The sequence below is a fragment of the Elephas maximus genome, chromosome X, assembly GCF_024166365.1.
Source record: "Elephas maximus indicus isolate mEleMax1 chromosome X, mEleMax1 primary haplotype, whole genome shotgun sequence".
NCBI classification, from domain to species: domain Eukaryota; kingdom Metazoa; phylum Chordata; class Mammalia; order Proboscidea; family Elephantidae; genus Elephas; species Elephas maximus.
Window position 1 is genome coordinate 107016228 of NC_064846.1, and position 71860 is coordinate 107088087.

Sequence of the window (71860 nt, forward strand, 5' to 3'; positions counted from 1 at the left end):
TAGTGGTTAAGTGCTATGGCTGCTAACCAAAAGGTCAGCAGTTTGAATCTACCAGGCACTCCTTGGAAACTCTATGGGGCAGTTCTACTCTGTCCTATAGTGTCACTATGAGTCAGAATGGACTCGACGGTAATGGTTTGTTTTTTTTTTTAACTAGAAGAAATGAGGAAAGAGAGGTGCCAAGCTACATGAAGAACGCCCAGGAGCAGAAGCTTGAAAGAACAAGGACTTTCCTCCAGAACCGACAGAGAGAGAAAGCCTTCTCCTTCAGCTGGCAACCTGAATTTGGACTTCTAGAATCCTAATTTATGAGAAAATAAATTTCTGTTAGTTAAAGCCAGCCACTTGTGGTATTTCTGTTATAGAAGCACTAATTAAGACAGTTTGTAATGCCATTAACTGGAATGTTGAATTCTTCTGTCTTCAGTAAATATAAAAAGACATTATAGCATTTTTTTTCTGTATAGCAGTCTGCTGAGACATGAAGACTATCATTCTGTTGATAAGCAGACTTCTTTTCTTAAGACAAAATTCCTTTTACCTTTCCTCATGGATCATATTTCCAACAGTTATAATCATTTTCTTTTGCTCTTCTCTGGACATGCTCTAATCTCGGGCACTTTCAGAATGCAAGACACAGGACAAGTGGCAGAGATGGGGGTGTAAAGTGAGAGAGGGAAAGTGGAGAAGTAAGGAAGAGAGAAAGATTGTGTTGAAACAATGAGAATAAGGATGTGGCCTGGATTCTAACCTTAAACTTACAGGGGACAAAAGACCTGTGGTTATCCTCCCCCATCAGTAATCCAGTTCCTTTGTCAGGGCTTTGTCCATTTTGAGCAGGAATCAGAGGACAATAAGGAGGTATTGGAGTCTTCAGGGTTAAGACAGGGACCTTGGATTCCTAGCACTTAACTCCAGCTCAGCCTAAGAGCATCTAGGGGACCTTGGGAAATCCTCTTCCATTCCAGGCACTCTCCTTTGCTATAGATAACATTCTATTAGGTTGAACAAAATGAAATTGCCAATAGTCAGCTAGTTTTGATTGACACACATAGCAACATCCCATGGTTCAACTTAATACTTTTCCCTATTATAGTCATGTGCTTGCCTTACTACCTCCCCACAGCATGTGTGCATGCACATTCACACATACACACACACACACAGAAAACCACTGCTGTATCGGCAGCTCCCTGATAGTTGTAACAGGTGTCTCACGATTTGCCACTGGATCTCTGGAAAAAAGGCCCTTATTTGTACTGTTTGCTAATTTTTATGGTGCAGATTACTTCCACCATGGCCAATTTCAAGCCATCAATGTGATGTCACTGAATGTGGAGTTGAGAAGAGATACACATAATTGGCTCTTTTGAGCAGGTTCAAGCTGGATCTAGCACACTATTGTTCATATCCCCTTGCAGTATCTAGCACAGGATCTCAGACTTAGCAGGAGGGAAGTAAATGTTGATTTGAAGATGCTACATCCTTCTTGAGAAATCAAACTGCACGATAATGCTAGTAATAATGACAACCGTTTTGGCACCTTGCTTTACAGTTTTCAAAATACTTTTTGTATCAATTTTACAGGAGGGACACAGGACAGGGATCCATATTTTTACCTGATGGATGAGAAAGCTGAGGCCCAGAGAAGGGCAGGGCAGTGCCCAAAATCACATATTGAGGGACAGGCCAGAAGTGGAAAGGCAGGTCTCTGATCTAACTCACAAGAGGACAGATGGATACTCTTAGTGCTGCTGGATTCTACTCACTGGAGTTCAGCTCCATGACAAGCTACAGAGAAGATACTCCATGATTCATGAAGCAGGAGCTGGGAGACTGTGGGCTGTTTTGACCAGCTGTCCACAATAACCCTGCATAGTGCCTACCATGAACATGGCCAGTCAGGGAGGATGAGGCCATCTGTGCTCTGTGTGGTCCTCTGGTCAAGCCAGGAACACTCTCGGCCTTGAGAGAGAGACAAAGAGAGATTAAAAATTGAGGAGAGATTAAAAGATTCAGAGAGACTGAGAGTGAGAAATTGAGATTGAGGCTTTGGGAATATCAGAACGGTGTATCCTTTTAAGTCTGACAATTTTTCAAAATCCTAAAAAAAATGTCAAAAATAAAACTCCAAATTCACCATGTACAATGACTGGGCTGTCACAGTGTGGAGTCTGGCTGCTGGTAAGTGCAAAGCACCTTTCGCAGGGCGCTGCCCTAGAAGAGAGGTAATCCCATAGAAGGCCAAAGTACTAGGGCCAAAGCATTTAAACACTACTACCACCTTGAATTTCTATAAACAACAACAACAAAAAAATCCATTGCTGTCAAGTCAATTCGAACTCGTAGAGACTCTATAGGACAGAGAAGAAATGCCCCACAGAGTTTCCAAGGAGCATCTGGTGGATTCCAACTGCTGACCTTTTGGTTAGCAGCTGTAGCACTTAACTACTACGCCACCAGGTTTCCTGCATTTCTATAGCTTTTTATAATTTTTTGAAGTACTTTCATATCCAGTGTCTGCTACATTGTTTACTGGGGAAAATTATGATGGCTCCACTGGAGTGCAGAGTTGGTGGGAGGGAGGCAGAGCAGACATTACCAGCAAGTAAGAAAACATGCTCAGGGCTGGGTGTGGACTTATCCAGGTTTTCAAGGACTGGCCTGCTACACGCTCTGGCTGCTCCCAGCACAGGCTTGGCTCCAAGCCATTTCTCAACTTTCAGGTGAGCGTATTTCTTACTTAGACTGATCTAACTCTAAGCCCACTCCCAAAGGTAGTATTAGAGATGCCCCACAAATACATGGCTTTAAGGCTGGGCTATGCTCAAAGTAGCCTTCAAGGTAGGGACCCTGAAGAAAGCATCTTAGAAAGCCCCTGTTTGCATGCTGTATGCAGATCTGGCTCATTCACCCACACAAAAAACTGCTAAGAACTCATAAAAGCCCACCCTTGGCATGAAGCACCAGCCACTGTCATCTCCTTCCTGCTGACCTGCTTGGTCCCACACAATTCCTCACTTTTTTCCTCTCTTGGCACCTGGGCTTCTGATGCCCATCTCAAGCTCCTTAGTTGGATGCTGATTTTAATCCTGATTATGCAGTTCAGGCATTAACCCACTCTCCCAGGTACAGCCTGCTGGCTCTAGCCACTTCCAATTGCTTGTAAAAGAAACACGTGCTACCCACTCACCTTGAAGTCTTCATTCCTCTCTTCCCTAAGTGTGGGGTTTTGGACCTTGTGCTTGGATACTGACTGCCCTAACTCTCCTGGCACCCTGAGATCCAGCTACCAAGAGGCATTCACAGAAGTGGCTCACACACTTACTCCCCTAGTTGCTTAGGCCTGTACAGAGGATGACCAGTTGACCAAGTTCTTTCCTACCACAGGGTCCACATCTACCAAGGATCCAAAGTGAGGCTGCTTATGTGCAAAGGACATGAGCCACAAGGACACTAGGACTGGCTACCATCTAGACAGGGCCTGAGTGGTCCAGACACTGGGCAAAGAGGCTTTATAAACATTATCGTTAATCTCTACAACAAGAAACAGATTATTTCTCTCATATTGCAGACAAAGATGCTTCAGCTTAGAGAAGGAAGTCACTTATTCAAGGTCACACTGCTGGTAGGTCAAGACCTAGTTCTGTTTGACTCTAAAACTCATCATACCACATTACCTCTTACAGGTTTCCAGGGTAACAACAAAGGGCCTTGGTGAATTTATCCAAAGTGTTCACACTTACTGTATTAAAATTAGTAGAACCATGTACTCTATAGTGGTGGATTTTGAAATTTATTCATTCTTGTATTCTTAAAAGAATGTCAGCGTTAAACAGATCTTATAGAACATCAAGGAAATCAATGGCGCTGCATCTCTCTGGCCAAGTTTGGCTTCCCATGAGAAAATATGTCCAGTTCTGGGCCCCACACTTGAAGGGGCCATAAACACACTGGGGTGCTCCCAGGAGACAGTGAGAAGGCTGGAGGGGTGAGACTTGAACACATGAGGGAGGGGTGAGACTTGAACACATGAGGGAGGGGTGAGACTTGAACACATGAGGGAGAGGTGAGACTTGAACACATGAGGAAGGGGTGGAAGGAGCTAGAGATGTTTAGCCTGGAAAAAGAGACAACTCCAGGTGACATGGGTCAGGTCATATCATTCTCCGCTCCCATCTTACTCAGTACAAGAGTCAAAGCCTTTACAGTGGTCTACAAGACCTTTTCCCATCTCCCTGCCCCAGCATTACCTCTGTAATCTCATCTACTATCATTATCCCCCTCATTCACTCCACTTCAGCCACAATGAATTCCTGTTTGTTCTTTAAATAAGCTTCTCTCACCGCAGGGGTTTACTCCTCGCTTAAATGTGACCTGCTCAGTGAGTCTTGACCAGACTACTCTTTTAAATTCAAACTCCCATCTCTCCTCCTCTGCTGTATTTTGTCCATTGTATTTATCACCATCTGAGATATTATATCTTTGTCTATTTATTTATTTTCTGTCTCCTTACTCTAAAACATAATCTCTGAGAGGGTAAGGGTTTTTATCTCTCTTTTTTTTTCACTGCTGCACCCTCAGCACCTAGAACAAAGCCTGGCATACAACAGGCACTCAATAACAAAAGAATATGGTCTGTGTCTTCAGATTTAGAAGGGATACCACAGGGAAAAGAGAATAAATAGTACACAGGATCTGTGTGGTTCTCAGGGACTGAGCTAGGCTGATTCACCTCAAATTCATATGAAATTGCTAGTGGCCTTGAATAGCCAGAACAACCTTGAAAAACAAGAACGAAATAGGAGTACTCACTCTTCCTGATCTCAAAACTTACTACAAAGATACAATAATCAAAACAGTGTGAAACAAACAACAAAAGACAAAAAAGATAAATTGGACCTCATCAAAATTAAAAACTTTCGTGCTTCAAAGGGCCTTATCAACAAAGTGAAGAGCCAACCTACAGATTGAGAGAACATTTTTGGTAACCATATATTGAGTAAAAAAAAAAATAAGGGTTTAATATTCAGAATATATAAAGAATGCCTACAGAATACCCAATCAATAATGGGCAAAGGACTTAAATATACATTTCCCCCCAAAAAATACGAATGGCCCACAAATCCATTAAAAGATGCTCAACATTTTTAGTCATTATCATTCTTATTGCTATTGAGTCAATTCCTACTCATACTGACCCTATAGGACACAGTGGAACTGCCCCATAGGGTTTCCAAGGCTATATTCCTTATGGAAGCAGACTGCCACATCTTTCTCCCAAGGATCAGTTGGTGGGTTCAAACCACCGATCTTTTGGTTAGCAGCCGAGCACTCTAACCACTGTACTACCAGGGCTCCTTCTTTATACCACTAGGATGGCTATTGTCAGAAAAAGAGAAAATAACAAATACTGGTAAGGATATGGAGGAATTGGAACCTTTGTGCACTGCTGGTGAGAATTTAGAAGGGTGCAGCCACTGTGGAAGTGTGCACACAGGCATAGTGTGTGCAGTCACTCCTCTGCGCCTCCATTTCCCATCTATAAGATGGGGATTCAGTCCCCTGCTCTGCCCACCTGCTACATAGGGGCTTTTAGAAGATAACAGAGACGGAAGGAATTTGCAAACTAGAAAGCGCAATCCTCAGGTTACTTGTTCTTACTGGCTGGGTCTGGCTCCCAGAAGCAATGCAGCTCAACCCAAACTGCACGAACAGTTCGGCAGTTCCTCAAAAAGTTGAACATAGAATTACATATGACCTAGCAATTCCACTCCTAGGTATATACCTCAAAGAATTGAAAGCAGGAACACAGATAATTGTATACCAGTATTCATTGCACCACTATTCACAATAGCCAAAAGGTAGAAATAACCCAAGTGTCCAAGAGATGAATGGATAAACAAAATGTGGTACGTACATACAATGGAATATTATTCAGCCATAAAGAGAAATGAAGTTCTGATACATGCTATTACATGGTTGAATCTTGAAAACATTATGCTGAGTCAAATAAGTCAGTCACAAAAGGACAAATACTGTGTGAACCCACTTACATAAAATATCTAGAAATGCAAATACATAGAGCCCAAAGTTTATTAGTGGTTAAACCAGGGGCTGGAGGGAGGGGGATAGGAAGTTATTGCTGAAGGTATACCGAGTTTGTTTGGGATGATGTAAAACTTTTGGAAATAGTGGTGATGATCGTACAACACGGTGAATGTAATTAATGTCACTTAACTATATACGTAAAAATGGTTAAAATGGAAAATATTGGTTAAATATATTTTACCACAATAAAATTCGTTGCTGTTGTTTGTCATTGGGTGTGCTCTCCTGTCAATTTTTGACTCACAGTGACCCCATGTGACAGAGTAGAACTGTCCCATAGCCTTTTTTAGGCTGTAATCTTTACGGGAGCAGATCACTAGGTCTTTCTCCCATTCCCACAGAGCCACTGGGTGGGTTCAAAGCACTAACCTTTCAGTTAGCAACCAGCGCTTAACCATTGGGATACCAGGTCTCCTTACAACAAAGTAAACAGAAAACTGCCCCAGGAATCAAGCATCAAATGGGCAGGGTTAGGAAAGAACTGCAGCCTGAGATTCTATGTTCTCCTCCAAATTGAGGATCTGGGAAATCAATTTTCCATGAGGTGCAGGCAAAGCAGAGACTAGAATTTTGGTATCCTGACTTATATGCCAGTGAAATCACTTTTTTCACAATGAGGCAGTAATTTTGTGGCAGGGTAATTTCAGAAAATATCCATGATTGTTTGTGTCTATTGTCCTTCTATGTCCCCACCCCTCACTTCCCTGCTCTGTGGAGGAAACCAGGTCCTTAACAGACCTCTTGCAAGAGAGATTTTGCAGTGTGAAAAGTTGAAACAGGTTGAAGTCACTGAATCTATATTTCTTTTATAAGAGCCTGAAATCCCATTGAGTACATACTGTCCTAAATGCAAAGAGGAGAGGGAAGAGGCTTTGGAGAACCCAAAGAGAGAGAGAGAGATAGAAAAGAAAGATTCTCACCACCCTCAGCCCCAGCTGGAAGGGAAATGTCCTGAGTCTGGGGAAGTACAGAAGGAGGGAGGAAAGGTGCCCACAGGGAGGGAGAACCTAACCCCCAAGGTCCCATCTTCCCCCACTGAATGCCTGGGAAATGAGTATGTCAGTGGTGACTAGAGTAGATAAGAGATTAGTTACCCTTCCCCTAATTTCTGGGCACCACAAATGTCCTTCTGATTCCATGTCACCCTTGAGGAGCTGGGGGGCCCACAGTCATGACTGACATGGAATTTTCTGCTTCCCTAATAGAGAAGGGGGAACGTGGAGTCGAATTCAGATACTGGAAGGAAAACAAACGAGGATTGTTTCTTGCCCACCCACATCTGAGTTTGTCACAGAGATCAATGCCCATTCCATTTTTAGCCTCTTGAAGGACCTAACATTACTTTTAATTACAGCATTTGTGGCCAGACAGAGGATCCACTTCCTGTTGGTGCTGGGTGCTTCACAGGAGCCCTTGAGATGCTGCCAGAGGTGCTCCATGGACTGGAAGGACCACAAAGAAAATGTGCTGGGATATCCAAAGGGAGGAAGTAGGAAAGCAAGAGAGAAACTAAGCGACCAAGGGAGAGCAGCCTTCAAGAGCCCATCAGACAGTAATTATTCTCCCAGACAAAGAGATTGTTTCCCACTGTGGCTATTAAGTGATTTACAATTAAGTAACTCTTCATTTTTTTTTTAACTCTTCATGAGGTGGTGCTCCAATTGACGGCAAAGTCTGGAGTGGCAGGAGGCCTCATTCTCCAGGCACTTAAGTGCTCACATCTATTGACTCACTTTTCAATTCATCATTCCCACTCCCCCCCAGCTGCTTATTAGCAAGTTCAAGTGGGAGAAGGGTTGGGTCTACCTGTCTGGGAAAAAATTCCAAGATATTCAAAGTTGGGGATGGGAGTTGGGGAAGGGAGTCCTAGCCTGGTCTCACAAGGGCCTTGGATCTTGATATGCTGACCCAGGCTTGGGGTTAGGAGGCTGGGCTGGGCCCAGTGGGATCGGGAGGCAGTCAGAGATCCCTTTCTGCTTTAGTATGCTCTGACCTGGGGACAGCTGCTGAGGCCATTACTGGGGTTCACCCCTAAGACATGTAATGTACAGCTGACCAGCAGTTTCACTACAAGTGCAATGAGAAAAACAAGAGATTTGGTGTCCAGTGAAATGGCTGTGTGAACTTTGGGAAGGGCCTTAACCTCTCTAAGCCTCAGTTTTCTCATCCAGAAATGGGAATAACAACAGAGTCAACCACATAGGGTTAAGGTGAGATTACACAAAAGAACACAACTAAAGTATCTAGTGCCTGTAATCTTCACCTTGACCCTACGAAGCTGACACTCATTTTGAGATGAGAAAACAGGCTCAGAGAGGTTAAGACCCTTGTCAAAGTTCACACAGGCATATCACTGGATTCCCAATCTTGTGCTTTTCCTTTTGCACTTGCCTGGGAAAGGTACCCTTGTGGCATTGTGGTTAAACACCAGGCTAGGTCTGTAGTTCGAACCCACCAGCACCTCTGTGGGAGAAAGATGTGGCAGTCTGCTTCTATAAAGATTAGCCTTGGAAACCCTTTGGGGCAGTTCTACTCTGTCCTATAGGGTTGCTATGAGTCAGAATTTCCTTGATGGCAGTGGGTTTGGATTTTGTTTTAGTGCCTGACACATATTAAAGATGTTACTATTCATTTTGTGCTTGGAGAATTATTAGCAGTATACTTTCTCTCTCACCACCTCTTCTACCCCAGCTGGCCCCACCCGATTTGCAGTCTTCATTCTTTATTAACTTTGTCCTAACCAAAAGGTTGGTGGTAGGAATCCACCATCACCTCCACAGGAGAAAGATGTGGCAGCCTGCTTCCGTAAAGATTTGGAAACCCTGTGGGGCAGTTTTATTCTGTCCTACAGGGTCTCTCTGAATCAGAATAGACTCAAGGGCAATGAGTTTTTGGTCTGGGTGGCTCCTAACCCAGTAGCTCTGTGGGAGAAAGGCCTGGCAATTGCTACCACAAAAGATTTATTGTTGTTGGAAAAAAAAATTAAACTCATTGCCATCGAGTCAATTCCAACTCATGGAGACCCCAGGTGTGCAGAGTACAACTGCACGCCACAAGATTTCCAAGGCTGTGACATTTCAGAAGCAGATCACCAGGCCTTACTTCCAAGGCTCCTCTGGGTGGGTTTGATCCGCCAACCTTTCTGTTAGTAGTGCACGACTTAGCCATTTGCCCCACCCAGGAACTCTTGAGAATATTAGAGCCAAGAAAACTCTATGGGGCAGTTCTACTTAGAATTGACTTGACAGCAACAAGTTGGGGTTTTTTGGTTCTATATTACTATGAGTAAGTCATTTCAATTCTCCATGCCTCCATTTCCTCATCTGTACAATGGGGATGACATCACCTGTTCTGTACAGAGATGGAAGGAATTTGCAAACTAGAAAGTGCTATCCTCAGGTTACTTGCTCTCGCTGGCTGGCTCTGACTCCCAGAAGTAATGCAGCCCAGCCCAAGACTAGGAATTATCCAAAGAGGGAAGAACATAGTCAGTAAGGCCCAGAGCCTAGTCAGCCTTCTTGGGGATGGGGGCAGTGAGGAGCTAGCAGCTTGTCCACAGCAGTCCCTGCAATCACAAAATACTTGAGAGCAATTTCCCCAGGAGACCTCCGAAAAGGCTTGCACAAAGTTCTCTTATATGTTGGGTTTACATCTGCTCTAAACAGGGAAACAGGACAAAGCAGCCCATTTTCCAAGTACAACCCCAGCCCCCGTTCTGACCAGGAGAACAGCACTGGAGCTGACCAAGGTAGGTTTCATGATCTTAGGATGATATTAGTAGGTTCCCTCCTCCAACATCCCACTGTAGCATTGCAAAGGAATCCCCAGGGGCCACAGTGAGGCCAGCCACCAATCATGGCAGAACTGGAACAGCTCTTGGCACTCATCTAGTCCAACAGGTCCAATGCAACCTAGTCACCTCAGGTATCACAAAAAGTACTGATAGAAAAACCCCACCCCAGGCCAACTGAATCAGAGTCAGGATTGGGAGTGCAGATTTAGGTTGCTGAAAAAAGTTCCATGAGTCACTCTGAGGTACCACAGTCTTCTGACTTGCACCTGGGAACTACTGTAGTCAAATCTGTGCCCGCACCACTCCCATATTACTCATGGGGAAACTGAGACCCAGAAGAAGGGATTTTCCCAAGCCCTGATTGATTAATGAGGGTCAAAACTAACAGAAACCCAGGCCACCCCATCTCCACAATCCCCATGAATTTCCAGTGGTTGTAATGAGATTTGATGGACCTTCTTGGAAGGCCATACACCGAAAGCTCCCTTAGCTCCTTCCTTCCCTGAGCAGCCCAGGGCAGATAATTCAATTTCTGTGAAATGTCAACTCACCTCTCAGAAGGTTATCTCTTTTCTTTCTTGCTAATTTGCTTTTATTGGCTTTGCCTGATTCACAAGGTCTGCCAAAATCCTTTGCTGGTCTGGGAAGGGGCCCCAAGGAGCCCTCCCAACTGTGTCTAGGGCAGCACTGCCCACAGCACTTTCAAGCAGCTGCTTTTTCAGGTCTTCTGGCTTGGAGATGAGAGTTGGGGGGGAGACTCAGGGTAGCCACCACAATAGGTGCCAGATATCCTTGCTGGAAGGCTCCACGGGCAAGGGTAAGAGTCTGGATTAGGAAAACCAAAGCCACAAGGACAATCACCTTCTCCTGGTTGGTGGACCAGCCAGGTCTTTGTGTGAGTAACAGAAAGTGGCAGGTGATTTCTATCTGGGCTAGGACAGGCCTGGAAAATCAGGACATAACTGCAAGGTGAATAGGTTGTTGCTGTGGTATACCCCTGGTGCCCTCAGGATCAGAAACCCTGCAATAAGAGGCAGAAGCCACATACCCCCTCCATCCTCCCAGCCAAATAGGTGGCCATAGACTTAGGTGAAGGATATCATCCTTGCAGCTTGGCCTGATAGTCCAGCCATCCTTTTGACTGAGCCATCAGTAGGCAGTCTACACCTCCACCTCCTGGCTGTTGGGGAGACCAGCACACTTGCATCAACTGAGGCTAATTTCAGAGGTGTTAGCCAGCCCCTAGAAGTGCATGGGATTTAAGGGACAGGCCTTGGAATGTGGAAGGTGTGATGGAGAGAGTTTAATAACACTGACTGGGTTGTAGGACACGGCTTGAATGGATAACTGAAGTTTCTTCTACTTATGATTTCAGCTTTGATTTCTATATCCCCCGCTGGGTGCCCCCCACCCATCTCCCTTCTTGGTTCCTCAAATTCCCTTCAAGGGCAAACCCAACAACCACAAGTAACAGGCATACTGGTACGGAACAAACCACAAGAATACTCTTTAGTGTCGGCAGGGGGTCCCTCTTGAACCCAGAAGTTTATTAGCATTCAGCAAAAGAAACATATGTCATTACAAACAGGCAGTGCATCAAGATGTTAGTGAGAACTAGGAGTGGAGAGGTCACATCCCAGATGATTCCATGATGCCTGGGGGATGGAGAAGGTGAAGCTCAGGAGGAGCCAGGGGCCTCGCTTTCCTTTCTGCACTGGGAGAGAAAGAATGCTTACACCTGAGGTGGGGATGTATTGCGGTTCCTAATTTCTTCCCACCTTCACCCAGCCATTTTATTTAATATGACCTAAATATGCATTCCTGTGTTCTCCACCCCAATATACAGCAGGGAAAATAAGCACCAATTGAAACAAGAATAACAATTAAAGCCCCGCCTCTCAACAGACCCAAGCCTCACACATATACACGCCACGTGGACTTTCTTCTTTGGGGTGACTATAGGATGGAAAAGTGGGGTATCAAGTCAGCAAGCCATCAATCACCCTGACAGTCACAATTTACCAAAGTACCATGCACGTGTGGGCTGGAACAGGGAAAAGGAGGAGGAATGGTGGTAGGGTACAAGAGATTTCCCCAAAGCAGCAAGAGGGGTCAAAGAGTTCCCCAAAGTTTCTTCTGGGTAAATGTCACAATTAACTGAACTCCTAGAAAGTCCCATGCAAGGGTTTTCTCAATGAGATAGCCAATTCCTGATAGTTCGCGCATCATTGTCATCATCTCCCCCAGCTTCTTAGGGAGAGAGATGTGTATTTGAAACCCCCTGCCCTCCACACTGTGTGCAGAATGTTCCCAAAATGCTCATTTGGAGAAACAACTCGACAAATAACACAACATGGGCACTCTAATTACAAAAGAAAAGCACAAAACATAGAGGAAAAAAAGAGAGAGAGAAACATGAATACTTCCCAAAGGTCTAAACATTGGGGTGGGGGAGAGGGCCCAAATGAAAACAAAAATAAAGCCATAGAAACAATATGCTGTCTACCAGGTTCCACACACCTGAGTCACCTGGTGTTTGTTTGCAGTACCTCGGCATCTTCTGCCATCCCTATCATGGGGGAAGGGGCAGGACAGTTCAATAAAGTGGAAGTAGGGAGAGGGGAAAGAGGGAGGGCCCTGGTCAGTTGAGATGCCAGCCCTCTGCACAAGCAGCAGCGATTTTTGTATCATCTTTGTTTTGTTTAAAACTGTAAACAGCACCGCTTAAAAATAAAATACATCAGAAAAGAACAATTGATACACATTTTCCATGAATATAAAATGCAAACAATACAAAAATAGATAATTGGCTTTTGAGATATATATATATATATTAAAAACAACTTGGATGCAACATACACATGGGTAAACTTGGAGTCTCCCTGCTAAACCCCCCAAGTCTCCCTCTAGTAACTGGGGCTGGGGGCTGAGGGCATGTGGAGTGGTGGCACTGGCACAGGTGAGAAAATCGCTGGCAGCAAGATGAGGGGCATGCACTCAGCCTACTGGGGTGTGGAAAGCCACTTCCCTCCTGGGTACAGCATTGAGAATGGAGGGAGACTGGCATTTATTGAAGCCTTTGCCCCAAGAGACTTGTGGCCTGGTACCCAAGCTGAGTCTAGATGGGCAGGGCAGGCTGTAAATGGGCCCCAAGGCAGGGCTTCCTTGAAGGCTCTAAAGCACCAAGAAACTGGCATCCCAGCCCTGGGAGAGGTCTTCTGTATGGTCTTCTCTACTCACATTCACTGCCCCTCCCCGCCAAGGGCCAATCTCATCTGGGAATTCTCAGGATCAGAGTTGTCTGGCACTAGATAAGCCTACTGGGTGGCAAGATGAGTACAGCCACCTCCTCTCAAGTCATACCTTCTCTTGAAGTCATATCCAAAAGTATTATCCCAGTACCCTGGAATGGAGATGTTATGTTCATCTGGCCACAGCCTAGGGGCTCCTTCCTTCCTTTAATAGGAGGTGGTAGACATGACACCAATACCTTTAGCAATTCAGGGTATATTTGCTGCCAGACAAGCAAGCTTATGTTTGGAGAGAGGTCTGGAGCTTGGCTGGCTCTCCCAGTGTCACCCAGGCCTGTAATCATCATGTGTCCCCAGCCAAGTCTTCCTTACTCCTCTAGGTTGTAGCTGAGGTTTTGCCATGACCTTCTTGGATCTAGAGTGAAACTCAAAGCAGCCTGTTTCCATGGCCATGTACCCTGACTGCCCCATTTCTGGTGGTGAAGATCTTGTCCATGGGTCACCAGGTGGACTTGTGGGCAGTGATGCTGACTAAACCATGAACTTTTACTCAGCCAGGCCCTACTCTGTGTTGTGAGTGACCTTCCAAAAACCAGCAAGGTGTGTCAGGGCTATGTCAGCCCGTCAGAAGCAGTGCCTCTTGCTGCTTTCCTACCCCTGAGGGCAGCTCTCCGCCCTTGGCCAAAGGCTGGCAACCTACTTTTCTCTTCTCCTTCTTCAGTGGGTGCTGGAGGCTGGTGATGGCTCACTGCCTGATGTGGCTGGCACAGTCCACAGGCAGACACGAGCTTGAGCTGCCCTGAAGGACAAGCAAAGACAGAGGAGGCAAGAGGTGAGTTTTCCCGTGTTGTAAAGGCATTTGGTGAGTGTTTACTTCCTGCCAAACAGTCAAACCAATTTCAGCCCCACTTTCCCAGGGCAACTTTGGTGGGAGGCCAGATGGTTGGAATTTGGGCACTTTTTTCCTATAATGCTGGGCTTGGGGTTAGGAGGGCCTTTCTCACCTTCTTTCATTCTCTAGCTCCACAACTGATACACTTCTTTGCAGTGTCTGCCAAAGTCAGCCTGGAGAGCCGGTTTGATTTCCTTGAGAGGTGGTGTTGGTGCCATGCAAACTCACATGGTGCTTCCAGGTGTGCAGCTTCTTCCAGCCAGGTCTGCTCTTTGTGGGGAGTGGCACTGGGCCAACCCCAATCTGAGAAATGGTGACAAAGACCAGCTCGGACACATCCCCTGGCCAAGGGGCAATTTGCCCACAAAGTCACCTTGACCCAGGGGGCCAACAACATCTGTTCCCAAGCTAAGTTGCTATTTCTCAGGAATGGCAAGAACTCTGTTGACCTCTTCTCTTGAAAGGCATTGAAATGGTGTGGGGTGTGGGCACAGGTGAGTAGCGGGGCAAGATTCATAATTTGGGCTAACACATCCAGGCACAAAATATTTCGTATGCCATTTCCAATTAAAAAATTAAAAGGGAACCCTCTTATGTTGGTGATTAATGAGAGGTTGAGCCTGGAAAGATTAGCCTATCACAAATGCCTTCCTGACAGCAAGGTCTTCCCCACCATTATTTCCAACCTAATTTAACATGCTACTGCCATGCAAATCAGTCTTACAGCTTGGCAGAGTGAGGGCGAGTCACAGTCTTTCTTCTCAAGAAGCCTGGTCCTTTGATGATGCTAAGGATTTGGCTAATTGGAAAATGAATGCTCTTAGAGAGCCCGGAATAGCAGGGCATCAGAGATGCTTTGGTATCCTGTCCCAGGAATGCTCCAGTAGCCATCAGCCAGGCAAGCCTGGAGCCTCTATACCGTGTCCAAACAAAGGAGTGGGCAAGACTTAGGGAACTTTTTGCTTGGCAGAGGGGAGCAATTTTCCCTTCTAAAAAAGCTAGGTTGTCTTGAGCTACGCAAAGTCTGAAATCCCCTCTTCTGATGTCTGAAGCAAAGGGGCCTCCTTTTTCTATCCTTCCCCTTGTTGTTGTTGTTAGTTGTCGTAGACTCATGAGTAGAACTGCTCTATAGGGTTTTCAAGGCTGTGACCTTTTGGAAGCAGATCGCCAGGTCTGTCTTCCCAGGCACCTCTGGGTGGGTTCGAAAGGCCAACCTTTTGGCTAGTAGTTGAGCACGTAGCTGTTTGCACCACCCAGGATCTACACCTTTCAAAAACCCCAGCCCTTACTTCTCTTCCAGTTTCTCAATTAAAAGAACATGTCCCTTGTGATGAGATTATGAAAGCTTCCTTTAGAGGAAAAAAAAAAATTCAACAGTATCTGCAACTTACGCAGCCACAGGCTTAAGAGAGGAATTAAAAAATCCTGTCATTCCAGAGCTCAAGACTCTACGGACGTGTCCATGATAGAACCTTGATTTGTCTTCTGTTTGCAACTGGAAGAGTTTGATCACTCCACTAAGGGGATTAGAGTGTTTGTCTTCAGCTTAAGCTATGGCAGTCCAGGTTAAAAAGCATCCATCTGGTAAGTCCACAGCAATAGGCAGTGAGACACATGCTACTTGTCTAGCTGAGACAAATACATTACAGGTATCTGACGTAATGGTGGCAGCTATGCCAAGGCCAAAGGAGTGGGGGTGGGGAGAATCTGTACCATAATTTCACATTGCTAACAGCAAACAATCACCCCATCCCTGAGTGGGAGGCAATGCCTATGCAGATCTGGCTGCTCATCAGTGGTCCATCATACACTGGGGGGGTGGGGTTGGAGGGATCAGCTTGTGTCAAGGATGCACTCTATATACATAATCACTAACTCAGCAACTGGAATAGGTACAAAATTACAGTATCCCAAGCCCTGAATGGGTCACAAGAAGAAATCCCAAAAAGAAAATCAGGAGTGTAGCAGCAGCCTCTCTGGGAAGATGTACCCAAGCCAAATGTGGCCACAGATGGTAGAAGGGGGGAGTGGGAAAACAAAGGCAAAAATTCAGGAGCTTTCCTTAGCCAAAAGGATTTTCAACTTAAACAGCAATCTTTACCCTCCCACCCCTCTGCCCAACCCGTGATCCCTACATGCTCAGGCCGATGCCCCTACTCTGGAATTGAGGATGACTACTCTGCTAGGTTTCCATTCACGACAGCGGAGGAGTAGCAGGTAGAGAGAGAGGAACCTTGCTCAGCCCCCTCCTTTGACAGGTCAAGGCTGGAAGCCCCATAGTGAATGGTCTGAGGCTGTCGGGGCTCAGGCAGGATCTTTGGCAGCTGAGGGATGCCATGGGTGATGCCCACAGGCTTGGCTTGGGACAGAGGGCTGGAGATGAAGCCTCCAGAACTAGAGGAGCAACTGGGCTCATCCACAGGCAACAGCACATCTCGAGACCTGGCCCTCTCATTCTGAGAGGTCTGTGGCTGGAGGTTATAGCAAGGGCCCAGAGGCAGGGATAGGTGTGAAGGCCGAGCTAGCTGAGGCCCGGATTCCCGGGGTGCCCTTGGCTCTGGCCCTGGTACTGGCAGAGGCATAGACATGGCCACAGGAGGTACATAGCAGGTTGCCTGCCTGTATGGAGACTGGCTGGAAGGCCCATCCAACTGGCTAGGGTTTATCCAGGCAGGACCTAGCCCCACTGGGAGAGGACAAGGGGCCCAGGTAGGCCAGTCATAGGCTCCTGGGGGCTCAGTGTAGAGGGACAGGGGACTGTCTCGTCCCCATTCTCTTTCCTCCTCCTCTTCTTCTTCATTGGAATCTTCTTGCTGGGCCTGAAGCTCATCAAACTCCATGTAGCCCTGAGCCAGGTGGGAACTGGAAAGCTCCAGCTCCAGGATCTCTGCAGTGTCGAGGGAGCGGCTCCTCCTGTTCAGAGCCATGGCAGCAGGTGGAGGCCGAGGGTGCATGCCAGGCAGTCCCAAGTATCGAGGGAGGCTGCTCACACCCCAGGGCAGGCCTTGGTAGAATCGGCTGCGATAGTTGTTGAAGGCTTGTTTGTGGCAGTAGCCCATAGCGAAAGCTTCCAAGGAGGCTGCAAGGTCTTCATTGTGGAACTCAGGATTCTCTTCGCACTCACCTTCCCCATCCCGTTCCACATCAGCAATGTCGAAGGTCACCATGGGAGGGAGCTCGGGGAGGTTTTGAGTGAAGGATGAGTCAGAATCAGAGCTGCAGGACATGCTGGAGAAGAGGTTCCCGTTGCTGGTGAACTCCACCAGGGCCTGTGAGAAACTCACAGTGGCATTCCCTTCCTTCTCAATCTCCTCTTCCTCTGGCTCTTCAGGGGGCGAGTAAGTAGGGTAGGCCCTTCTGGGGGACCCTCCAAAATTTGCTTCTTGCATGTCTGGCTCAAACATGGCATCACTCTGAAAGAGCTGCATCAGACAGGTACTTTGATCTTTCTTGGAGCAGGTTCCTTCAAAACGCTTCTCCAGAGGACGGAAGTCCCTCCAGTCTGGTTCACTGCTTGCAGTGGCAGGGAAAGCTGAGGTGGTTCCATGGTGGGAAGTCTGAGAGACCCCTGATGTCCCTGCCACCAGGCCCATCACTGATGGGCCTAAGGGCCTCATCTGATATTCCATGATGGGCTTCTCCTGCCAGGTTTGGGCCTCTTGGGCTTGGGCCTCTCGGGCACAGGCCTCCCTAGTATGGGCTTCTTGGGCACGAGCCTCTCTGGTATGGGCCTCACAGGCCTGGGCCTCCCTAGCATAGGCCTCTTGGGCTAGGCCCTCTCTGGCATGAGCTTCCCAGGTGCGAGCTTCTTGGGCATATTTCTCCCTGGTGTGGGCATCCCTGACACGAGCCTCTCTAGCATGTGCCTCCCGGGCCTCTTGGGCCTCAAGCTGTTCCCGCCGAAGCTCCCAATACAATAATTGTTTCTGGATGGTCACTAGCCGTTCTTCTTCTGTCTCCATTGCCCCAGGTGGCCGGGAGGAAGAGAAGGGTTCAAAGTCCAAGAAGGGGTCAAACATTTCAGAGCTGTGACCATGGAGGTCATAAAGACAGTCATCTCCAGGTGGGGAATTCTCAAGACTGTCATCTAGCTCATAGAACTCATAAAGGGCATCTCCGCTGTAGCTGTCTCGGGGCAGGCAATCCCTGTGGACAAGCCCCAGGGCCTCACCTGAATCATCCTCAAATCCGGGTGTGATGGAGTCGTAATAACCTTCATCACTATTGGGTGCAGACTCTTGCTGGTCACTCTGAGGAGTCAAAAGGTCCCCGGAGGCTAGGCCAGGATAAGACCGAACCGGGTCAAGGAGCATGTAGCTGTGGTCACCAGGGGATGTGGTGGGATGGTAGCTTAGGTTCAGGTTGGGCCTTAGGTACATCTGGGCACTTGCCCACAGATATTCTAAGTCATCATCTTCCTCTTCCCCCTTTACTTCCTCCTCTTCTTCCTCCTCCAATTCTACCTCTTCTTCTTCCTCTTCCTCATCATCATCTGGCAATGCCATCTCCTCTCCACCTCCTTGATAAGTCACCAGGCAGGAACTTCGCTTGGTCCCATCTCGGTTGGCCCTCTGGCCCCCAGAGGCCATGCTATCTGTCATGCTGTCCATGTCTTGTTCAGCTATGATGTCCCCACAACCTGTCAGTGAGTCAAAGCTTTTCAGGGATGTGACATCCCCAAACAAGAGGCTCAGTTGATCCCCCACAGGGCCACTGGGTAGATTTACCTCTCCTGCCACCACATTGTCCCCTTTCTCTGGACTGTGGGGCTCTTCAGGGCCACTGGCTTCAGGGACAAGCTTGAGCTGCTGTAGTGCTGAAGCACAGACCTCTGTGGGTTCTTCTGGATCCTTATAGGCTCTCTTCTCAGTAGCTGGTGGAGAAGACTCTGGTGCTGGAGAAACTTTTGACCCAGAGGCATCCTGGGATTTGGCATCTTCCTTGCTTGAGGGTTGGAGGGTCTCCTCAGAGTGAAGCAGAGGGTCTGAGCTCACATGCTTATGAGACCTGGCTCTGGCCCCCTCAGACATCTTGACCCCTGGTTCACTTTGCTCAGTCCCAGTGACTTTGCCCTTCCGTTGACGGCGGATACTGCTGAAAAAGCCTTTCAGAACTTTCTTTGGTTTGAGCACAGAGGGAAACTTCTCAGCCTCAGCCTTCTCTATGGCTCCGGGCACAGACATCTTGCATCTGGGGCCTGTCTCCAAAGACCCATGGGTGCTCTGGGAGCTGGAAAATTTGCAGGGTGACTCAGGCAAAGGTAAGGTGAGGTCAGTTCCCTCACTGGCAACATCTTCAGGGCCACAGACTGCCTCACCCAAGCCATCGTGGGTTTTGCTCTTGCCGAGACCCTTCCTGGAGCTGCCTCTCCCAGAACCTTTGCTTCGTCCCCCCCCCAAAAAACTAGGCAGGGTACAGATGCCCTTCTTGCCACCAAACAGTTTCATGGCAGTTTTCTTCAGCCTACCTGGGCCGGATGAGGGTGGCTCTGACACTGACCCTTCCTTTGCCTCAGCTGTCTTGTTCTTGGCTCCTTTTGCTGGCCCTTGGACCTGGGTGTCCCCAAAGGCTGCCACTTCCTTGTACTGAGCCGCTTCATCATTTCGTGTCTCCATAGTGATGGGGACAACTCAGGTACTTTCTGGAAATGCAGCCTCAGGCTTCTTGTCACTGTTACAACATCATCGGTCAGGAAGTACCATAGCTGGGTCTGGAGGAGATGAAAGAGACAAAGACAGAGAGACAGATACTAGTGAGAAAGCATCCAGGCTGGGTTTGTTTTCACAGGTGTCTGTGGTCTCAGGCTTGAGTGGAACAAGAGAGAAAGTAAGGGAAAATGTGGGGGAAATCTTAATCCATTCCATATGCCTAGCTTGCTGGGCTGGCCCCCTCTAGGCTGTAAGGCAGCAAAACTCTACACTGAGCAACAGGCAGCCGTCACCCCCACCCCTCCACTGAGTTCCCTCTTTTCTGGCCATCTTAAGCTCTAGGAAGCACTGAGCCAGGCAGGGAAAACTGTACATGTGTGAAATACCCAGTGGTGTTATTGACTGTGGAAGGGATTATCGAAGTGGGGAGTTAGGGAACGGAAGGGGGTCTGTTCTGACTTCTAGAATTTTTGAAAGGCATCCTGTAAAACAGCCCATTGACTCCTCCCTGGTCTCCGCCAGTTCCAGGCCTTGATTTCAGATTAGCCTGGGCTCTGGTTGACATTTTGCCTAGGGCTGGGAAGAAAAGTAGACCTGATGTTTCATTTCTTCCCCAAGGGCTCTCTAAATTGTTGGCAGGGCATTTTCAGACCTTTGGAACCCCAGATTAGGAACCTCACACTCCTGGGCAGCAACTGAGGGTCAGACAAGGCAAGGTGGTAGCCTCAAGCAAGGTACTTAACCTCTCTGGGTTTAAGTCCCCTCTATCTGAGAGACCTACTAATATGTCCCCCTCATAAGGGTTATGTGAGGGTGGGTCTAGGTCAGACTCTCAATTGACTTTCCTGCTGGGAAGGGATTTTAATGCTGCCCTTAGCAACCAGAACCCCCAATTTCCATTTAAGAAACATGAGGCAGGCTGTTTCTCTTCCACTCCCTGCATTATTTTGGTCGCCACGTAGCTTCTGATCTAAACAGAGAACTTCTTGAAGACAGGACCTTACATAATTCATGGTTCTGGACTGGGAGACAGGCTCTCTGTAGGTATTAAAATAACTAACCCTAGTGCAAGACACCCTCTGCTCTAGGTTCCTGATCCTCCAAACGCTTGAATGCCACAGAGATGGAATAAAAAGAAGTACTAGCCATCACCCACTCTAACACATGCCCCACCCCCAAATCTGGTGTATTCCAATGACGGCAGATGTTCAACAAGTGGCTCAGTGACCACCTAGTAAGTCACTTACCACTGTGCCTTCTCTGTAAGGTAGCCGCCAGCAGACAGGGGGAATTAAGGTGGGAAAGGGAAGCAGAATAGTTGTGTGCCAAAAAGAGGCAAGCACCCCTGTGGTCCCAGCGCACCTGGCCAGCACATCAGCCTTGTGATTGCCTGCCATGATAATAAGACAGAACATATTCACCTGCAGTGGAAGACTGTGGACTAGGATTCGTGGTAGAGACAGGCTGGCAGTTACACTCTAGCCTCTGACCTCATTAGAGGAGGCTCCATGGGGCAGACTGTCCAATGGCAAGGTAAGCACAGTGCTTACCTTGCTTACCAGATCATCTGTAGTGAACAATTTCATATTTTTTCACCACATCAAAGATTCTGCTTCTAGGTATGGCTGGCATCTGTCTCTCCCCCATGCCCACTGCACCCTCCTACAGAATCAAAGCCTCTTTACAATTTTAAATTCTCTGACAGGGGCAGATGACCCAGTAAGCAAAGTAAGCACAGGCTTAATTGTGCTTACTTACTAATCTGTAGTGAAACTATTCACTACAGATGATCTGGTAAGCCAGGTAAGCACTGTGCTTACCTTGTCTATTGGATAATCCACTCCTAAGAGGAGGCCCTCTTGGAGCCCTTGGCCCTGTCTTGCAAACATTAATTTTATGCCTGATCCTTTGCTTGGCTTGACACTTGAATCATCAATGTGATCCAAGCTTCCATCAAGAGTACTCTGCAGAACTGAATATTAAAAGTACAGTGAAATAATGGCTGGATAGCCAGAAAAGAAGAAAGAGAAAATACTCATCTGCAGAGCTATGCATTGCTATTTGCTCAGGTTAGGAGTTTTTCTGTGTGGGTCATATTTTTACATGACACTGTTGAGGGTCAACATAATCTAACTCAGTCCTGTAATTGATAGCCCCACAATGGACAGGCCTCCTACAATACATAATCATACAGACACACACTATCTGCGAATCCGATGGGAAAAGAGGCCCTATCATCTATCTAAATCCTACTTTCCACAGCACAGGTGTTTTCACCCCAGTCCTAAAACCTCTGGCATGGTTGTCATTATGGTGCTGGGCATGGGGGAGTTGGGGGTGGAAGTAGTAAAGTTCTTTGTGAAATTGTATTCTCCTCTGTGGAATTCATGAAACAAACCTCTCCTGAGCATTCAGTAAGTGATAGGCACTGACCTCAGCTCACAGGAGCTCATAGGCTAGCAAGGGAGAGAGTTCTATATTTAACAGTAAAAAAAAAAAAAATGTGAAGCAGTCTTAAAAAAATAGCACCTGTTATTTCTGAAGCTGGGTGGTAGGTATCATTCTTTATACCCTATTAACATATCCCAGGATAAATCTGAAAGGAAGAAATGCACACAGCCCACTGGGCTCAGAAAAACTGCCTTGAGGAAAGACATTCAATCTAGGCCTCATCAGGCAGGAGGGAGTGGAAATGGCAGTAATTTAAGGGAGAGAATGAGTGAGACTAATAAATGTGCCTGAGTGTCAAGGAAAACCCAAGGGCCAAGCAGACATCTTTGTGAATCAAAGGATAACTTGTCCTGCTGGGTTTGAGGATGGAGTTCCTGGGAACAGAAAAATTAGGTAAATTGAATCACAGAGGGCTGCTTTCAAGAGCCATGATGTCCCAGATGCAAGGCAGTCCCTTTGGAAGGAGCTGTAGGCCACAGAGCTGGGGTCCAGGCCATGCCAGCCTCATGTCTGTCAAAGGACCCTGAATAGATTAGGGCACCCCTGAGTCTCAGGTGCTTGTAAAATGAAGATCAAACTAGTTCCTCTACCTAGCCCCAACTCCCAGTCCACTGCAGTATGGTGAGGATAAGATGTGATAAAGGACACCAAAAGCACTTTTTAAACTATAAAGTGCAGTGCAAATGAGAAAGATTGGCATTATTGTTATTATTACCCCTTCCAGGTCACATCTCAGTTTCTTAGGAAGCAGCAGACCATGTGTGGGAAAGTCATTCACGGGGTGGGGGAGGGGGTAGAGCTTGAGGGATCAGATGCCTTGACCCACACTGGAGGGGGTGGGGAGGTCAAATGTAAGGGGATTTTAAAGACACGTGTGTGGATATACAACGTTCTCTGCTAGGGCAGTTTTAAAAAGTCCCCTCTGTGTATGTGGCGATGCTGAGGTGAGGAAGGCATAGCTGTGTCCCTGAGATTGAAATTCTCTTCCACAAGCTTTAGGTCCTCCTCCTACTAGGTGCAGGGTCATTTCTGCTGGCAAGGACCAGACCTGAAACTGTGCTGTCTTCCACCCCCAGGCCTTGGCCCTCCAAGAGCCATGTCCCCTACAGCACTCATAGTGACTTCCTGTGTCTCCCAAGATAGTAGGAAGGAGGACAGCAGGGGTGATCCATATATGGAAGCCCTCTAGCCTAGCCAGAACTAGCTACCTATGGTTCAGGCCCCTTCTCCACATTTCTTTTTACCCCACCAGGTCCCAAAATTGTTCTTCCCCAATGGGCTATGGTGTCTTTACTTGTGACCAAAGAATTCACTGATCAGGAGAGTGGGGTGGGACAGAAGATGAAGGTGACAGCCAGAGACCAATTCCATGCTTCCCCCAAGCTGGGGTTGGCTCCCTTAGGGGCTCCTGCCAAAAATATAACCCTGTCAAATCCAGGGTCCCTCAACCCTCAGATTTCTCAACCAGTGTGGCTGTCTAAGCCTCAGGTGGACAGATGAGTAAAGGAAACCTCTCAAGCTGCTCCTTGGTCCCCGGTAGGGGTCACTTGCTGCAGCTGCTGCTATCATGGCAAGAAGTGGACTGTGATGGAAAGTGTTAGGACCATCCCAGCTCCCAGGGTCAGTGTCAGGCTATTCTGGGGCCAGTAGAAGGCTCGCTACTAAGGGCAGACTGTCTTCCTCCTCCTCTCCCCTCACAACACAGGCAGGAGACTAAGCCACAAACCTGCCCCCCAGAGACTCTTCTCAGGGAGAAGGAAACAATTGCAGCCTGAGACTTGCACCTTTTGCTCCTGGGCCAGTTTCCCAGGGCCAGCTAGGCCAAATAGAGAAGGCTGAGTCCAGAGAAGAAGGAGAAAGTATGGATTTATGCAGCTGCTGCAGAGGCATGGCCTCAAACAGCCTTGGCTCCCCAGGCTGCTTCCAAGCATTCTTTCTGGAGGCAAATCCACTTGGGGATCCTTCCTGCCCTTGTGTATGTTGGGTTGGGGGGGACAAGAAAGGAGCAAGGAAGATGAGGAGTCTGCACAGAACTCAGATCTGTTCAGCTGTTCAGCTGCAAGTAATTAACATGTCTATACCTCAGTTTCCTTAAATAGCCTTAAATGAGGCTATTGAGGGTCCTTACCTCTTAAGGCTATTATAAGGAGCAAAACCAAGGTATATAAAGTACCAAATAAAATGCATTAAATAGCAGAGCCTCAGAAACATTATAGCAACTAACTTTTTTTTCTCTTTCTTAATTTTTTTATTAGAATTTTTTTAACAATTTTTATTGCGCTTTAAGTGAAAGTTTACAAATCAAGTCAGTCTGTCACATATAAGCTTATATACACCTTACTCTATACTCCCACTTACTCTCCCCCTAATGAGTCAGCCCGCTCCCTCCTTCCAGTCTCTCCTTTCGTGACCGTTTTGCCAGTTTCTAACCATCTCTACCTCCCATCTCCCCTCCAGACAGGAGCTGCCAACACAGTCTCAAGTGTCCACCTGATACAAGTAGCTCACTCTTCATCGGCATCTCTCTACAACCCATTGTCTAGTCCCTTCCATGTCTGTTGTCTTCGAGAATGGTTCCTGTCCTGGGCCAACAGAAGGCTTGGGGACCATGACCACCAGGATTCTTCTAGTCTCAGTCAGACCATTAAGTCTGGTCTTTTTATGAGAATTTGGGGTCTGCATCCCACTGTTCTCCTGCTCCCTCAGGGGTTCTCTGTTGTGTTCCCTGTCAGGGCAGTCATCGGTTGTGGCCAGGCACCATCTAGTTCTTCTGGTCTCAGAATGATGTAAGTCTCTGGTTCATGTGGCCCTTTCTATCTCTTGGGCTCATAGTTATCGTGCGACCTTGGTGTTCTTCATTCTCCTTTGATGCAGGTGGGTTGAGACCAATTGATGCATCTTAGATGGCCGCTTGTTAGCATTTAAGACCCCAGACGCCACAGTTCAAAGTGGGATGCAGAATGTTTTCATATAGCAACTAACTTTTATTAACATTTTATTCAAACCATAGTTGGACACTCCGTGTGTCTGTCAGTTCATCATAGTGTGGTGACTTTCATATTGCTGTGATGCCGGAAGCTATACCACTGGTATTTCAAATACCAGCAGGGTCACCCATGGTGGACAGGTTTCAGGGGAGCTTCCAGACTAAGACAGACTGGGAAGAAGGGCCTGGCCATCTACTTCTGAAAAAATTAGCCAGTGAAAACCTTATGAATAGCAGCAGAACATTGTTTGGTATAGTGTCAGAAGATGAACCCCTCAGGTTGGAAAGCACTCAAAATACAAATGAGGAAGAGCTGCTTCCTCAAAGCAGAGTCAACCTCTTTGACATGGATGAAGTATAGCTTTCAGGACCTTCATTTGCTGAGACGGAATGACTCAAAATGAGAAGAAACAGCTGCAAATATCCATTAATAATCAGAACATGTCATGTACAAAGTATGAATCTAGGAAAATAGGAAGTTGTCAAAATTGAAATGGAACACATAAAGATCAATATCCTAGGCACTAGTGAGCTGATATGGACTGGTATAGGCCATTTTGAATCAGACAATCATACAGTCTACTATGCTGGGAATGACAAATTGAAGAGGAATGACATTGTATTCATCTTCAAAAAGAACATTTCAAGATCTATACTGAAGTACAATGCTGTCAGTGACAGGATAATATCCATGCACCTACAAGGAAGAAGAGTTAATACGACTATTATTCAAATATATGTACCAGCTACTAACGCCAAAGATGAGGAAATTGAAGATTTTACAAACTTCTGCAGTCTGAAATTTATCAAATACGCAATCAAGATGCATTGATAATTACTGGTGTTTGGAATGTGAAAGTTGGAAACAAACAAGAAGGATCAGTAGTTGGAAAATACGGCCTTGGTGATAGAAACAATGCTGGAGATTGCACGGCAGAGTTTTGTAAGACCAATGACTTGTTCATTGTGAATACTTTTCTTCAACAACACAAACAGCCATTACACACAAGGACCTTTCCAGATGGAATAACACAGGATTCAAATTGACTATATGTGTGGAAAGAGACAATTGACAAGCTCAATATCATCAGTCAGAACAAGGCAAGGGTCAGACCATGAAACAGACCATTTATTGCTCATATAAAAGTTCAAATTAAAACTGAAGAAAATTAGAACAAGTCCACAAAAGCCAAAGTATGAACTTGAGTATATCCCACCTGAATTTAGAAAGCCTCTCAAGAATAGATTTGACACGTTGAACCCTAATGACAGGAGACCAGATAAGCTGTGGAATGACATCAAGGACATCATATATGAAGAAAGTGAAAGGTCATTAAAAAGACAAGAAAGAAAGAAAAGACCAAAATGGATGCCAGAAGAGACTCCAAAACTTGCTCTTGAATGTAGAGTAGCTAAAGCAAAAGACGGAAATGATGAAGTAAAAGAGCTGAACAGGACATTTCAAAGGGCAGCTCGAGAAAACAAAGTAAAATATAATGAAACGTGCAAAGACCTGGAGTTAGAAAATCAAAAAAGAACACACTCATCATTTCTCGAGCTGAAAGAACTAAAGAAAAAATTCAAGCCTAGAGTTGCAATATTGAAGGATTCTACAGGGAAAATATTAAAGGACACAGGAAGCATCCAAGGAAGATGGAGGGAATACACAGAGCCCCTGTACCAAAAAAGAATTGGTCAACATTCAACCATTTCAGGAGGTAGCATATGATCAAGAACTGATGGTACTGAAGGAAGAAGCTGAGCTGCACTGAAGGGTATAACAAAAAAACAAGGCCCCAGGAACTGACAGAATACCAATTGAGATGTTTCAACAAGTGGATGCAGCACTGGAGGTGCTCACTCATCTATGCCAAGAAATTTGGAGAGGCAGGGCCAAGATGGCAGACTAGTTATATGCTTCCAGTGATCCCTCTTACGAAAAAGACCTGAAAAAACAAGTGAATCGATTATATATGTGACAAGCTAGGAGAGCTGCACATCAAAGGCAAAGTTAAGAAAATCAGACTGAGCAGCAAGGGGAGGGAAAGACAGTTCAAAAGCAGCAAGGAGTTGTCAGACCCGACTTGGGGGGAACTGGTGCCCCTCAGCTCCAATCCCCTGGTGTGACCACTGCATGTCTGATAGTAGTGTTTGGGGTGCAGATTCCTCAGCGAAAGGGAGCAAGGGAGCAGTGTACTACCGAGGCAGAGCTAGTGATGGTATTCAAGACATGGTTTCCTCAGCCAGAGAGCCAGCGGCGCAGTCTACTCTTGCCTCCAGAATCAGCAAAGAACAGTGCTTTCAGCAAAGATAAGTGCTTGCATCTAATTTACCGTGAGGATCAAATACCACCCCTTTAAAAGAACTCTCTCCCATTTATCTGATCCTCCCTCCCCCTGCCACAGGTCCTGAGCTGGCTTCAGTGACAGCTATTTTCCCCAGGCCTGAGATAGGTCCTGCTGCATGCCTTGAGCCATTCTCCCAGCCTTGGAGAAGGAACAAATTAGCAAATGGGGAAAAAATAATCTGCGGGCACCCCCAAGCTGGGAACTCAGGTCAGAAGTGGCTCCTGTCTAGGCACAAGTGGTCCACACACATTGAATGCCTTTCACCACTGCACGGACCCATGTGGGCACATTTCAGCAGCTAGGCCCTTGTTATCACAGTGCAAGGGTGTATGTGCCTGAGGTCTGCTTTAACTGTTCCAGCTGTGAGGTGGAGAGGCGGGTCTTTTTTAATAATTTTTATTGTGCTTTAAGTGAAAGTTTACAAATCAAGTCAGTTTCTCACACAAAAACACATATACACCTTGCTACACACTCCCAATTACTCTCCCCCTAATGACACAGCCTGCTCTCTCCCTCCACTCTCTCTTTTCATGTCCTTTTTGCCACCTACTAACGCCCTCCACCCTCTCATCTCTCCTCCAGGCAGGAGATGCCAACCTAGTCTCAAGTGTCCACCAAATTCAAGAAGCCCACTCCTCACCAGCATCCCTCTCCAACCCATTGTCCAGTCCAATCCATGTCTGAAGAGTTGGCTGCGGGAATGGTTCCTGTCCTGGGGCAACAGAAGTTCTGGGGGCCGTTACCACCAGGGTCCTTCCAGTCTCACTCAGAACACTAAGTCTGGTCTTATGAGAATTTGGGGTCTGCATCCCACTACTCTTCTGCTCCCTCAGGGGTTCTCTGTTGTGTTCCCTGTCAGGGCAGTCATCAGTTGTAGCGGGCACCATCTAGTTCTTCTGGACTCAAGATGATGTAGTCTCTGGTTCATGAGGCCCTTTCTGTCTCTTGGGCTCGTAATCACGTTGTGTCCTTGGCGTTCTTCATTCTCCTTTGATCCAGGTGGGTTGAGACCAATTGATGCATCTTAGATGGCTGCGTGCTAGCGTTTAAGACCCCAGACACCACTCTTTAAAGTGGGATGCAGAATGTTTTCCTAATAGATTTTATTATGCCAATTGACATAGATGTTCCCTGAAACCATGGTCCCCAGACCCCTGCCCCTGCTATGCTGGCCTTCTAAGCATTCGGTTTATTCAGGAAACTTCTTTGCTTTTGGTTTAGTCCAATTGTGCTGACCTCCCCTGTATTGTGTGCTGTCTTTCCCTTCACCTAAAGAAGTTCTTATCTACTATCTAATTAGTGAATACCCCTCTCCCACCCTCCCTCCCTCCCCACCTCTCAGAACCACAAAAGACTGTTTTCTTCTCAGTTTATACTATTTCTCAAGTTCTTATAATAGTGGTCTTATACAATATTTGTCCTTTTGCACCTGACTAATTTCACTCAGCATAATGCCGTCCAGGTTCCTCCATGTTATGAAATGTTTCACAGATTCCTCACTGTTCTTTATTGATGCGTAGAATTCCATTGTGTGAATATACCATAATTTATTTATCCATTCATCCGTTGATGGGCACCTTGGTTGCTTCCATCTTTTTGCTATTGTAAACAGTGCTGCAGTAAACACAGGTGTGCATATATCTGTTCTTGTAAAGGCTCTTATTTCTCTAGGATATATTCCAAGGAGCAGGATTGCTGGATCCTATGGTAGTTCTATTTCTAGCTTTTTAAGGAAGCGCCAAATCGATTTCCAAATTGGTTGTACCATTTGACATTCCCACCAGCAGTGTAGAAGTGTTTCAGTCTCTCCACAGCCTCTCCGACATTTATTATTTTGTGTTTTTTGGATTAATGCCAGCCTTGTTGGAGTGAGATGAAATCTCATTGTAGTTTTGATCTGCATTTCTCTAATGGTTAATGATCGTGAACATTTCCTCATATATCTGTTAGCTACCTGAATGTCTTCTTTAGTGAAGTGTCTATTCATATCTTTTGCCCATTTTTAATTGGGTTATTTGTCTTTTTGTAGTAGAGTTTCTGCCGTATCATGTAGATTTTAGAGATCAGGCGCTGATCAGAAATGTTATAGCTAAAAATTTTTTCCCAGTCTGTAGGTAGTCTTTTTACTCTTTTGGCGAAGTCTTTGGATGAGCATAGGTGTTTGCTTTTTAGGAGCTCCCAGTTATCTAGGTTTTCTTCTAGATCCTTTGTGTTTTGTATACAGTTTATGCCATGTATTGGGGCTCCTAACATTGTCCTTATTTTTTCTTCCATGATCTTTATCGTTTTAGATTTTATATTTAGGTCTTTGATCCATTTTGAGTTAGTTTTTGTGCATGGAGTGAGGTATGGGTCTTGTTTCATTTTTTTGCTGATGGTTATCCAGTTATGCCAGCACCATTTGTTAAAAAGACTGCCTTTTCCCCATTTAAATGTTTTGGGTCCTTTGTCAAATATCAACTGCTCATATGTGGATGGATTTATGTCTGGATTCTCAATTCTGTTCCATTGGTCCGTGTGTCTGTTGTTGTACCAGTACCAGGCTGTTTTGAGTACTGTGGTGGTATAATAGGTTCTAAAATCAGGTAAAGTAAGGCCTCTCGCTTTGTTCTTCTTTTTCAGTAATGCCTTATTTATCCAGGGCCTCTTTCCCTTCCATATGAAATTGGTGATTTGTTTGTCCATCTCATTAAAGAATACCCTTATGATCTGGGTTGGAATCACATTAAATGTATAGATCGCTTTTGGTAGACTAGACATTTTTATAATGTTAAGTCTTCCTATCCATGAGCAAGGTATGTTCTTCCACTTATGTAAGCCTCTTTTGGTTTCTTGCAGAAGTGTACTGTAGTTTTCTTTGTATAAGTCTTTTACATTTCTGGTAAGATTTATTCCTATGTATTTTATCTTCTTGGGGCCTACTGTAAATGGCATTGATTTGGTGATTTCCTCTTCGATGTTCTTTTTGTTGGTGTAGAGGAATCCAACTGATTTTTGTATCTTTAGCTTGTATCCCGATACTCTGCTGAACTGTTCTATTAGTTTCAGTAGTTTTCTGGAGTATTCCTTAGGGTTTTCTGTGTATAATATAATGTCATCTTCAAATAGAGATACTTTTACTTCTTCCTTGCCAATCTGGATGCCCTTTATTTCTTTATATAGCCTAATTGCTCTGGCTAGGACCTCCAGCACAATGTTGAATAAGAGTGATGGTAAAGGGCATCCTTGCCTGCTTCCCAATCTCAATGGGAATGTTTTCAGGCTCTCTCCATTTAGGGTGATGTTGGCTGTTGGCTTTGTATAAATGCCCTTTACAATGTTGAGAAATTTTCCTTCTATTCCTATTTTGCTGAGAGTTTTTATCATGAATGAGTGCTGAACTTTGTCAAATGCCTTTTCTGCATCAATTGATAAAATCATGTGATTCTTATTTTTTGTTTTATTTATATGGTGGATTACATGAATTGTTTTTCTAATATTGAACCATTCCTGCATACCTGGTATGAATCCCACTTGGTCATGGTGAATTATTTTTTCATATGTTGTTGAATTCTGTTTGCTAGAATTTTGTTGAGGATTTTTGCAACTACATTCATGAAGGATATAGGTCTATAATTTTCTTGTGGTGTCTTTAGATGGTTCTGGTATCTGGGATATGTTGGCTTCATAGAATGAGTTTGGTAGTAGTCCATCCTTTTCTATGCTCTGAAATACCTTTAGTAGTAGTGGTGTTAACTCTTCTCTGAAACTTTTGGAGAACTATGCAGTGAAGCCGTCTGGACCAGGGCTTTTTTTTTGGGGGGGGGAGTTTTTTGATTACCTTTTCAATCTCTTCTCTTGTTGGGGGTCTGTTTAGCTGTTGTACCTCTGTTTGTGTTAGTTTAGGTAGGTAGTGTGTTTCTAGGAATTCATCCATTTCTTCTAGGTTTTCAAATTTGTTTGAGTATAGTTTTTTTATAGTAATCTGATATAATTCTTTTAATTTTATTTGGGTGTGTTGTAATATCGCCCATCTCATTTCTTATTTGTGTTATTTGATTCCTCTCCCGTTTTTCTTTTGTTAGTTTGGCCAGTGGTTTATCAATTTTGTTGAGTTTCAAAAAAAACAGCTTTTGGTCTTGTTAATTCTTTCAATTGTTTTTCTGTTTTATATTTCATTTAGTTCAGATCTAATTTTTATTATTTGTTTTCTCCTGGTGCCCGTGGGTTTCTTTTGTTTTTCTCTTTCTATTTGTTCAAGTTGTAGGGATAGTTCTTTGATTTGGGCCCTTTCTTCTTTTTGGATGTGGGCATTTATTGATATAAATTGGCTTCTGAGCACAGTTTTTGCTGTGTCCTAAAGGTTCTGATAGGAAGTGTTTTCGTTCTAACTGGATTCTGTGAATTTCTTTATTCCATCCTTAACGTCTTCTATAATCCAGTCTTTTTTGAGCAGGGCATTGTTCAGTTTCCAGGTGTTTGATTTCTTTTCCCTGCTTTTCCTGTTATTGATTTCCACTTTTATGGCCTTATGGTCAGAGAAGATGCTTTGTAATATTTCAATGTTTTGGATTCTGCTAAGGCTTTCTTTATGACCTAATTTGTGGTCTATTCTAGAGAATGTTCCGTGTGCACCAGAAAAGAAAGTATAGTTGGTTCCTGTTGGGTGGAGTGTTCTGTATATGCCTATGAGGGCAAGTTGGCTGATTGTGGCATTTAGATCTTCCGTGTCTTTATTGAGCTTCTTTCTGGATGTCCTGTCCTTCACCGAAAGTGGTGTGTTGAAGCCTCCTACTATTATTGTGGACCTGTCTATCTCACTTTTCAGTGCTTATAGAGTTTTTTTAATGTATCGTGCAGCCCTGTCATTGGGTACATAAATATTTAATATGGTTATATCTTCTTGGTGTATTGTCCCTTTAATCATTATATAGTGTCCTTCCTTATCCTTTCTGATGGATTTAACATTAAAGTCTATTTTGTCAGAAATTAATATTGCTACTCCTGCTCTTTTTTGATTGTTATCTGCTTGATATATTTTCTTCCATCCTTTGAGTTTTAGTTCTTTTTTGTCTCTAGCTCTAAAACGTGTCTCTTGTAGGCAGCATACAGTTGGATCTTGTTTTTTAATCCATTCTGCCACTCTCTGTCTCTTTACTGGTGCATTTAGTCCATTTACATTCTGGGTAATTATGGATAGGTATGAATTTAGTGCTATCATTTTGATGTCTTTTTTGTGTGTTGACAGCTTCTTTTTCCCACTTGATGTTATATGCTGAGTAGATTTTCTTTGTATATTGTCCTTTCCTCATATTTGTTGTTGTTGATTTTGTTTCTGCTGAGTCTCTATTTTTCCCTTGTATTTTATTTTGATGAGTAGGATAGTTTGTCTCCTTTGTGGTTACCTTGTTATTTACCCCTATTTTTCTAAATTTATAACTAACTTTTATTTCTTTGTATCGCCGTATCTTCCTCTCCATATGGAAGGTGTATGATTACATTTCTTAATCCCTCTTTATTATTTTAATGTTGTCTTCTGTTATATAATAACATCACCGTTACCCTGTGTTGGGCTGTTTCTTTTTTTTAATCTTACTTTTTTTTTTTTTTTTTGATTTCCCTGTCTGCGTTGACTTCTGGTTGCTCTGCCCAGTGTTCTAGTCTTGGGTTGATATCCGATATTATTGATTTTCTAACCAAAGAACTCCCTTCAGTATTTCTTGTAGTTTTGGTTTGGTTTTTACGAATTCCCTCAACCTGTGTTTATCTGGAAATTTCTTAATTTCACCTTCATATTTAAGAGACAGTTTTGATGGATATATGATTCTTGGCAGGCATTTTTTTTCCTTCAATTTTTAAACTATGTCATCCCATTGTCTTCTTGCCTGCATGGATTCTGCCGAGTACTCTGAGCTTATTCTTATTGGCTGTCCCTTGTAGGTGACTTTTCTTTTATCCCTCGCTGCTCTTATAATTGTCTCTTTGTCTTTAGTTTTGGCAAGCTTGATTATAATATGTCTTGGTGACTTTCTTTTAAGATCTACCTTATGTGGAGTTTGATGAGCATCTTGGATAGATATCGTCTCATCTTTCACAATATCACAGAAGTTTTCTGCCAACAAATGGAGAGGTGGGTTTTGATGTTTGACACCACTCTGCCTCTTAAGCAGGGTACTTACCTATCCGCATCACAGTCCTAAGGACTGATAGCTCCAACCACGCCACCTAGCCACCTGTGACAGATGCCCAAGGATACATGGTACCTCCCAGTCCTTACAGCTAAAAGCATTGGATGCCTATGGTACAGCTGCAGAGCCCACCCACCAGTGGTCTCAAGGGAATCGGGACATTCCTTCCTTAAAGACACTTAGGGGATGGTTCTCAACCCCCTGCCTTGCTCAGAGTGTGACCTCCTGCAGCAACCAGATGCCTGTGCATACACCACTCACCACTGCTCCTCTACAACCATAGGTAAGAGCCTGAGCCACACACTTGGTGAATGTCTACCTGGACACATCAGTTGAATCTATACAAGAAAAGTGAATGGACTCCTAGGCTCATATACCTTGTAACTGCTATAGCTCTCTGATGACAAGACATTAGAGCTTCAAAGGGGCCAATAATCAAGTTAGCTCACTTGAGCAACCTATTTTGGTATATCAAAACAAAACAAATCAAGAAGCTAGGACATAGTAAGAAAACAGAAAATAAATTAATACAATGATTTATAGATGGTTCAGAGACAACAGTCAATATCAAATCACATAAAGAAGCAGACCACGATCACTTCAACAAGCTCCCAAAACAAAGAATCAAGGAATCCTCTGGATGAAGAGATACTCCTGGAATTACCAGAGGTAGGATACAGAAGATTAATATACAGAACTCTTCAAGACATCAGGAAGGAGATCAGGCACAATACAGAAAAATCCAAGGAGCACACAGCTAAAGCAGTGGAGGAAATTAAGGTTATTCAAGAACATAATGAAAAATTTAATAAGCTGCAAGAATCTATAGAGAGACAGCAATCAGAAATTTAGAAGATTAAAAACAAAATTTGAGAAATAGACAATGCAGGAGAAAGTCAGCGGAGCAGAATTAAGTAAATGGAAGTCAGAATTAGTGAGACTGAAGATAAAACACTTGGCAACAATATATTTGAAGAAGAAATCAGATAAAAGAATTTTTAAAAAATTAAGAAACCCTAAGAATCATGTGGGATTCTATGAAGATAAATAACCTATGAATGATTGGAGCACAAGAACACAGAGGCAAAACAGAAAATACAAAGAGAATTGTTGAAGATTTGTTGGCAGAAAATTTCATTGATATTGTGAGAGATGAGAAGATAGCTATCCAACATGCTCATCAAACCCCATACAAGGCAGATCCCAAAAGAAAGTCACCAAGACATACTATTATCAAACTTCCCAAAACCAAAGATAAAGAGAAAATTTTAAGAGCGGCTAGGGATAAATGAAAAGTCACCTACAAAGGAGAGTCAATAAGAATAAGCTCAGACTACTTGGCAGTAACTATGCAGGCAAGAAGGCAATGGGATGATATATACAAAACATTGAAGGAAAAAAAAATTGCCAACCAAGAATCACATATCCAGCAAAACTGTCTCTCAAATATGAAGGCAAAATTAGGACAGTTCCAGATAAACAGAAGTTTAGGAAATTTACAAAAACCAAACTAAAACTACAAGAAATACTAAAAGGAGTTCTCTGGTTAGAAAATAAATAACATCAGAAACAACCTAAGACTAGAACACAGGACAGAGCAAACAGATACCAACCCAGATATGGAAATCACAAAAATAAATCAAGATTTAAAAAATGCTCAAAACGGGGTAACAGAGACATCATTATGTAAAGGACAACAATATTAAATCAATAAAGAGGGACTAAAAAATGTTTTTTTTTTTTTAAAAATGTAGTCATAGTTCTTTCATATGGAGAGGAAGTCATGGTGATATAGAGAGACAAAAGTTTGCTTTAAACTTAGAAAAATAGGGATAAATAATAAGGTAAGCACAAAGGAGATTAACAGTCCTGCACATCAAAATAAAATACTAGAAAAACATAAAGACTCAGCAAAAACAAAATCAACAACAATGAAAAAGAGAAAAAGACAATTTATAATGAAAAACCACTCAGCACAAAAAAATTAAGTGGAAAAAAGAAACTGTCAACATCATACAAAAAAAGACACTCAAAATGACAGCACTAAACTCATACCTATCCATAATTACGCTGAATGTAAATGGATTAATGCACCAATAGAGAGACAGAGAGCAGCAGAATGGATAAAAAAAAATACATGCAGCTATTTGCTGCCTACAAGAGACACAGCTTAGACTTAGAGACACAAACAAACTCAAACTCAAAGGATGGAAAATAATATATCAAGCAAACAACAATCAAAAAAGAGCAGGAGTGGCAATATTAAATTTTCACAAAATAGACTTTAAAGTTAAATCCACCACAAAGGATAATGAAGGACATTATATAATGATTAAAGGGACAATATACCAGGAGGATACTACCATATTAAATATTTATGCACCCAACAACAGGGCTTCGAGATACATAAAACAAACTCTAATGCATTGAAAAGTGAGATAGGCAGCTCCGCAATAATAGTAGGAAACTTCTAACACCCCACTTTCAGTGAAGTACAGAACATCCAGAAAGAAGCTCAACAAAGACATGGAAGATCTAAATGCCACAATCAACCAACTTGACCTCGTAGACATATACAGAACACTCCACCCAACAGCAACCAAGTATAACTTCTTTTCCAATGCACATGGAACATTCTCTAGAATAGACCACATATTAGTTCATAAAGCAAGCCTTAACAGAATCCAAAACATCGAAATATTTCAAAGCATATTCTCTGACCATAAAGCCATAAAAGTAGAAATCAATAACAGGAAAAACAGGGGAAAGAAATCAAACACGTGCAAACTGAATGATATCTTGCTCAAAAACAACTGGGTTACAGAAGAAATTAAGGATGGAATAAAGAAATTCATAGAATCCAATGAGAATGAAAACACTTCCTATCAGAACCTTTGGGACACAGCTAAAGCTGTGCTCAAATTTCAATTTATAGCAGTAACTGCACACATCCAAAAAGAAGGGCCAAAATCAAAGAACTATCCCTACGCCCTGAACAATTAGAAAGACAGCAATAAAAGAAACACTCAGGCACCAGAAGAAAGCAAATACTAATAGAGCAGAATTAAATGAAATAGAAAACAGAAAAACAATTAAAAGTTAACAAGACCAAAAGCTGGTTCTTTAAAAGAATAACAACATTGATAAACCATTGGCCAGACTGACAAAAAAAAAAAAAAAAAGGTGAAGAAGCAAATAGTTCACCATGACCAAGTGACATTCATACCAGGTATGCAAGGTTGTTTCAACATTAGAAAAACAATCAATGTAATCCACCGTATAAATAAAACAAAAGACTTAAACCACATGATCTTATCAATTGATGCAGAAAAGGCTTTTGAAAAAGTCTAACACCCATTCATGATAAAAACTCTCAGCAAAATAAGAACAGAAGGGAAATTCCTCAAAATAATAAAAGGCAGTTATACAAAGCCAACAGCCAACAGCATCTAAATGGAGAGCTTAGGAAAGCATTCCCCTTGAGGACCAGAACCAGACTAGGATGCCCTTTATTACCATTATTATTCAACACTGTGCTGGAAGTCCTAGCCAGAGCAAATAGGCAAGAAAAAGAAACAAAGGGCATCCATATTGCTATGGAAGAAATAAAGTTATCCCTAATTGCAGATGATACAATCTTACACACAGAAAACCCCAAAGAACCCATAAGAACACTACTGGAACTAAGAGATTTCAGTAAAGTATAAGGATATAAGATAAACATACAAAAATCAGTTGGATTCCTCTACACCAACAAAGAGAACTTCGAAGAGGAAATCACCAAATCAATAGCATTTACAATAGTCCCCAAGAAGATAAAATACTTAGGAATAAATTTAACCAGAGACATAAAAGACCTATACAAAGAAAACTACGAGACACTACTGCAAGAAACCAAGACAACTACATAAGTGGAAAAACATACCTAGTTCACAGATAGGAAGACTCAACATTGTAAAAATGTCTATTCTACACAAAGTGATCTATAGATACAATGCAATCCCAATCCAAATACCAATGACTTTTTTAATGAGATGGAGAAACAAATCACCAACTTCATATGGAAGGGAAAGAGGCTCTGGATAAGTAAAGCATTACCGGAAAAGAAGAACAAAGTGGGAGGCCTCACACCACCTGATTTTAGAACGTATTATACCACCACAGTAGTCAAAACAGCCTGGTACTGGTACAACAACAAATACATAGGCCAGTGGAAAAGAATTGAGAATCCAGACATAAGTCCATCCACATATGAGCAGCTGATATTTGACAAAGGCGCAGTCTGTTAAATGGGGAAAAGACAGTCTCTTTAAAAAAAATGGCGCTGGCATAATTGGATAACCATCTGCAAAAAAAATGAAACAAGACCCATACCTAAAACCATGCAGAAAAACTCAAAATGGATCAAAGACCTAAATATAAAATCTAAAATGATAAGGATCATGGAAAAAAAAAATAGGGACAATGCTAGGATCCCTAATATGTGGCATAAACAGCATATAAAACATTACTAACAATGCACAAACACCAGAAGAGAAACTAGATAACTGGGAGCTCCTAAAAATCAAACACTTATGCTCATCCAAAGACTTCACCAAAAGAGTGAAAAGGTTACCTACAGACTGGGAAAATGTTTTTCGCTATGACATTTCTGATCAGCGTCTGATCTCTAAAATCTACATGATACTGCAAAAACTCAACCACAAAAAGAAAAATAACCCAATTAAAAAATGGGCAAAGGATACGAACAGACACTTCACCAAAGAAGACGTTCAGGTAGCTAACAGATACCTGAGGAAATGCTCCTGATCATGAGCCATTAGAGAAATGCAGATCAAAACCACAATGAGATACGATCTCACCCCAACAAGGCTGGCATTAATCCAAAAAACACAAAATAATAAATGTTGGAGACGTTGTGGAGAGGCGGGAACACTTATACACTGCTGGTGGGAATTTAAAATGTTACAACCACTTTGGAAATCCATTTGGCACTTCCTTAAAAAGCTAGTAATAGAACTACTATACAATCAGCAATCCCACTCCTTGGAATATATCCTAGAGAAATAAGAGCCTTCACACAAACAGATATGTGCACACCCATGTTCACTGCAGTGGTGTTTATAATAACAAAAAGATGGAAGCAACTAACGTGCTTATCAATGGTTGAGTGGATAAATAAATTATGGTATATTCACATAATGGCATACTATGCAATGATTAAGAAAAATGATGAATCCGTGAAACATCTCATAACATGGAGGAATCTGGAAGGCATGATGCTGAATGAAATTACTCAGAAGCAAAAGGAAAAATATTGTATAAGACCACTATTAAAAGAACTCAAGAAAAAGTTTAAACACAGAGGAAAATATACTTTGATGGTTAAGAGGGTGAGGAGGGAGGCAGAGGAGTATTCACTAATTAGATAGCAGGCAAGATCTATTTTTGGTGAAGAGAAAGACAACACACAATACAGGAGAGGTCAGCACAACTGGACTAAACCAAAAGCAAAGAAGTTAACCTGAATACAACCAAACACTTTGAAGGCCAGAGTAGCAGGGACAGTGTTTTGGGGACCATGGTTTCAGGGGACATCTAGGTTAATAAAAAAAAAAAAAAAGGTTAATAGGCATCACAAAATGTATTAAGAAAACATTCTGTGTCCCACTTTGGTGAGTGGCATCTGGGGTCTTAATTGTTAGCAAGCGGCCATCTAAGATGTATCAATTGGTCTCAACCCTCCTGGAGCAAAGGAGAATGAAGAACACCAAAGACATAAGGTAAAGATGATCCCAAGATATAGATAGCTATGCCCACATAAACCAGAGAGTACATCACCCTGAAACCAGAAGAATTAGAAGGTAACTGGCTACCACCGATGACTGCCCTGACAGGGAACACAACAGAGAATCTCTGACGGAGAAGAGAACAGGGGGATGCAGATTTCAGATTCTTGTAAAAAGACCAGACTTAATGGTCTGACTGAGACTAGAGGGACCCCAGAGGACATGGTCCCGGGACCTTTTGTTAGCCCAAGACTGGAACAATTCCCAAATCCAACTCTTCAGACAGGGACTGGACTGGAGTAAAAAACAGAAAATGATACTGGTGAGGAGTGAGCTTCTTGGCTCAATCAGACACATGAGACTATGTGGGCTATTCCTGTCTGGAGGCGAGATGAGAAGGCAGAGGGGGACATGAGCTGATTGAATGGACATGGGGAATACAGGGTAGAGAAGAGGAGTGTGTTGTCTCATTAGGACGAGAGCAGCTAGGAGTACATAGCAAGGTGTGTATAACTTTTGTATAAGAGACTGACTTGATCTGTAAACTTTCACTTACAGCACAATAAATTAAAAAAAAGAAATTTGGAAGAGAGCTTATCGGCCAACTGACTGGAAGAGGTCCATATGTGTGCCTATTCCAAACAAAGGTGATCCAACAGAGTATGGAAATTATTGAACAATATCATTAAGGTCATACACGAGTAAAATTTTGCTGAAGATCATTGACAGGGAACTGCCAGAAATCCAAGCTGAATTCAGAGGAGGACATGGAACGAGGGATATCATTGTTGATTGTCTGTTGGATCCTGAAAGCAGAGAATAACAGAAAGCTGTTTACCTGTGTTTTTTCGACTGTGAGGATCACGACAAATTATGGATAACATCGCGAAGAATGGGAATTCCAGAACACTTAATTGTGCTCATGAGGAAACTGTACATAGGTCAAGAGGCAGTTGTTCAGACAGAACAAGGGGATACTGAGTGGTTTAAAGTCAGTAAAGGTGTGCGCCAGGGTTGTATCCTTTTCCCATACCTATTCAATCTGTACGCTGAGCAAATAATCTGAGAAGCTGGACTGTATGAAGAACGCGGCATCAGGATCGGAGGACGACTCATTACCAGTCTGCGATACTCAGATGACACAACCTTGCTTGCAGATAGTGAAGAGGACTTGAAGCACTTACCAATGAAGATCAAAGAGTACAGCCTTCAATATGGATTGCACTTCAACATAAAGATAACAAAAATCTTCACAACCAATAAGCAACATCACGATAAATGGAGAAAGACTGAAGTTGTCACAGATTTCATTTTACTTGGATCCACAATCAATGCTCAAGCAGTGGTCAAGAAATCAAAGGACTTGTTGCATTGGGCAAATCTGCTGCAAAAGACCTGTTTAAAGTGTTGAAAAGCAAAGATGTCACTTAGAGGAGTAAGGTGCGCCTGACCCAAACCACGGTATTTTCAATCACCTCATGTGCATGCGAAAGTTGGACAATGAGTAAGGAAGACCAAAGAAGAACTGATGGCTTTGAATTATGGTGTTGGCAAACAATATTGAATATACCATGAACTGCCAGAAGAATGAACAAATCTGTCTTGGAAGAAGTACAGATGGAATGCTGCTTAGAAGCAAGGATGGTGAAACTTTGTCTCATGTACTTTGGACATGTTATCAAGAGGGACCAGATAAAGTATGGTGTCAACAAAAAAGAGGAAGACCCTCAATGAGATGCATTGACACAGTGGCTGTAACAACGGGCGCAAGCATAGCAACAATTGTGAGGATGGTACAGGACGTGGCAGTGTTTTGTTCTGTGGTATACATCACCTAACAACAACAACATAGTTGGACAATCTCTGGCAGTAAAACCACCATAGTCAGTGTAGAGCAGGGTGCTCCCAAGGGCTCTATGGGTCCCTAAGTAAGTCACCAAACTACCTAAGGCCTCAGTTTCCCCAAATGGTAAGTGTGTAGTAATCTCACAGGAGGCTTTAGTTGCTCATTTAGACAATTTTTTATATGCAGGCACCTGAAATGTTGCCATGAGTCAGCTCCTGGCTAACAGCTCTGGATTATCTGGTAATTTCAACTAGTCAGAATCCCTAGCCCAGGGTAAAAAGGTAAAAAAAAAAAAAAAATCAAACTCAGTTAAAAATACCAGCATCAAAGGAAATGTGAACCAGCAGATATCCTTCACCCACTCAGGGTACATACCAGCACTCCCTACCCCCACTTCTCATTTGTACTTCCCAGCAAACCTTTAATCAGGTTGGGTGGGGGATGGTAACTCCTTGTCTTATCTGTGGGGTCAGGCTTGTGAAAAGTCTAGTCCAAGATCACACAGTAGGATGTGACAGAGCCACACTATCTCTTAGGTGTCTTAAGTCCCAATTTCATGTCTTTCAGCTGCACCATGCTGGTCCACAATCAAATGAAGAATGCTGAGAGCAAGGTCTGCACAGGTTCCCCTCACACCTACAAGAACCATCACCTTTCTCTCCCATTCCACCTTGTCCCAGCCCAGCTAAGTCTTCTCTCCAGTATTTTTACTCTTCACTGCTGCAACTGTATTGACCCCACCCAGCACATTCCAGAAAGTCTGCTGACTCCAGAACCCAGCCTGTGGCTGTTCTCATCAGCATCCTCCCATCACCACTCCCAAAACTGTGGAACAAGTCCCCTTTTCCTTGGAAAAAGGTTCAAATAGAAACCTGCCAACAGGTTGGAGATAAAGATGTGGAGAATTTGAGCTATTATTTAAAGACAATGACATCTTAGATGATCTGGAACTTGAATTACCCATTTCTAAATTTCACAGTCAAGGTCAGCTTTCAAAACCATTTCTTCAGGGTCTGAAGGAAGAGCTGTCTGGTGGAGCTGTAGAGGCTGCTGGCAGATACCCACTCAAACTACCCCTGAAACTACCCTTCCCCTAATTTGAAGACTTCCTGCTGAGGGGCACTTCCTCTCAAGGGGGCATCCCACCAACTCCAGATGCAGCACAGCCCCCAAACTGGGTCTTCTCTCCCCTGCCCCATTCCAATACCACCAGCACCTCATTTGAGTTGTTCACATTTTCAGCTTTGGATAATTCATTCTGGCAGGCCTAGTCTGTCCATTCATTGCTCTCAAATGGACTCTCATTTATCTTATAGTCACTATGTATAACACATAACAGGAGCTAAAAAAAATGTTGGTTCGACTGAATTCTATCTAATTCAGCTGGAATTTGGCAGCTCACAACTGGAATGCTGGCTTCACCTCTTAAAGGCTGTGTAGCTTTGAGAAAGTGACCTAACTTCTCTAAGACTCAAATGCCTCATCTGTAAAATGAAGAAAATGCTACCTTCCATGCAGGATTGTGGTAAAGATTAGAGATGATAAATGTAAAGGACAAACTTCTCACTAGGCACTAGCAGGTGGTCAATAAAGGGCCATTGTAATGGCTCCTCTACAGCTCCTCAGCTGCCACCCCAATTCCTCAGAAGATGACACAAGCCTCTTAGTTGAGCTTCATCTGATTCTTCCCTGCTGCAGCGCTGCAATATCGCCTTCTGTCTTCCCCCTCCCATCCCATCTATCCTGCACACACTTGCCAGATTCATTTTCTTACAACCCTTATTTCAGTGCATCACTCTTCTACTTACCAAGTTATTCTGCATTGCCTACAGGATTGAGGCCAAATCCCTCTGCCTGATCTTCAAAGCTTGCTCTCCGTGCATGCCCCTTGCAGGTTCCCCAGTTTCACTTTTCTACACTTCGGCCCCAGCCCCAAATACACAGAGGCTTCTCCAGCCTGGTGATGTGGTCATCCAGACACCTCATCTCCATAGAAAGGGATTTCTTGGTGAGTGTTCTTGATGCCCCAGATTTCTCCTCAGGCTGCTGAGGTCCCCTGCTCGGTCACCTGGGACAATGGGAGCTCTGGTAGCCACCTACTTGCCATTCTACTTTCAGGCTTCCCAAACCTTCTTAGAAATGTATCTATGGTGGGTACCATGCCTGCATAGTAAGGTTTCCACTCTGTCAACGCCAGCCCAGTAAGGGTAAGGTCAAAGACAGAAGCCACCCCTCTTTCCACCCCCATTTTAGATGGTGATCAAGAGAGGAGCTAATCCCAGGTAAGCAGATGTGACATGGGAGCTGAAAAAAAGCCAGCCTGCAGCTGGGCCAAGTGAATAATGGAGGCCCTTGACTTTCCTATGTACCCATTCTATATTCATCAGGAAACTGAAGCTTGTGAAAGGGATCAGGAGAGTGTGATTAGAGGAGGGAGTCTTGAATTGGGGGCCAGGAGCTTTGGGCTCTGATTCTGAGTCACCATCAACTGCCTGTATAAGCTTGGACAAATCTTTACCCTTTCCTGGGCCTCAGTATTCCCCATCTAGGACTGGGAGATGGGTCTGCGGGTCCACTTGCCCCAAGGTAGGCCTGAGAGGCTGGGAGAAGGGAGATCCTGTGCCCAGTTTTCTAGTGGTTGATGAGTCAGGAGGTGTGGTGGGCAGTGGATTGGTTTGGGAGTCCTAACACTTGCTGCAAAGCCTGGGTGCTTAGATGGTTGGGCCTCACTCACCACTGTAGGACAGAGATGCACTATGGCCCAGACTCATTCTTCCCACCACCCGCCCCACCTCCAATATTTCACTTTTAAAACGCACCAGGCCTGGCCTGTGAATTATTTCCTATATGTCCAGAGAGTAGGGAGATCAGAACTGGCTTGGCTCAACCTTCTCTCCCCTGAGAAAAGCTACAGTCCCCAGCAGGGAGGGTTGAGCAGAAGGGGAGGGAGGGCTCAAGAGTACTGATTGGGGAAGGTCGGTGAGAATCTGCTTGGAAACTCAACACGGGGGAAAAAAAAAACCTGTAGAAGATGAAAGCAATGAAGGCTCTGCAACAAGGAATACAGATAAAAGGGTCACAAAGGCCCCTGCAAGCCCAGTATGCATTTCTCTGGCCCATCCAAGCCCCCTTGGGCCATTCTGTCCTAGTCTGTATTTTCTCCTAATCCAAAAATGGGAGGTGGGGGAGTACTGCACCTCTGCAGTGGTTCCAGTTTCCCTGTCTGCCTTGCTGGAGATATACTTACACATGCACAGATTTGAAAAATAAGACCACAGAGAGTACATGAAAGGCTCTGTGATTATTCAATTCACAGAACAGAAGTTGGGGATGGGAGAGAGTGTTTAATACCTACGAACTTTCCAATGGATTGTTAAGCAGAAGAACAATAGTGGCCAACTCTTCTCAACCCCACCTCATCCAACACACACATACAAGGTTTAACTAAGCATGAGAGGCTCAGATTGGCTCTGAGAAAGAACTTCCTGGCAATGAGATGGGTGACCCAGGAATGAGTGACAGAGGAAGGCTATGAAATACCTCTTCTGGAGCTTTACCTTTACCATCTAGTTTATCTGCCTGGACAGAATTTGAAGCAGGGGAATTGATGATGGAATGATGTTGGGCCTTCCCTCTTCCCACCTCACCTAGCCTATCTGAAAATGAGGGGGCTGGAAACCCTCTTCTCCTTCTTCACTTCAAGCAAGCCTGTAACCTCCAAGGTTCACTGCTATTCCTCTCATTCCCTTATTCTTCTGGGCCACCAGAGCAGGGCTATTACCCACACATATTTTCTGAGAGTGTAAATGTAAAAGTTCCTGAGAAAATTTTAATACCTCCACTAGACCAGGAGGGAATCATTGGACTGCCAACTTCTACCAACTACCTCTCCTTCTTCTGAAACTTTCAGCCTAAGACAGGCTGCAGACCAAGACCAAGAAGCAAAAGCGGCATTAAGGGGGAGAGATTCCCCAGGTGGTGCTCCCAAGCTAACCCAGCCTCCACCTCTTACTCTTGGAGAGTGGGGGAAGTGAGATGAGGGGGTGGTTAATGAGATTTGTGTTGAATGGAGGCTGCCAGAGACAGCAGGATACAGAGGAGAGAGCTGCTGTATAGGAGGCAGCCACCTATCCCTAAGTAGCTGTGTGACCATAAATAAGCCCCTGTTCCTTTCCAGGGCTCAGGTTTCCATTCTGTAAGCACAGTGGTCCAAACTGGTGTTCCTTAAAGGCCTGTCCAGCTGGGAAGAAGGAGCTCAGCAGAGACCAGGGGGATTCTTCTCAGCCCTCACCATATTGGTGTTTAGGCTCAAGGTCCCCCCACCCCATGCCCCACACAAGGCCAAAGGGTAGTTGACATTATGCCACCTTCCTCTGGAGATAGCTCTACTGCCAGATCCAGAGGTGGCATCTTATCTGCCTTACTTGTGCCATGCTTCCAATCCCATTCTAAAACCAGTTTTTATCATGATGCATTTATACACACACACACACAAAAAAAAACAAAATTCCACAACCCCTCACTCTTCAGTGTCCCCTTACCCCAATAGGATTAGATCTGCATTCTGCTGCCTGGTGTTTGGGAGCCCCCACCACTGGGCCCCAAACTACTCTTTATCTAGGAGCTATACCATTCAACCAGAATCAACTCAGTCACCTCAGGCTGCCTGCCAGCCACGCCTCTCTCATTCCTAATGTGGACCTCTTTTTGCTTATGACATTAAATTCTTTCCCTAGCCAAACTCCTCTACTGTCTGGAAGCATCCCAGGATGACCACCTCCCCATTAACAAGTCTCTCATTTCTCTCCAGGTTAGTAGGCCTCTGGGCTAATGAATCAGCAAATCAAAGATATGTGTAGTCTGGGGTGGGGACAGCCCAGATCCTGAGCTTGTTGCTGAAGAGACACATCATGATTTATTTATTTTCCTTGTAGTTCCAACCCGTCCCCCTTCTTCATCCTCATTAGGACTACTCAGTTAATATCTGAGCCTTGAGTACCATTTCTCTAGTCACTTTCATGTAGATCACCGTAAGTGCAAGTTGGAGCAGTAAAGGTTTCTCCAAAGCTCTGCAAAAACATCCAGTCCTTCCAGAGCATTAACAACTTGGCACTGCTAGGCTTTGAGCGGGTTGTGACTGATGTCCCAGGTTTCATCTGTCCCTCTGAGGGATTTTGAGAGAACATAGACATTCATGATATGGAGGAGACAAACCAGAAGCAGGGAAACTAAATAATTGGCCTCCTATTGGGTTTTTTGTGTTTTTTTTTGGTTTGTTATAACTTAAGCCTTAAAATGCCCAGGATATAGGGGGACTCCTGAAGGAGTTCTGGGAAGGAAGAGGTCATCATTGGTTGCAAGAGGCAGGCAACAAAAAGAGGTGTCTGCAGTATAGACAATGACTGGCCCAACGACCTGGGTATTTTAAGTTACTGTGAAGTTGGAGGGTTTGGCTCTCATGTACACCCAGGCGGTGCGTTCCCTACTGCAATGCCTGCCCCTTCAGCCGCTGGATCGGAACCCCACACGTGCGCGCGCACACACACACACACACACACAGCACCGTGTCTATCTCTATTTTTAAACAGGAGGCTGGAGAGGAAAAAGCGGTCAGTGCCCTCTAATGGGAGAGGAGGCAAGGCAAGGGGGGAGACAAAGCGGCCTTGGAGCGCTAACCCAAGGACAAGCTTGAGCTGCAGCTCTAACTGAGGAACCAGCGACAGCTTCGCTGCCAACCCTCCTGCCGGAGGTGTCAGGAGCCAGATGCGCCCTGGAACCCAGGAGGAGGGGGCGCGGCTGTTTGGGGCAGCAAGACCGAGGTTCCGAAGGGAAGTGATCAGCCCACAGGCCCAACTGAGATCCTCCTCACAGGGACTCAGATAGTGTGGATCCCTCAATCCACGCCAAAGCCAGTCCTTATCCGGACTGGGCCAGCGCGCGGGTTTCGTGGGCAGGAGGGAAGGAGAGGCAAGAGATGCGCAGGGGAGGGGAGAAGTGGCAGCAGGGCCTCCAGGCTGTCGAGCGATACTCGTGTAACCCAGCTGTTCCAGCAAATCAGTTACAACAAAGCTGCGGAGCTCCCGGCCTACAAATGCACAGCTGGTGGTGCTGGCCGGTGGAGCCACTCCCGGGACCGCGCAGCAGCACGTGCAGCCCCAGGTTCGAGTCTCCCGAGAGCCCAGAGGCATGGTCCATGCTAGCCCGCCAGTCTGCTTGCCTCCTCCCCCTGCTGCTTCCCCACTACCAGCTGCAATCGCCTGCGCCCTGGGGACGCGCGGCCTCTCAGTCCCTCACCGGACAGTCAGCAAAGCAGGGTCCAAGGGGAGCAGCAAGCGGCCCAGACACCGATCGGCCCACCCCTTGGTTCCCCTCTCCGGGCGGCTTGAGCGGAGTACGCAGGACTGCACCGGACGGCAGGCAGAAGGAGGTTCCTGGCTATGCGCAGCGCTTACCCGGCCCTTTCTGGCTCCCAGTCCCGGTATTGTCTGCTGCGCCACCCTGGTCGGGGCTGGAGCCTAGGCTGCTGCGGCTGAGGGTGCCGCCGCCGCCGCCTCAGCTGCCTCCGCTGCTCCTGCTGCCGCCACCTCCGCCACCGCCACCGCTGCCCCAGCCACCTCCTGTACAGGCTCCCCTTCCTTAGGCTCGGGGCAGCTCCCCCATGCCCCCTCCCCCGGGACTCCACAGTCACAGTCACAGGGTGGGAAGTCCGCGTCCTGATCGACAGGAGTGTGGCCCAATCGCCACGACGGGAAGGCGGGGGGACCCTGGCCCGCCCACTGTTTTCCTTGGTACGTTTCTCTTTAAATGCAAATAAGCGCGGGCGTGGTGTTAGCAGGGGGAGAAAGGGTGGGGAACTCAGCCCTGGGGCTCCCCACTCCAGTCCCCAAACCGGGTGGGTCACATGGTGGTGGCACTACGGGCCCCTGGAGTGGGGCTCCCCGGGCCCCTGGAGCTCGGTTTCAGTTTTGCATGCCCTCCCATTTCCGTGGCTGCTGTGCCTTCGCACTGCGGCGCCCCTGCCACCACCAGGCAATTAATCTCAGAGCCCGAGGCGGGTGAGTGAGGCGGGGCGGAGGAGCTAGGAAGGCTGGGGGACTGCAGAGCCCCTGGGCATCTCACCTGGCCCATCGTTAGGCGTAGAGGTAGGGCCCCGCGGCACTCACGCCTAGGCCACACAGAGGAGAGACTGACTCACCTGCCAGGAAAAACCAGCTGCAGCGCCTGCGCCCCGACTTCACCTGCCTCTCTGGCACACCAGGGCCTTTACTGACCATAGAGGCCAACCTCACCCCACCCGTGACTGTGCTGCCCAGAGAAGGGAAGGAGCTTCACCAAGGTCACCCAGCCTGCCAGCGGCAGGAGCTGCTTTCACTTTTCATCTCTGGGAATTTACCTGTTCCTGTAGTTTGACCCTCACCCGAATTTTCCACTTTTCTCTGAACATGAGGGGATCCCCACATTCTCCACAGGACCATCAACCCTTTAACGGTGAGCCTAGCTTTGTGTAATTATCTGTCACCGAAAAGCCTAGATATTAAGAGAAAAATCTTGTCTGGGCTGAGACCAGAGGTAAGGCTGAGGGCTGAGGGTAGATTGTGGAGTCCTGTGCTTGCCTTGCCCACTGCTGTGCTTGGGATGTGGCAGGGGGCCAACTGAGCCTGGGTCTCTAACAAGCCTGAGGGCATTAAGTGGCATTAGTGTCTTCCAGAGGCAGGTGAGCTGAGGTGACAAAGAATCCAGTTCTACCACTAGCTCAAGAACATACAGAAGGTCCAGCCCTAAAACTCTGTGAGCCTAAGAAACAAAGTGGGAGGGAGTGGGGATTGAGTTTGAGGCAGGGGGAGGGATTAGAGAACAATAAAAGCCATTTTTGCATTGCAGGAGAAGTTCTCCATTGCTCTACTATGTCCCATTTGCCTTGAAATGATGCAGGTGCTAAACATAAGATAACTAACATGGTTGCTGGGATCTAGCTTCCAGCTTTGCCTTAGACTACTGTATGACCTTGGCCAATCTCTTTACCTCTCTGGGCCAGTCCATCACTCCATCTCTACAAAGGAGGGGGTAAAACTCATCAAGCTCCTCAATCCAGTCCCAATCTGACAGTTCAACTCAAATCTTTCTATAGCATTTTGTGATGTCCCATGACCTTCCATAACATTCTATACATCTTCCGAAAACAACGTAAGCAATTTTTACTAATCAAAACACCCCAGTATTGGTTTAATGATAGAAACATAGACAAATGGAATAGAATTGAAAATCCAGAAATAAATCCAAACATCTATGGTCAGCGATTTTTGACAAGGGAGCCAAATCCATTCAATGGGGAAGGAATAGTCTCTTCAACAAATGATGGCAAAACTGGATTTCCACAAACAGGAAAATGAAACAAGATCCTTACTCACACCATACACAAAAACTAATTCAAAATGGATCAAGAACTTAAATGTTAGATCTAAAACCACAAAGTTCTTGGAAGAAAATATGGAAGCAAAGCTTTGGGACCTAATTTTTTTCAATGATAAATTATCAAACACTACAACAAATGCACAAGCAACAGAAAACAAAATAGATAACTGAGACCTCATAAAGCTTAAATACTTATGTTCATCAAAAGACTTTATCAAAAGAGTAAAGAGAAAACCTACGGACTGGGAAAAAATCTTTGGGAATGATATAACTGATAAGGGTCTAATATCTAAAATATATAGAAAACTACAACTTAACAACAAAAAGACAAATAACCCAATCAAAAACTGGGCAAAGGACATGAGCAGACACTTCACCAAAGAGGATATTCAAACAGCCAACAGACACATGAAAAGATACTCAACTTCATTAGCCATCAAAGAAACACAAATTAAAACCACAATGAGATGTCATTGCAAGCCCACTAGGATGGCTAAGATTAAAAAAAACAAAGGCAAATAATAAGTGTTGGAGGAGATGTGGAGAAATTGCAACCCTCACCCATTGCTGGTGGAAATGCAAACTGGAACAGCCATTGTAGAAAACAGTCTGGCGGGTCCTCAAAAAACTAGAGGTAGAGCTAAATGACCCAGCAATTCTACTCCTAGGTATATACCCTAGGGATCTAATAGAAGTGACATGAGTAAACATATGCACACCTATGTTCATCGCAGCACTATTCACCATAGCAAAAACATGGAAACAACCTAAGTGCCCTTCAACGGATGAATGGTAAGTAAAATGTGGTACATACGTACAAAGGTGTGCTATTCAGCCATAAAGAAAAATGAGCTCCAAAAACATCTTGAAACATGAATGAACCTGGAGGACACTATGTTGATTGAAATAAGTCAATCACAAAAAAACAAATACTACATGTTCTCGCTTTTATGAAATGACGTGAACAGGTATATATACAGAAACTAATGTTCATTAGTGGTTACAGGGATGAGGGTGGGAAGAAGAGTGGGATTCACTATCTACACAGAAAAACCCATTGCTGTTGAGTTGATTCCGACTCGCAACGACCCTATAGGACAGAATAGAACTGCCCCTATGGGGTTTCCAAGGAGCGCCTGGTGGATTTGAACTGCTGACCTTTTGGTTAGTAGCTGTAGCTCTTAACCACTACACCACCAGGGTTTCCATATCTAGATGGTAGACATTTGTTATTTTTGGTGATAGTAACATCGAATGAGGGTGAAGTACACACAGGTTGACGAAAGGTAAAAAATGCCACTAAAATGTGCAAGAAAAAAGGATCTATCGGTAATTGCTATAGCATATATAATTTTGAAACAACAGTAACAACAACCAAAAAATATATATAGGCATAAATGTATATAGGTATGTGTATGTGAGTATATATGTGTGTGTATATAGGTGTATGCATATGTATATGCATGTATGTGACTGTATGCATATATATTCATATATGTAATAAAGCACATAGGGGACACAGTTATGGATGTTGATATGAAGGATTAGGATATCTTGGTCAATTGGCATAATATAGTTCATAAAAGTTATGTTCTACATTCTAGTTAGGTGAGTAGTTTCTGGGGTCTTAAAAGTTTGCAAATGGCTATCTAAGATACAACTACTGGTCCCTACTTGTCCGGAGCAAAAGAGAAAGAAGAAAACCAAAGACAAAGAAAAAACTAGTCTACAGGACAAATAGTCTACTCGAACCATGGTCTCAAGTGTTGGAGGAGATGTACCCTGAGACCAGAAGAACTAGATAGTGCCCAGCTACCTCTACCGACATTTCTAATCAAGGTCACAATACATGGATCCTGATAGGGTGGGAGAAAAATGTGGAACAGAATCTCAAATTCCTAAAAAAAAAAAAAAAATACACATTTATTGGACTAGTTGAGACTGGAAGATTCTCAGATAGTCTTCAAACCTTAAACCAAAACTAACTCCTAAGGTCAACTTTTAGCTAAATAACACATGGGCTCCCAAAATAATGAATATCACCCATAACCATGTGCTTCTTTTAAAAATCACCTATATGAGACCAAATGTCGATAATCACTTTAAAACATAAATGAGAATGTAAAGGGGCAGGGAAACCAGATTAATGGAAACAGGACAACTAGAACAGAAATAATGAGAATGTTCATGCCATTGTGAAGAATGTAACCAATGTCACTGTATAATTTGTGTAGAAATTGTTGAATAGGAACCTAAACTGCTGTATAAACCTTCATCAAAAACACAATAAAATATTATTTAAAAAAATTAAAAGGAATTTGGACGTCAGATCTCCTAGTCTAGTCCCTGGTCTATACAAATGGTGGGTGAGGTGGTGAGGCTGCCACTAGCTCATTGTGTGTCTTTATTGGTCAAATTTCTTCTCCTCCCCAGCATGTTTCCCCATCTGGAGGGCTGGAGCTATACTTTCTTGCTTTACAAAATCCTAATTGTCACTTGTCAGGCCTGATCTGGAGGTGTCTTCTTTCCCAGCACTTCATTCATAGGCTTTTCAGCTGCCTTGTGCCTTTGGGTCTGCCACCTGCTCACATTTCATCCAGAACTTTGGTTTTCTAAAGTAGGCCAAAGATAACAATTTGGAAAAGCAATTCCTAAATGTGGAGTCCAGGGCAACAATGGGCTAGGGCAGTCTCAACCATGGAAACAGAGAGAAGATATATGCAAAGTAGTCAGGTGGTGGACTCCAAATATCCGTGAGCAAGGGCGCACTGTCATGCTGCTTTTGTCATAGGAGGTAGTCTTCCATGCTTTCTGCCCAGCTGCTAAACATTCTGTCACACCAGTCCTTTGGAACTGACAGACATTAGGGTGGGCCCAAAAGCAATAAGGCTTCAGGGAAATGAAAGAGATATTCAAAATGCTGAAGAGGCTTCCCAGCTGGATGCCTTCTTTGTGGTCCTGACATTCCCTAGTCTCAGGTGTGTGTGCTCTGGAGCATTGTGGATGAAGGTATTCCTTTTCCTCAGGATGGGGAGGGGCATCAGAAAAAGGTTTCATGGAGGATGGCTTTGAGGATTGTGTCAAGTGAGAAAAGTAGGGGAAGGAATTCTGGCCTAGCCAAATCCCAGCCCTGTGAGAGTATATGGTGAATTGGGCAAGAGCTGGGATTCTGGATGGTTGGGGTTGATTATAGGTGTAGGGTAAGAGGAAGAGCTGGAAATTAAGCTAGAAATATAGGACCAGGGCCAAAGTGTATGACTATAACAGCCTGGCTGAGTTGACAGTCAACTAGCTTAGTTCATCCCCCCCCCACCCCCACCAAGTGCTGCAACTTGTGCATGAGGCAGAGCATAGCATCCTGGAAAGAGCCCTGGTCTGGGTGACAGGATCCCCCTGGGTTCCAGCCCTGGCTCTGCCATTGCCTCACTGCCTGACCTTGGTCAAATTTTTCCCTTCCCTGGGCATCAGTTTCGGCATCTGTACAAAACTATTCTGCCTACTTCACACATGTGTTCTAAGAAGCAAATGAAATGATGGACGTGCAAATAATTTGTGAAAAGTCAAATGCTCCGTGAACACAAGAGAGTGGTTAAGATAATGCTGCAGATTTGTCCTGAGCAATCAGGGAGCATGTTCTCCATACACTCACCAAGTCATTCCAATGACTACATGTCTCATTCTCTCTAAGAACTGAAATCTTCAAGTCTGAAAGAGGTGGTATTCAGAGACTAGTTCCCTGCCTAGCTCCTGTTAAAATACACTGGACATGAACCAAACTGAACTGGTTACCCAAATTGTCCTGCACTTTCCCCCTCTAAGCTTTTGTTCACTGAGTTCATTTCACTAATACATTTTCCTTCCTCTCTGCTGAGAGAGGCCAAGGGCAAGATTAAATACTACCTCTTGCGTCAGGCCTTCCCTCAAACTGGCAGCTAAAGGAGGTCTCTTTGGTTTCTAGAGTTCCATTGGCCATCTTTCACTTTGGGTATAATTCCTGGGGGTCATCTTTCCAAATAAAACAAAAATAATTTTTCCACTGCTGAAGACAGAGCAGACTGCTTTCTCTCCTGCAATGGGAAAATTCTGCGCAGAGCCGAGTGGAGCCCCAGGCTCCTGGCAGTGCCTGGAAGAAAGGAAGGAAGAAAAGAAGAAAGGGATGGAGGGAGAAGAGAAAGGAGGGAGGAAGTGGGAAGGAGGAGAAAGGGAGAGAGGGAGGGAGAAAGGGAGAGCAAGAGGAAGAGAAGAGGCTTAACTCACCTGAAGTGGTTAAGACTTGGCCTTCCTGAAAGCTGGGGGCTGCGGAGGGGAGAGTGGACTCTCACCCAGAGCCAGTGTTAACATGGAACTTAGGAAAGCCTAAAGGCCAAAGGTGAGATTTTTACTCCAGGAATAGTGACATCACCTTGCCTCCTCCTCTTGCCTCCCAGGGAAAGTCACCTTGGAAGACTCATCATCAGAAGTGGAAGGACTATTTGAGGTGAGCCATTCTAACCCTTGACCCATTGTCTGCGTGTGAATGATGAGGCTCTGGGAGAGGAAGGAACTAAGGCACCAGGTCTTAAAATTAGCTCTGCCTACCAGGAGCACAGGCAACTGGAAAAAGAACAACTAGGAGTAACCTGAACAGCTGGGATACCAATAACATGGGCAGTAAACCTCGTTGGATTCTCAGTCCTTTCATCTGAGAAATGGGGCTAAGAGTTTCAGAACTTCCTCTCTATTGAGAATTTGGTGCACTCCTATAATCTGCTCGAACACAAGTCCTCTGAAATGCCCAGTGTCTGCTTGCTTTCATGGGACAACCAGAGAAGCTGTGTCCCAGATGCCTTGAGAGATGCCATGGGAGAGGCCACCCTGGTCAGGGCCCATGTGAAGGGTGTACTTTTCCATGGCCCTAGGACTTCTGAGGTTGACTCCTAATTCCCAAGGGCCCTAACTTAGAGGATGAAGGGAAGGGCCAGGGTTGGGTCCTGGACAAACCTACCCCTTAGGAGCCCAGATTGGAAGAAGATGGGAGAGAGCTCAGATGGCCTGTCCTAAAGCCCTCTGCCTCTGCTTACAGCCCTGTCCCTCAGTTCTCAAGCTCCTTGAAGATAAACAATTTCACTATTCTCTAAATTGCCTAAGGATGAAAATCTAGAAGCTGAGACGGGCAGGAGCACAGAGACAGATGCCCAGTTTTCTCACCTTCCTTCCTAAAGTCTCTTAGGTACTAGGACCTAGGGAGAGTGAGGGAGGTGATAGGGAGCAGAGGCAAGTCAGTTCAAGGTCCTATTTCCTGCCTCCCTTTCCCCACGATAGAGGGTCATGATGCAGGGGGCTGTCAGGGAAGGTACCAGGAAGGGATCTAAATAGCTCAAGTGCTTCCTGGGTACAGATTATCTGGGTTCTCCTTCTCAACCCCTTCAACTTGTGTCCCTTTCACAGCTCATCCACATGCCCACCTGCAGCTATGCAGGGGAAATACAAGAAGATATTGTGGAAGGATGAAGATTTGGCAAAATTAAGGTACCTGGATTTGGGTGGATATCTGTGCTGATTCAGGGCTTGTTTGCCTGCAGATCCATTCCACATCTTTTCTCTGCTCTTCTTCACATCATAGGGAAACTGACATCTGCATGCTATGTTTCCCAGGATTCTAGTCAATCACTTTTGGGCTGGGTTTGGTCAATGGGAGGAACTGGTAGAAGTACAGTAAAAATGAAGAAGCCTCTTCCTCTGCCTTGGGGAGGGAGTCTTTCTGTTGTGTCTCCTCTATGGCTCTTGTTGTCAACATAGTTCCAACTTCGGCTGCGTTGCCCCAGTTGCTGGCTTAGGTCACACCACCTCCTCCCACTGTGGCTTCATTCTTCACCTTCCCCTTCTTTGTCCTGTATTGCAAGGGAATTGATCCCTGTAGGCTGCATTTCCCAGGCTGTCATATTAGTTGACTTCTGGTTTCCCCCAAGGGGAGACACGAGAGACAGATTGGAGGGCAGGGATGCAGGAAAGGAGATGGTATTTCTTCTCCTCTAGTTTGAGCAGTTTCTCCAGCAGAAGTGTATCTCTCCTATAGTTCTAACTCTCGTGTACAGGCCTGTGATTCTAGTTTCCAGCAAGTGAACCCCTTCCCTGGACTCTGGAAACGCTTCTTCACTTACCCCTCTGGTGGTGCTGGTTTCCTCCAGTCACTAACCTTCCTATCCTGTTTGGCTTCTCAGCCTATCACCTGTGTAACCAATTTCTATTCTGCATCAAATTTCCTGTTGTAATTATTTGGTGGTTTATTTTCCCAGTTAGATCTTGACTATAAACTACACTAGTGGGAATGTAGTCTACGATTCAAGGTGAATGAATAGGGGTGGGGTGACTCTTAGGCCACGTCACTCAAAGCAAATAAGAGGCTCAAGGACAGCCCCTGAAAATGTGCCTTGCAGCAGCCAGGAAAGTGAGGATAGGTGGGGAGGTACAGGGCTGGGCAAGCTGATGTTGCCTTCCACCCACTTGGATTCTTCAGGACCTTGGTTCCAGGGCAATTCATCTCTAAACTCTCTAGAGAATCTTGATTGGGGAGGTATGGGCCATTTTGGGTTAGTTTTCTCTTTTGCTTTTTCAGTAGCCAGGACTATTGTGCCCATCAGATACCAGACCATCCTTCCCCACAGCCAACTACATCCCTTCCCCCAACAACCCCTCCCCCCTCCACACACACAACAGACACAACAACAACCAGGATTTATTTTGTGGAGAATTTTATTGTGGAGGATAATGCAGGAGAGCAGCTCCAGATAGATGAGTGGAGCTGTAATGCTCTTCAACTACCTGGGTCCCCAGGTGGTTTTTGGAGGCATTATGGGCTCCTGGGAAGGCTGTAAGACTACAGTTGGTGTTTGAGGTAGCTGATCAACACCGGGGGAATATCCAGCTGGTTGATGGCTTGTGGCTGGCCAGCCTGGCACAGTGCTCTGCGGATAACTAAACGGGCCTGTGATAGTAGTGACCGTGGGGTAGCTACAGCAGGGAGAAACAGGTCATGAGGAGCAATTCTCAGTGGAGGCCCCCACCCCTAACTGCCCTCTCATTTCTCAGAAGTGTCCCTCACCCTGCCCCCAATATATGGTACCAATGAGGACACATTGAGGCCTAGACAAGGCTTGTTCAAGGCCACACAGCAGTCATTGGCAAAGCCAGGACCAGAAACTGGGCTTGTTCTACCCCCATCTCATCTTAGTGACCCCTTCCCTGACATGGAATGTGTAATCTCTTCTCCATTGGGATCCCAGGAAAGAGAAGAAGATGATGTTTTCCCCAATTCATCCCAAAAGGATTGGCTTCAGGGGCGATATGGGGCCCTAGGACCCCCAAGCAGGAAGCTTGTATGGCTGCCCTGCTCACCACTCACCTCTGGCCTGTAGCAACAATGCAACACCTTTATCATCTTGTGAGGTTAGGTCCAAAGAGAGAGATGGAAGGTAGATGTTAGCACCAAAATCAATTAACAGCTGGATGTACTCTGGCTCACAATTATGGTGGAGGCAGATTTCAAGGAGGGTGCGGGGTCGTGGGACACGAGCCAAAAGGCACTGATCTGTGCAGTTGTAGTCAGGGTCTGCCCCATATAGCAAAAGCAAACGGAAACAGTCAAGGTGCCCGTAGACCGCAGCTAAATAGAGGGGGCCAGAACATGAAGCTATGTTTGATGCCCAGACTGGCAGTTTGGCCTTGACGTTGGCCTCTGCACCATGGCCTAGGAGCTCCTGCAGGATGGCAATGGCACCATCGCGGGCAGCCGTGAGCACAGGAGAGCAGTTGTTGTAGATGCTACCACCAGGACAAGCACCAGCTTCCAAAAGCACACGCACACAGTCCAGGTGGCCATGACTGACGGCAGTGAAAAGGGGTGTTTGTGCCTTGACATCTAGGCTGTCGACGTCAGCGCCATGTGCCAGAAGGACCCGCAAACAGCTCAGGTGGCCATAAGAAGCAGCCAAACGCAAGGGTGTCCCAGGAACGCCCCAGCCACTCCTGCTGTTGATGAAACGTTTGTAACGCTCCTGGCGCAAAAGCTGGTCCAATGTACAGGAGTCGTTGTCATATACTGCCTGATTGAGAGCCTGCTTTTCCCCGGTGTCAGTGTCCTCCTCCTCCTTGTCTGGCTGCAGGAGGGAGAAGATCTTGGTGATGTCCATGAGGTTCATCTTGGCTGAATGGAGCAGGACTATTTTCATTATGAGCAGGAAGATATGCCAGATCTGTGGGTGACAAAAAAAAAAGGGAGAGAAGCTAAGAGTCCTCATCAAAAACATGTATTGTAAACAATGCAAACCCTTACCCTTCGCCATCAGGGTGTTCACCAATAGTTCCCCTGCTTCTCACTCTCACTCCCGCTGCCTTATTATAGGCCCCAGAGACAGCTGCCAAAACAGGTCAGGCCATTTCACAGTTTGGTGCCTTTGCCTGTGCTGTTCTTCCTGCCCCTCAAACTCTTACCTCTAGGAAGCTTTCTCTCATCTCCTCCTTCCCCTGCTCAGGGGTTCCAAAGGATTGCATCCAGACTTCAGCTATGAACTTTCATGCCACATTTCCATTTATCTGTACTTCATTAGTGTGTGAACTCCAGGGTGAGGATCCTGCATCCATCTTGTATTCCTCCACCCCCAATAGGGCCTACATCACGGCTGGGAATTTGGTTCCTCAGTTCCCAATGCATACACTAATGAGGTAGCTCTGGCCTGGCAGTTGCTAGGCCAACAGAACAGTGCTTTGTGGTGTCTTGCCGTCATCCCTGAGCATTCTGACATCAGTGTCATGCGGCAAGCCTTCAACTCCACCTCTTAGCCTTTTAGATAAAGTTCAACCTTTTCATAGCTTTTCATGATCTGACCAAATCTTCCTCTCCCAAACCTTCTATGACCTCCTCTTAGACTCAGAACCGATGCTTCAAGCAACAAAGATGTGCAGGAAATGGATATTAAGTGGCATTTATTGATTAAATACAGGGGTAGCATTACAAACTACACGCTTCAATAAAAAATGAAGGCAAACAGATGGCAGGAAACAATTGAGATTTCCAGAGCAAGTCCTACTCTCTAGTGACAATTGGTTTCTCCTCCAGAACCACCTCAACCCAGGAGTCCTTTGATCGCCAACACCTCCTCAGAGCCCGCTGCTTTCACTCCCCTCTAGCTCAAATCTTTTCCTATCCTCTCTTGACCCTAAGGCCCTACAAAATCACTCATGGGCCCAATGACTGACTCAACCTAACTCACTGACCTTATCAGTCCTTTTCCTAGTCCTCCAAAGTCAAGGTCACCCACCTCAGTTTTTAATGTCATGAGGGTAAGCTGGTAGCTTTTTCAGAGTTCCCTTACTCTCCCATACCCTGCAGCCGTGGTCTCAGGGTCATGCACATCATTTTATTCACTGTCCACTCCCACCCTTCTTTGTTAGCTGGGGATCTCTGATACCAACCTCATAAAAAGAAAACTATGAGGTGGGTAGGTGAGGTCACCCTCAACTTTAGACCCATCCGCACCTCAAAAATCAACTCTATATATCGACTTATAATTTATTGATTCTTGGGGTGTAATGGGAAGAATAGGATTTTACAAATCAGGCAGACCTATGTTTGGAACTCAGCACCCACAGTTCCTAGCTGGGAAAGTCTCTTCCCTTCTTTGGGACTCGGTTTCCTTATCTGTAAGACGGAAACGATAGTTCTTGCTTCATGGAGCTGTTAGGAGGAAAATAGCTATCTTCTAATAGATAGCTATTAGATTTCAAAGGTGAGCTTCCTCTTTGTACACCTTTACCACCTCACTGGTTCCCCCACCCCAACTATCTTAGAAAACAAACAAAACATTTCCATAGTCCTTTGTCCCACTCTATCTACCCTTCTCTCTCAACCTCCCCCTTCTCTACCACACTTGTCCAGTTATCTACAGTTTACTTCCCCACTTACCATTCTGTTTTTGACCTTTTGGAGTCTGGCTATCCCTACCCTCAATCACACACTGAGACAGCTCTTGAAAAGGTCATCCTTGTAGCTAAATCCAGTGGGCACTTCTCAGCTACTGTCTTCCCTGACTTTTCCAGGACATCTGTTCCCACTAACCACTCCCTCCTAGGAGCTCCTCCCTTTGCTCCCTAGCTAGCTCACTCTTAGGATTTTTCTCCCCTGAAATATTGACGCTCCCCTTTTTTTCTCCTCCATCGTCTTCTTACCAGTCCCAGAGTTTCAGCTCTCACCTTTATTCAGATGATTTCAAGCCTATCATTCTAAGTCCCCAGCTCCAGGAATGTATCCACTGAGTTTCTTCAGGTACTTCAAAGTCAGCAATATCACCCCCACCACCAAACTTGGTCCTTACTTATCTCATTTCCTCACCATTTACCTGGTCAACCAAATGAAAAACCCAAGACTCATCTCAGTTCTCTCACCTCTTCCTCCACTCCCACCCCACTGGTCATCGAGTTCTGTGGTTTTTACCTCCTAGAGACTTCCCTAGGTCATTCTCCTCAGGCCCACCCCAGCCAGTGCTTTAGATAGCTTGCATTTTCTTTTGTCTCAGCTGTTGAGTGGTGTCATAGATAGTTTCCCCTTTCAATCTTTTCTCCTCATTGTAGCTAAAGTGATCATTTAAAAATATAATCATTTAAAACTGTGCCAGTCCCAGTTTTAAATCTCTTAATGGGCCCCCTTTCTTTCAGGGTACAGCTCAAATGACCTAGCCTGGCTTACCCAGATCCTTCACATGCATTTCTTGGCCAGCCTCTCCAGGCTCACTTTCTACTATCCTCTGCTTATGTCCTGAGCTTCAGCCATAAGGGAAGGGAAATGATGGTTCTCCATATTTCTTCTGCTGAGTTAGTTCCTCCAGAGTCTATGTTCCCCTAGCACTATAGCAGTCATCTTTTTTTTGCCCCCACTGCAGCGGAAGAAGTCATAGTGGTAAAACACAGGTCTGGTGTTCTGCTTCAATCCATTAGTAGCTGTATGACCTAGGGCAGATCACTTAATGTCCCTGTGCCCATTTCTTTATCTGTAAAGAGAAGATAATAATAGTACCTGCCTCAGAGGTTATTGTTAGTATTAAATGGGCTAATACATATTAAGTGCTTAGAACAGTGCCTGAAGGTATTATTAGTAATTATTTTTTACAATGATGATTATAATTACTTAGGTCTCAATTTCTATGACTGTTGCTCTCTACTTAGAGAAAGTTCCAGAACCTCAGAGCTGGAGAGGACTTTGTAGATCACTTAAATTAATATCCTTAATTTAGAGATGGAGAAAACAAGGCTCAGAGGGGAGCAGAGGCTTTGTTAAGGTCACAGAGTTGTTATTGGCAGAGCTGACACTACAAGCTAGGGAAGTCAGATCATCCCAGTCACCCAATCAATTGTTCCATTAACAAGAGCCCTGAGCACACCTATCATTTTGTACTTTTAAAAACCATTTTACACACCGGGATAAGTAGTATTATCCCCATTTTGTGTATGGAGGAAACTAAGGCCCAAAAGGGTAAAAATCTTGTTAGGTGCCTAGTTGTTGTTGTTAGGTGCTACGGAATTGATTCTGACTCATGGTGACCCAGTGTATGCAGTGTAAAACTGCTCCACAGGATTTTCAAGGCTGTGACCTTTTGGAAGCAGATTGCCAGGCCTGTCTTCCAAGGAGCCTCTGGGGGGGTTCCAACTGCCAATCTGTCAGCTAGTAGTCCATCACTTAAACGTTTGTGCCACGCAGGGACTTCTTGGCAGTGAGGAAATAGCAGAGTCAGAAATAGCATACAGGTTTCCCTACTTCCCACCCTGTTCTTTCTATTCCAGCAAGAAGCATAAACACTTTTCCCCCTTTCCTCAAGCAGAGTCACACTGCAGTTCTCAGAATCAGCTTTGAGTGTCATGCTGAACTCCAGGGACTTCAGTCATAGAAGGTTCCTTTACAAATCATTTCTTATGACAGTATTAGGGATTCCCTTCTTGCTATTATATTTCAAGGGGTGGGGTATGGGGAAATGAAGGTGGCAGGAAGAGGGGACGAAGGGTGAAGCTGTCACCATATAATTAGCTTCTAGAAGGAGATCAAGCCATGGTTCCTAGCTGGCTATGGCACTTGAGTGAATCGAGCCTCCATTAGATAAGGATAAAAAAAATCCAGGTAGCCTATTGTCTAATCTTATTTTGCTGTGGTTTATTAATCAAAGAGTTATTATGTGCACACTATGTGCAAGGAGCCCCTCCCTTAACTCCAAAAATGCAGCACTTTTAACCTTTTTTGTGCCATGGGCTTTTGTGGCAATCTGGTCAAGCCTGTGGATACTTTCTGAGAATGGCTTTTTTAAAATTTTTATTTATTTTGCTGTTGTTGAGAATATACACAGCAAAACACACCAATTCAACAGTTTCTACATGTACAATTCAGTAACAGAGATTACATTCTTTGAGTTGTGCAACCATTCTCACCTCCCTTTTCTGAGCTGTTCCTCCTCCATTAACATAAACTCACTGCCCTCTAAGGTTCCTATCTAATCTTTTAAGTTGCTGTTGTCAATTTTATCTCATACAGATAGTTCTTAAAAGAGCATAATGCTCAAGGCAGATAATTTTTAATAGTTATGCTAAACTATTGTTTGGTTTCAAGAAGACTTCAGGGGATATTTTTGGTTTAAGGTTTAAAGGTTATCTCAGGGTAATAGTTTCGGGGTTCATCTAGCCACATGGCTCCAGAAAATCTGGAGTTCATGAGATTTTGAAATTCTGTTCTGCATTTTTCCCTTTTTGGTCAGGATTCTTCTATAGAATCTTTGATGGCTTTTAATACATAAAATAAAATACATAGGATTAAAGGAAACCAATCACATTGAAATAAAATTATCAAAGTAATTTTAAAACTGCATGATATAGGAAGACTAGATGTGCTTCTTTATCAACACATTAAATAACCGTATCTACTAATAATTTCTAAGTGGTAATGAGCATAAATGGCATTTTGAGACCTCTGCCACAACTGTAATATGGCAGGAAATGTCTGTGATTTCGCCTGACGACCAAGTTACAGTAACTGGTATACTTCCGCCATTTTCTGTCTGTATTCATCCTTGAAGGAAATGGCAAATTTCAGTGAAAGGTTAGGGGGAAACGGTCATTGTTTATCCCATCCAAGTGTCTGGAACCCTAGAATTCTATCTAAGGCCCTCTTGGGGGTCTGTGAATCTAAGTTAAGAACTATTAACAGAGAGTTTCCTGAGTCCAAGAACACTCCTCCAGGCAATAATAGGCTATTTTTAACCCTCACCTTCCTCCCCACCCAGTTCTTCTCCTCTCATATGCCACCTCTGCTGCACTCCCCAACACAGACTCACAAACACCACAAAGGGACACAAAGGCAAACTCTTCACCCTCCCCTGTATTGTATAACTGCAATTTCCTTCAGGAAGTAGGTCATTTTAGACCAGAGGGCCTAGGCAGACACACCGTCTTGGGACAGATACCCTAGGAAGCAGGCACTGTGTCCCTCCTCTCATCTGCAGGCAGATTTCCCCATCAGCCTTCCCAGCACCCCAGATCCCAGACCCAGAGGAAACAGCGTACAAAGGGTGGTGGTCACAGGTCTGAAACCCAGAGGTTGAGGCACGGCCGCTCACTCCTTCATGGCAGCGTCAGGTGTTAGGCTCAGGGTACTTACTTACATGGCTTAGGCCTGAGGCCGCACTGCCCGGGGTTCACTGTCCCTGTCCCTCTGCAATGCACTCAGGCCTCGGTGTACCCTCCTCGGAGAGCCCCAACTGTCCCAGGCCGGACTAGGCAGAGCCCTGGTTTTCTGCTGTTAACAATGCCTCCGATAGGCTAGACATCCGGCCCTCTGCAACTTGGTCCAGGGGGCTAATTTTAGGCTAACCTCCCTCCCCCCACTCAGCCCTGGGGCCGTGTTATCTTACCAGTGCCATTCTGGGAGTTACCCAGCGAGAGGAGAGGGGCCGCCTGCGGGGAAGTCCAGGAAGGACTGACTGACAGATCAACAGGTGTCTGGTGAGGCCAGGGTTCCCGCTCCTTGAGTACCCCTGTGTACTTCTCCCCACCACTCAAACAGGCACAGAGGTGAAGCCTCTGTTCTGTGGGTGCTCCCACCTCTCCACCAAGGGGACTGAGAAGGCCCAGCCTCGACTAGAGCACCTTCCTCCGAGCTGGGGCTTTTTTCATTCTCTCCCTGATTTAGCCTCTCTGGATTCCCTTTTCCTATCTTGGGAGCACAGCAAAACGCGGACACCCCCTCCGCAAAGCAAAGAGGAGAGGAGGGTGGGGAAGCCAGGTTTTCTAACGTTGGAGAAGGTCTAGATTATTTATAAAGGCCTCCCCAGTCCACTAACCCACCAGGCCTTAGGTGAAATTCAAGGGTCCAGCCTCTGTCCTTGCCCCTACGGCATCATCACCAGATTAAGATGTCTAGGCCTGACTGGGAATTTTATTAAAAGCTCAGCTCTTAAGAGCATCATTTTATCTCCCTGGTTGCCTTTAAATACGGGAAGTGGTAGGGGAGATACCTTTAAAAATAGTCACATCTATTTTAGGAGTCACCCAAAAAACAACTCCCTACCTCCCTCTGGGAGGAAAAGCAAGCCCAGCATCAGGTATCCAAACAACACTAGAAACTATCTGACCATGGCTGAGAAACTCTTTATGGAGAAATTCTTTCTCAAATAGCCACTATATGTAAGGTTCTACAGGTAGGAAGAACAGAGAGAAAAGTAAGACATGGTGTCCTTCAAAGAGCTCCCAGTTTATTAAGGAAAATAGGCATGGGAACATTTCACATAATGCAAAAATGCCAGAACTAAAGTTGCCCTGGATACCTATGATTATTCTGTGTCCACATCAATCTCCCAAATTAGACCAGGTAGCTACTGCTAGGTACTGTTTCCCTACATTCCAACAGAAACAATTACAACTTCAATTTTCCTGCAAAGAGACTCTAATCTATACTGAACAGTGATCTCAAGACCTCAGAGCCCTTCTCTTTCCCTTCCAATCACCAGGGAAGAGAAAATTTCAGTCAGGAAAAAATAAGTCAGTGAGGGGACAAGACATATGGTGGAATAAACTCTAGCGGGCCTGTTTCACATGATTACCTTGGTGTTAGAATCTGCACATTGAAAGAGAATTCCTACATTTGTGAAAGATGTTCAGTGACTTCTGCTTGAATGCTTCCAGTAATAGGGCGCTTTCTACATCCAGAGACAGCTCATTTCATTGTTGGGCAGCTCAGTTAGTCTTCTTTCTGCTAAGCTCATATCTGCATCTATAAAACGCCCCCTAAGGTCAACCCCTGATTCTATCTTTGCTCCCCCTTAGAGCCCCGAAGAAATGGTCACTCTCTCTGCCCCCAAACAGTACTTCAGGGGTCTGAAACCAGGTGTTCTATCCCTCATGCCACCTTGTCTCAGGGAAAACAGCCCCAACTCCTTCAACTATTTCTTTCAAGTTGGTATCTAGTCCCTTCTCCAGTCTCCTTTGCTACACTCATGAATTGCTCATGCAGCCTGTTTGCACATTGACTGCGCCAGGGAGCTCACTGGAGGCTGGATGACTCCTTAGAAACTGTCAGAGTATCCTAGTGTGAGATCAGAAACATCAGTTGCTTAGTTTGAACCAAGTGGCCTGTAGTTGTTCATTGCCTGAGGCCTCATACAAACCTGTTTAGCAGCCAAAAATAAGCTATTACTATGCCAGTGATGACAGAGTAGAGTATTATTCTGGAAAAAAAATTAGTAAGGTCTCTCTCTCTTTCTTATTGCTGTGAAAATATATACCAAAATTATTTGCCAGTACACCTTCCACATTTACAATTCAAGGACTTTGATTACATTTTTCATGTTGTTCCACCATTATTGCTATACTTTTCCAAAATATTCTACTACTGTTAACAAACTAAATTCCCCTCAAACAAACACTTTGCTTTCCCCCTCCTGCTACCCCTGGTAACCATTAATAATTGTTAGTTTCTATGTATTTACTTCTTTCGGATAAGTGAGATTATACAGCACTTGTCCTTTTGTGACTGACTTACTTCATTCAGTATAATGTTTTTAAAGTTTATTCATGTTGTGACATGCATTAGAACTTCATTTCTCTTTACAGCAGCATAATATAGCATTGTATGTGTAGTAGAATTTTTAAAAAATAATGTGTTTTCGGTGAAGGTTTACTTAGCTGTTTAGGTTCCCATTCAAACAATTTCTACACAAATTGTTCAGTGACAATGGTTATATTCTTCACGATGTGTGAACATTCTTATTATTTCTGTTCTGGTTGTCCCATTTCCATTAATCTATTTCCCCTGTCCCCTTACATTCTCATCTTTGTTTTAACCTAGTTGTTGACCATTTGGTCTCACATAGGTGATTTTTTAAAGGAGCACAGCACTTATGGGTAATATTCATTATTTTGTGAGCCAATCTTTTATTTAGCTACAGGGTGACCTCAGGGGTTAGTTTTGGTTCAAGGTTTGAAGAGTATCTCAGTGCAATAGTCTTGGGGAGTCCTCCAGTCTCAACCAGTCCAGTAAGTCTGTTTTTTAGGAATCTGAGGTTCTGTTCCACATTTTTCTCCCATACTATCAGTGTCTATCTATTGTGGCCCAGATTAGAAAGGTCGATAGTGGTAGCTGGGCACTATCTAGTTCTGGTCTCAGGGTATATGAGATCATGGTTCCTATAGACTATTTGTCTGTAGACTACTTTCTTCTTTGAGACTTTGGTTTCCTTCTTTCTCTTTTACTCTGGATAGAGATCAGTAGTTGTATCTGAGATGCCTACTTGCAAGCTTTTCAGACCCCAGACATATATAGTAGAATTTTGAATTGAAAACTCTATTCATAAAATTGTAGATTCACTTGTCATTGTAAAAATAATACAGCGAGATCCCATGTCCCCTTTACCTAGCTTCTCTTAACGGTAATATCATGCAAAGGGACAGTACAACTTCGCAAGTAGGATAATAACATTGATATAATCCACCTATCTTATTCAGTTTTCCTTTCTTCGTGTGTGTATTTATTACTATACAATTTCATCATACATGTAGATTCTTGTATACCGCAGAAAATATGCATAATAGTTCTATCACCACAAGGATCCCCCACATTGCCTTTTTTTCATAATTTTTATTGTGCTTCAAGTGAAAGTTTACCAATCAAGTGAGTCTCTCACATAAAAACCCATAGACACCTTGCTACACACTCCCAATTACTCTCTCCCTCCACTCTCTCTTTTTGTGTCCATTTCGCTAGCTTCAAACCCCCTCCACCCTCTCATCTCCCCTCCAGGCAGCACATGCCAACATAGACTCAAGTGTCCACCTGATCCAGGGAGCTCACTCCTCACCAGCATCCCTCTCCAACCCATTGTCCAGTCCAATCCATGTCTGAAGAGCTGGCTTTGGGAATGGTTCCTGTCCTGGGGCAGCAGAAGGTCTGGGGGCCATGACCACTGGAGTCCTTCCAGTCTCAGACCATTAAGTCGGGTCTTATGAGAATTTGGGGTCTGCATTCCACTGCTCTCCTGCTCCCTCAGGGGTTCTCTGATGTGTTCCCTGTCAGGGCAGTCATCGGTTGTAGCCGGGCACCATCTAGTTCTTCTGGTCTCAGGATGGTGTAATCCCTGGTTCATGTGGCCCTTTCTGTCTCTAGAGCTAGTAATCGCCTTGTGTCCTTGGTGTTCTTCATTCTCCTCTGATCCAGGTAGGTTGAGACCAATTGATGCATCTTAGATGGCTGCTTGCTAGCGTTTAAGACCCCAGACACCACTCTTCAAAGTGGGATGCAGAATGTTTTCTTAATAGATTTTATTATGCCAATTGACTTAGATGTCCCCTGAAACCATGGTCCCCAGACTCCTGCCCCTGCTACGCTGGCTTCGAAGCATTCAGTTTATTCAGGAAACTTCTTTGCTTTTGGTTTAGTCCAATTGTGTTGACCTCCCCCGTATTGTGTGCTGTCTTCCTCTTCACCTAAAGTAGTTCTTAACTACTATCTAATTAGTGAATACCCCTCTCTCACCCTCCCTCCCCCCCTCATAACCAAAAAGACTGTTTTCTTCTCAGTTTAAACTATTTCTCAAGTTCTTATAATAGTGGTCTTATACAATATTTGTCCTTTTGCACCTGACTAATTTCACTCAGCATAATGCCTTCCAGGTTCCTCCATATTATGAAATGTTTCACAGATTCCTCACTGTTCTTTATCGATGAGTAGTATTCCATTGTGTGAATATACCATAATTTATTTATCCATTCATCCATTGATGGGCACCTTGGCTGCCTCCATGTTTTTGCTATTGTAAACAGTGCTGCAATAAACACAGGTGTGCATATATCTGTTCGTGTAAAGGCTCTTATTTCTCTAGGATATATTCCAAGGAGTGGGATTGCTGGATCGTATGGTAGTTCTATTTCAGGCTTTTTAAGGAACCGCCAAATCAATTTCCAAAGTAGTTGTACCGTTTTACATTCCCATCAGCAGTGTAGAAGTGTTCCAATCTCTCCACAGCCTCTCTGACATTTATTCTTTTGTGTTTTTTGGATTAATGCCAGCCTTGTAGGAGTGAGATGAAATCTCATTGTAGTTTTGATCTGCATTTCTCTAATGGCTAAGGATCGTGAACATTTCCTCATACATCTGTTAGCTATCTGAATGTCTTCTTTAGTGCAGTGTCTATTCATATCTTTTGCCCATGTTTTAATTGGGTTATTTGTCTTTTTGCAGTTCAGTTTTTGCAGTATCATGTAGATTTTAGAGATCAGGCCCTGATCAGAAATGTCATAGCTAAAAACTTTTTCCCAGTCTGTAGGTAGTCTTTTTACTCTTTTGGTGAAGTCTTTGGATGAGCATAGCTGTTTGATTTTTAGGATCTCCCAGTCATCTAGGTTTTCTTCTAGATTCTTTGTGTTTTGTATACAGTTTATGCCATGTATTGTGGCTCTTAACATTGTACCTACTTTTTCTTCCATAATCTTTATTGTTTTAGATCTTATATTTAGGTCGTTTATCCATTTTGAGTTAGTTTTATGCATGGAGTGAGGTATGGGTCTTGTTTCATTTTTTGTAGGTGGTTATCCAGTTGTGCCAGCACCATTTGTTAAAAAGACTGTCTTTTCCCCCATTTAACTGTTTTGGGTCCTTTGTCAAATATCAACTGCTCATATGTGGATGGATTTATGTCTGGATTCTCAATTCTGTACCATTGGTCTATGCATCTGTTGTTGTACCAGTACCAGGCTGTTTTGACTACTGTAGTAGTATAATAGGTTCTAAGATCACGTAAAGTAAAGCCTCCCACTTTGTTCTTTTTCAATAATGCCTTATTTATCCAGGGTCTCTTTCCCTTCCATATAAAGTTGATGATTTGTTTCTCCATCTCATTAAAGAATGTCGTTAGGATTTGGAACGGAATTGCATTAAATGCACAGATCGCTTTTGGTAGAACAGACATTTTCATAATGTTAACTCTTCCTATCCATGAGCAAGGTATGTTCTTCCACGTATGTAAGTCTCTTGGTTTCTTGCAAAAGTGTACTGTAGTTTTCTTTGTATAAGTCTTTACATCTCTGGTAAGATTTATTCCTAAGTATTTTATCTTCTTGGGGACTACTGTAAATGGCATTGATTTGGTGATTTCCTCTTCGATGTTCTTTTTGTTGATGTAGAGGAATCCAACTGATTTTTGTATGTTTATCTTGTATCCCGATACTCTGCTAAACTCTTCTATTAGTTTCAGTAGTTTTCTGGAGGATTCCTTAGGGTTTTCTGTGTATAAGATCCTGTCATCTGTAAACAGAGATACTTTGACTTCTTCTTTGCCAATCTGGATGTCCTTTATTTCTTTATCTAGCCTAATTGCTCTGGCTAGGACTTCCAGCACAATGTAGAATAAGAGTGGTGATAAAGGGCATCCTTGCCTGGTTCCTGATCTCAATGGGAATGTTTTTAGGCTCTCTCAATTAGAGTGATGTTGGCTGTTAAAAAAAAAAAATTCCTTCTATTCCTATTTTGCTGAGAGTTTTTATCATGAATGAGTGTTGAACTTTGTCAAATGCCTTTTCTGAATCAATTGATAAAATCGTGTGATTCTTGTCTTTTGCTGATTAATGTGGTGGATTACATGAATTGTTTTTCTAATGTTGAACCATCCCTGCATACCTGGTGTGAATCCCACGTGGTCATGGTGAATTATTTTTTTGATATGTTGTTGAACTCTTTTGACTAGAATTTTGTTGAGGGTTTTTGCATCTAAATTCATGAGAGATATAGGTCTATAATTTTCTTTTCTTGTGGTGTCTTTACCTGGTTTTGGTCTCAGGGATATGGTGGCTTCATAGAACGTGTTTGGTAGTATTGCATCCTTTTCTATGCTCTGAAATACCTTTAGTAGTAGTGGTGTTAACCCTTCTCTGAAAGTTTGGTAGAACTCTGCAGTGAAGCCGTCTGGACTAGGGCTTTTTTTTTGTTGGGAGCTTTTTGATTACCTTTTCAATCTCTTCTTTTGTTATGGGTCTATTTAGTTGTTCTACTTCTGATTGTGTTAGTTTAGGCAGATAGTGTGTTTCTAGGAATTCATCCATTTCTTCAAGGTTTTCAAATTTGTTTGAGTATAGTTTTTCTTAGTAATCTGATATGATTCTTTTAATTTCAGTTGGATCTGTTGTAATATCGCCCCTTTCATTTCTTATTCGGGTTATTTGCTTCCTGTCCTGTTTTTCTTTTGTCAGTTTGGCCAGTGATTTATCAATTTTGTTGAGTTTTTCAAAAAACCAGTTTTTGGTCTTGTTAATTCTTTCAATTGTTTTTCTGTTTTCTATTTCATTTAGTTCAGCTCTAATTTTTATTACTTGTTTTCTTCTGGTGCCTGTGGGTTCCTTTTGTTGCTTTCTTTGTATTTGTTCAAGTTGTAGGGATAATTCTTGGATTTTGGCCTTTTCTTCTTTTTGGATGTGTGCATTTATTGATATAAATTGGCCTCTGAGCACCGCTTTTGTTGTGTCCCAACAGTTCTGATAGGAAGTGTTTTCATTCTCATTGGATTCTCTGAATTTCTTTATGCCATCCTTAATGTCTTCTACAATCCAGTCTTTTTTGAGCAGGGTATTGATCAGTTTCCAAGTGTTTGATTCCTTTTCCCTGCTTTTCCTGTTATTGATTTCCACTTTTATGGCCTTATGGTCAGAGAAGATGCTTTGTAATATTTCAATGTTTTGGATTCTGCTACGGCTTGCTTTATGACCATGCGCACTAGAAAAGAAAGTATACTTGGTTGCTGTTGTGTGGACTGTTCTGTATATGTCTACAAGGTCAAGTTGGTTGATTGTGGCATTTAGATCTTCCGTGTCTTTATTGAGCTTCTTTCTGGATGCCCTGTCCTTCACCAAAAGCGGTGTGTTGAAGCCTCCTACTATTATTGTGGAGCTGTCTATCTCACTTTTCAATGCTGATAGAATTTGTTTTATGTATCTTGCAGCCCTGTCATTGGGTGCATAAATATTTAATATGGTTGTATCTTCTTGGTGTATTGTCCCTTTAATCATTATATAGTGTCCTTTCTTATCCTTTCTGATGGATTTAACATTAAAGTCTATTTATCAGAAATTAATATTGCCCCTCCTGCTCTTTTTTGATTGTTGTTTGCTTGATATATTTTTTTCCATCCTTTGAGTTTTAGTTTGTTTGTGTCTCTAAGTCTAAGGTGTGTCTCTTGTAGGCAGCATATAGATGGATCTTGTTTTTTTATCCATTCTGCCACTCTCTGTCTCTTTACTGGTGCATTTAGTTCGTTTACATTCTGGGTAATTATGGACAGGTATGAATTTAGTGCTATCATTTTGATGTCTTTTTTTGTGTGTTGTTGACAGTTTCTTTTTCCCACTTGATTTTATGTGCTGAGTAGATTATCTTTATATATTGTCCTTTCCTCATATTTGTTGTTGTTGATTTTGTTTCTGTTGAGTCTGTATTTTTCCCTTGTGTGTTATTTTGATGTGTAGGATACTTTGTTTCCTTTGTCGTTACCTTATTATTTACCCCTATTTTTCTAAATTTAAACCTAACATTTATTTCTTTGTATCGCTGTATCTTGCTCTCCATATGGAAGGTGTGTTATTACATCACATTTCTTAGTCCCTCTTTATTTTAATGT

At 44.3% G+C, this 71860-nt stretch overlaps 2 protein-coding genes across 3 annotated transcripts; both read right to left on the bottom strand.

Annotated features, from left to right (window-relative positions):
- Positions 1-14280: 14280 nt before the first annotated feature.
- On the bottom strand, positions 14281-48478 carry AMER1 (APC membrane recruitment protein 1). Of its 2 annotated transcripts, none has more exons than XM_049872966.1 (3): positions 48402-48478; positions 16183-19757; positions 14281-14350 (listed from the first exon to the last, which is right to left on the bottom strand). In XM_049872966.1, the coding sequence occupies exon 2, from the start codon at positions 19660-19662 to the stop codon at positions 16222-16224; it is 3441 nt and encodes a 1146-aa protein (XP_049728923.1). In that variant the 5' UTR covers positions 19663-19757; positions 48402-48478; the 3' UTR covers positions 14281-14350; positions 16183-16221. The 2 variants fall into 2 exon arrangements, with proteins under 2 accessions (XP_049728923.1, XP_049728922.1); XM_049872965.1 differs by lacking the exon at positions 48402-48478 and adding an exon at positions 47735-47971.
- Positions 48479-56550: 8072 nt separating this feature from the next.
- On the bottom strand, positions 56551-57901 carry ASB12 (ankyrin repeat and SOCS box containing 12). The gene is made up of 2 exons (XM_049872997.1): positions 57076-57901; positions 56551-56684 (listed from the first exon to the last, which is right to left on the bottom strand). Exons 1-2 carry the CDS (start codon positions 57899-57901, stop codon positions 56551-56553), a joined length of 960 nt encoding a protein of 319 aa, XP_049728954.1.
- Positions 57902-71860: the final 13959 nt, after the last annotated feature.

Bases quoted from the DNA above. Each gene is read 5' to 3' on its own strand.
- AMER1 (XM_049872966.1), bottom strand. From the start codon at position 19,662: ATGGAGACACGAAATGATGAAGCGGCTCAGTACAAGGAAGTGGCAGCC.
- ASB12 (XM_049872997.1), bottom strand. From the start codon at position 57,901: ATGAAAATAGTCCTGCTCCATTCAGCCAAGATGAACCTCATGGACATC. The intron at 56,685-57,075 runs GTGAGTGGTGAG...TCCCTGCTGTAG, and splicing joins ATTGTTGCTACAGGCCAGAG to CTACCCCACGGTCACTACTA.